At 30.6% G+C, this 72,089-nt stretch overlaps 2 protein-coding genes and 1 pseudogene across 2 annotated transcripts; all 3 read left to right on the top strand.

The window, feature by feature from the left end:
* Positions 1–18,966: 18,966 nt before the first annotated feature.
* On the top strand, positions 18,967–21,818 carry LOC123221455 (polygalacturonase-like). Its single transcript, XM_044644304.1, has 5 exons — positions 18,967–18,989; positions 19,585–20,083; positions 20,186–20,475; positions 20,577–20,805; positions 21,280–21,818. Exons 1-5 carry the CDS (start codon positions 18,967–18,969, stop codon positions 21,499–21,501), a joined length of 1,263 nt encoding a protein of 420 aa, XP_044500239.1. The 3' UTR covers positions 21,502–21,818.
* A 4,336-nt stretch (positions 21,819–26,154) lies between these two features.
* LOC123221650 (polygalacturonase-like) lies at positions 26,155–27,859 on the top strand. Its single transcript, XM_044644522.1, has 4 exons — positions 26,155–26,654; positions 26,784–27,073; positions 27,173–27,401; positions 27,497–27,859. The coding sequence occupies exons 1-4, from the start codon at positions 26,193–26,195 to the stop codon at positions 27,716–27,718; spliced, it is 1,203 nt and encodes a 400-aa protein (XP_044500457.1). The 5' UTR covers positions 26,155–26,192; the 3' UTR covers positions 27,719–27,859.
* Positions 27,860–47,923: 20,064 nt separating this feature from the next.
* On the top strand, positions 47,924–49,068 carry LOC123221456 (annotated as a pseudogene).
* The last annotated feature ends 23,021 nt before the right edge of the window (positions 49,069–72,089 follow it).

Below are 72,089 nucleotides of genomic sequence, written 5' to 3' on the forward strand. Positions count from 1 at the left end.
AAAAATTTGTGTGTGTACAGTAGATGAATACAAGTTGAGATAGAAATACCTTAGTGAGAAGTTATGTGATTCTGCAACGATCAATATCATGAGAAAAAAATTAACAATCAGTATTATAGCATGATATTAATTTGGAGATCAAATACCATACAAGTGAAAGATAAAACACTTTATCTGGCAACGGAAGTCAACAATGAAAAAAAGAATTATAATAAAAAATAAATTGAAAAACCTAAACATTAATACAAAGAGTCAAATTTAAAATTAGACTCCATAAACATGGACAAAACCTTTCTATGAAAAAATCAAACACCAAAACAATGAAGGACAATAAACTTATAATTCGAATTAGATAGAGAAAATTCAAATTTTGACAAAATTCGCATGAATGCCTTTTCTTTTCCCATCTTTTGAAATCTTAACAATCCACTAAATAACATTCACGATTTCCAGATGACTTTCCAAATGAAATCATTCTTATGAATTTATTTACAATCTACATGTAACTCATCAAATAATTCTCCAACTCACCGAAAAAGGCACGTCATATCTCTCTTTCTTTTGGATGAAAAGGGGTAAAGATAAAGCACTAGGATTATGGAATAAAATCCTAATTAGTGCGATAGTGTGCCTTATTTATAAAATTTATCATAACGTGCACGGTCACACACCGTTTTTAAATTTCCTTGACGGCACATTATTCATTTTGTTAATGTGACATTGGATGAATGGGTGTACACCCCTCGTGCATAGTTGTTCGCCTTCTTAAAAATTCAATTTAAACATTTATCATTAACCTTATAAACTTATGTCACATTAATCAAAACTACAGATACAAGCAGAAAGACATTTTTGCCCTTAAGACGTACCTATAGATATTACAATCCCTGCTTCATTATTGGAATTCTATGCTTGAGATTCCCTTGACACAACTTGGGATAATGACTTGCCATGTCTTGCTCCACCTCTAAGGTAGCCTGTTCGACATTATAATTCTTCTAAAGGACCCTGACCAATGAAATTTGCTAGTTTTTTAGTTCTTTAACTCTTATGTCTAGAATTTGCACTAGTCTTTCCTTATAACTCACATCATCTTACAGCTCAATCTCCTCAATCCTCAGCACATGCGATGAATCTCTAATATATCTGCACAACAACAAAACATAGAACATATTGTGGATACAATCCATGCTTGTAAGTTTCACAAGTTTGTAGGCCACCTCACTAACCTAACTGAAGCAAAATATATGAATAGGCAAATGCCGCAAGCTAAGTACAAAATAACTACTAAAATGTAATTATAGGCACCATGACACAGGCCCAATATTTCTAGACCTTCTATGACTTGATTTGATAACATTTTGTAAAAGCTAGCAATAGCTATAGCTATGTTACAATTACCTGATTGTTTTCACTTAAGCAAGCAACTGTTAAGCTGAACAATGCCAAAAGTTAATCCGTCAGTGTTGCTACATGATGCTTTAGCTAGTTGATTATTGTATGTGAGCTTCACATTCTCTAAGTTTATCCTATAGCATTATACTTCAAACTACAATCAAACTTTATAGCCAATTCGGTCGCAAAGGTTCTGTGAATATCTTGGTATATCGCCTCACAGATTTTATAACTCTTAAAGCCTGTTAAATGATAACAAAAAGTGTTAGTTTATAATGTGTGTAAATTCTAGGCAACAATCTAACTGTTTGTAGAAGTAGTTGAAAATAAGGTTGGATACAAGTTAAGCCAACTTAACTTGACTTGTAATTCTATTTATCATATTGGTGATACTAATAATCCTAAGGACAATCCTTTGACAACATCTTTGATCAACTCAAACAAGCTCAAGTTTGAACTGGATGTTACGGATTCGAGCAAAACTTAAGCAATTCTATGTTTAGACTTGAATAAACTCCAATTCAACCCTAGTCAAAAACTAAGGTTGGTAAAGAATTAGGCTCAGAGGTTATCTTTCTATTATCATTTATCTTCCATAAATACATAGATAAGTATGTTACGAAAACATTAATCTTATCATACATTTGAAATTCAAATAATTTTGAATTAAATGTACCTTATCCGATTTTATCTTAATTTTATCTATATTATCTATCAACAGTAATACATATTATATTTTCCTTAATTCTCTTCCAATTAATGTTATCAACATTAATAACTTAAATCTTATCTTGATTTTACCCCATTATTCCCCTCCAAGTTGAGCAATTTTTGTCAAAAATTCTCAACTTATCCTTCAATTAATTAAAACAATTCTTTGACAAAGCATTTTTTAGCACACGAATGACTTGGTTTGTTGTAGAAAAATGAAGAACTTGTAATTGATTTTGAGAGACCTTGTCATGTACAAAATGGACATCGACTTCTAGATGTTTCACCCTTGTGTGAAATACAAAATTGACTCTTAAATAAGTTGCTCCAAGATTGTCACACCACATCTTTGGATATCTAACTTTAAAACCAAGTTCATGTAACATATTTGGTACCCATGTGATTTCAAAACTAGTAGCTGCCAATGGCTCATATTTTGCCTTTATGAATGACCATGAAACTACTCTTCGCCTTTTACTCGACCATGAGACCATATTAGCACCAAGATAAACCACATAAATCATTCATTTTCTATCATCTATATATGTTGCCTGCCTAATCAAAATCCAAACAAGCATTGATATGATCAAAATTCGACTTACTTATGAATAAATTATGAAAAATTGTACCTCTTAGATAGCAAAGTATCTTCTTAACAACTTTTAGTATTTTTCATTTGGTGAATGCGTGAATTGGCTAGTTTTGTTGACTACAAATGATATTTCTAGTTGAGTTAATGATAATTAAGTATTGCAATCCTCCAACAATACTGTTGTATAGGGTGACATTAGGAAAGAGAATTTCATTTTTCTTGGTTAAGGACTCACTTATCCTTATAGGATTGCTAATTGCATTAGCTTCATGAATGTTTTCCTTTTATAACAAGTCTTGAATATACTTGGATTTAGTTAACAATATGCCATCATTATGCCATTGAGCCTCTATGCATAAAAAATACTCAAGTCTCCCTAAGTCTTGAAGATGAAACTCTCAGCCTAAAGAAAGTGTTAAATTTTGCAAAGCTTTATTATTTGTGCTTGTAAGTAAGGTTATATTTGTGTCATATAGGTTGAAGCTCATTTTTGGCTTATTTTTGGGGGGTTTGGCTTAGGCTCAACTTAGGCTTACCAAGCTTGGAGAATAACTTGTTTGTGTTCAACTCGCTTCATAGATCAAGAGTTTGGGTTCAACTTGCATAAGGCTTGAGTTTGTGTAGAAGTGCTGAACTTGGCTTAAACTTGTCAAACTTATTCACTTGAATTTGGTTTCCTTGTAGCATATGCCACTTAAGAAATTTTTGTGCTTGGGTAAAAGTTGTTAGTGTTAAGGTAAAAGAAAACTCAATAAAAAAAATTGTTTTGTCTTTAATCTTCTTGTTTAAGCTTAGATAATCATATGATAGGTTTTGGTTGGTTGTGAAGAATTTAAATATGTAGTGGTTGTGGTTGAAACAAAATGTTTAGATAAATCAATAACAAGTGGCGAACCACGACTTGAAGTAGATAAGGGTTGAAAAAAGGTGGAGTTTGAAATCAATTGATTTATCTTGGGACTTTTTGGAATCAGGTTTGATTGAAGAGTGATGCCTAAAATGCCTAATCCATTGTGTGTTGGCAAAAAGTTTTGAATTGCTAGTTAATTTGGGGCCACAATTTTGTTATTTGAATGTGCACTTGAATTATTGATTGAAGTTGAACCAACATTCTTTACAACAAATGGAAACACCTGATCATCAAAAACCACGTGACGAGAAACAACCTAACGATTAGTACAAAGATCAAGACATTTGTATCCTTTATGTACATTATTATGACCAAGAAAAACATAAGCTTTGCAACGATAGTTTAATTTATTTTTGAACCAATTCTAAAATTGAATGAAGGCATCGAACACTTCAAACTTATATTGAAGAAAATATATCCAAAAAAATTTGCTATAATGATTAAAAAAAAATTATATAATAACGATTACTTGTAAAAGAAGGAACATGTGAAAGACCCTAAACGTCTAAACAAATTAATTCTAATGGTTTTGCAGCACAACAACTAGAATCACAAAAAGGTAATTTATATGACTTGCTAACTTGACAAGCATGATGCAAACTAGAAACATTATTATTAGAATAAGAAATATTATGGCAAATAAAATCTTGCTTCACAAGGAGATGATTTGCATCCATATCCAAACTGAGAATGCCAAGTTTGAAATGAGACAAGATATGACATTGGAACAGAGACAAATTTTTATGTCTATTTTAGAACATGCATAATGTAAAGCCTGCCATTATTCCAACCTTTGTAAAGTCCATGTTTTGTGAGGATATTTTTCACAATAAAAAAGTCAAGAATGAACTCAATAGAAACACAATTATTTCTTGTAAACAAACTCAAAGACAAAAGATTTTAACATGAATTTGGTGCACCTAAGATATCATTAAAAACAAAGGAATTATTATTTAGTGAAATTGTAGAAGAGCCAATCTAAGAGATAGGAATATTTTTACCATCGCCTATTGTGATGTCTTCAGTGCCTTGATAATCAACATAGAGATGCAAATTTTCCAAATTTTTTGTAAGATGATTATTTGCTTCAGAATCAATAATCCAAAATTGAGAGTTAGTAGAGTTAACAATTGAGGCTGGATTGGATGCATGTTTAAAGGGATTTGGATGTGAAATTGTTGAAAATTGTGGACTTGAGCATGTACGAGCAATATGCTTGAATCCTTTGAAATTATGACATTTAATTAAGTTTTCATTCATAATAAAAGAAGAATTGAATGAAACATTGTGTACTGTATGATCATGACTCCCATAATCATTATTTGAAAAATTACTAGAAGAGGCAAAATTATGATTATCACAAGTATAATTACATCCTTTACCTCTTCTGCTTTATTGAGAATTTGGACAACCATTTCTAGATGAACAAAAGGATGAATGGCGATTTCCATATTATGTAGTTGGAACATTACCTAAAGTAGCAAGACCATCATTTTTCAATTGCGGTTCTTCGCTTAAAAGAAGCCATATAGATTATCATAGGAAATTGGTTCAAGATGTGCTTCCATAGCACATACAAAGGGGTGATAGGTCATACCCAAGCCTTCAAGAATTGCCTTGATGAAATATGCGTTATTGACAGGACTATTTAGTGCATCCAATTGATCAATAATGCTTTTACCATGTTTCATGTAGGTAGCAATTGAATCATTCGCTCTAGAAAGTTTATTCAATGCTCATTTGAGATGTCACACATGTGTTCATAAGCCAAAGACATAAATCGTTTCTAATTTGGTCTAGGTAGAAAATGCGGTTTCTACTTTGACAATTTGGGTAAGCTTTTTGAAAGTGGTGAAATCAACCAGCTCAAAACCATTTGATCTTCCTTGAACCAACGTAAATATGAATAATTAAAATCTCCATTTGATAGATTTAGAACCATCAATAAGGCGGATTAGATCATAGCCTTTTAGTAAAGGTAAAAGTTGTGTTTTCCATAAGAGATAATTAGATGAATTAAGTTTGATCAAAAGTTGTTAAGAAATGTTTGGAGATGGAAAGGAAAAATTATTTGAAGAGACAAGAGACATAGACATAGCATTTGTGATTGCAGTTTTGGTTGCCATAGATAGATAGAAGACAAGAACCAAATAAGATAGAAATAATGTTGTTAGGATAGGGCTTTGATACCATAAAGAATTAGGCTCAAACGTTATCTAATACACGGATAAGTTTGCTACAACAACATCTTTCTTATCATATATTTGAAATTGAAATAACATTGAATTAATCTTATCTTATCTTATCTTATCCTATTTTATCCATCTTGTCAATCTACATTAATACATCTTATCTTTCGTTAATTCTCACCTAATTAATATTATAAACATTCATAACATTAATCTTATTTTGATTCTATCCCCATTAGTTGGCCATTGCTTTTCAACTGAAATTTTGTATTTTGTTAAGTGGGGAATCCATACATTTGAGACTGATTATGCATGTATATACAATTGTAATTACAGGTTGTAGAAGGGCAGGCAAGCCCAAGGCCTAACCCGCATCAAACCCCTTTTTTTAAACCTTACCCGCAAACTACATGGCACAACCTTGTATAATAATATAGGAAAAAAAAATTTTAAATTGAGTAAAATGGTAAGGAGCAATAACTCCCAACCATTCTAACACAATGGCTACCAAGCCAATAGCCCTATAACATTTTTCATTACCTTACACTATCTCAACTTTCATTAAAAATAGATGTCATTAAAAATTGATGTCAAAACTAGGTCTGCGAAATATATGACTAGGCAAATGCCACAGGCTGAAGCAAAAAATACCTATTAAACTATAATTATATAGGAACCATGACAATGGCCTAATATTTCTAGACCTTCTATGACTCAATTCTATAACATTTTGAAAAAGCTAGCAATAGCTATAATAAATTATAATGATACAATTACATGATTTTTTTTTTCACTTAAGCAAGCAAATGCTAGGCTAAACAATGCGATAAGCTGATTCGTCAGCATTGCTATATGATGCTTCAATTGGTTGATTATTATATGTGAGCTTCACACTCTCCAAGTTTATCCTAGAACATTATATTGCAAACTAAAGCTAAAATCAAACTTTATGGTCAAGTTAGCTTTAGTTTGGTTCGAATTCTTTCTAGTGATTGTTTATTTTATTGGCAATATGATATATCATGTTGGTGTTACTAATAATCTCAATGACAATCCTCCAATGACTTTGACCAACTTAAACAAGCTCGAGTTTGAATTGAACATTATGGATTCGAGATGAACTCGAGCAAGTCTATATATAGACTCAAATAAACTCCAATTCAACCCTAGTCAAAAGCTATAGTTGGCAGCTATTTTTCAACTTTAGTTTTGTATTTTGTTAAGTGGGGAATTTGCATTTGAGAATTATTATGCATGTATATACAATTGTAATTAGAAGTGACAAAGAGGCTAAACCAGCCTGAGGCCTAGTCTGGGCTTCCTATTTTCAACCCAACCCATAGGAGACATGACATAACCCAACACTACAGTATAAGAAAAAATTAAAAAAATTGAGCAAAATGACTGGGAGCAATAACTCCCATCCATTCTGACCTAATGACTACCACACTAATAGTCCCCCACAATTTTTCATTACCTTACACAATCTCAACTTTCTTCAACTCTCTCAATCTCAATCATTGTCAATCAATTTTTAATTTTGTCCAACTACTTTGTTGTAATTTGTTTTTACAGTTTTGTCAATTATCATTTTTTTCATTCAATACAAATGGATCCAAGCTCACATTAGTTCAATCCTTTTAAATATTTTTTAATGATGAAACTTAACATATTTTCGATGAAGAATCTCAAACATGGCATGTTAAGTTACAACACTACCAGTGGGTAGGGTTGGATTTGAACCGAGTTAGCTCGAACTTCAAAGCCAACTCGGTTCGATTCAAATTTGTTTATTTCGAATATCAATCGAGTTCAAATTAAGAAGTTTGGCTCGTTTTAAAATCGAGTTGAACTTGAACTATAGAAAGTTCAGGTCAGTTTGGCTTGTGAGCTAGGTGGATGGCTTGATTTCATTCGAACTTGACTTGTGACTCAATTCAAATTATGTTAAATAATTGTTAAATGACATCATTTTGTCAATAAGCCATAAATTTGAGCCACATATTCAAGCTATAAATTTGCACCAAACTCAAACCACCCTTAATGTTGACTCTACGAAGATATTTTTTATTCGAATTGAACTCGAGCCAAGGGGTCTTTAGACTTGGCTTGATTCGTATCCACCTCTACCTATGGGAGAAAAAAAGAGAATTGAAATCGATGATGTGGGAACACTTCAATAAAATCAAAGAAATCATTGGTGATAAATTAATTCAATAGACAACATGCAAATATTGTGATTCATGTCTAAAATGTACTAGTTCAGACAACACTAGTCATTTCTGTCACCATATTAATTAAAATTGTAAACAAATGTTGCATTACTTGAGAGGGTAGTAACAAATTGTCTTTACAAGATCACGATCAATTAGTAGATTTACTACATGTAATCTGGCAGTTTAGCCGCTGGAGAAATGACAAACTTCATATACAGTCAATTGAAAATACATGAGTACATGATCAAGTACGTTGTCGATTCTGATCAACCTTTTGCTTACGTTGACAATAAAATATTATAATGGATTATACAAAATAATGTTTAGCTAGCATTTAAAAGAGTTCTTGTGTCTACACTTTGAGTTAACATTGTTATAAAATATGAATTAATGAAATTAAAAATTATAAAAGAACTACTTAATTTTGATAGTGTTATTTTTATTACTTCCTATTTATGTACAACTAGTAAAGAGGACTCAGAATACATCTGGTCCATTACATGAATTCTAATTGATAGGTATACAAAAAAGTTATTCTGTTTAGGACATTAGGACATCCTCATTTTGGTGTCATAATTTATCAAACATTAGCAAACGTTTTTTAAGAATATAAAATAAATAAATCTATTTTTTCAATTACATTTGATAATACCAAAAAAATGATAAAATAGTCAAGTTAATGATGAATCATTTAATTTACCATTTGGTTTCTAACTATTTCATATTAGGTGTGTATGTCATAGTAGAAATTTATTATTGCAAGATTGTATAAGTTTGGCAAAACATCACAAGTACAATTAGACGTGTCATCACTTATATTTGCAAATCTCTAGCACGTATACGAACATACCATAAAATGTGTAGACAAATGGGCTTAAAATGTAAAAAAATAAACTTAATGTTAAAACTAGATGAAATTTATCATATCTTATAGTGAAATTATGTGAAAGATATGAAACTGTTATAACACAATTTTTTAATACACAACTGAAAGATTCTAAAAATCCATTTTTTTTAACCACGTATGATTAAGACATGACCAATATTATAATAAACATGTTAGAGCCCCTTAAAATGGCCACTAATCGATGGTCAGTTGTTTACTGTCCCATTAGTTGTTTAATTTTATATTCTATGGTAGACATTAGTGTTGTTTTTAAAGAATATAAATTTCATGATGTTTTTAGAGAAATTGCAAAACAGATAGAGGATAAATTTAAGAAATATTAGAAAGAAATACTTTTACTATATGTTGTAGCTATCATTCTAAACCCTAAGACAAAATTATTAGGTGTACAAAATTTATTAGAAGTTATAAGTGAGAATTTATTAAAACCTTTACCTTATAAAATAGATGATATACAAGAATTTTTACTTGAATGTTTATGAAATTAAATATGAAAAAAGTTCACAGACTTTCGAACCGCATGTAAGTTTAGGTGGCTGGTCTAAAGGTAAGCCATGTTTGTGGTCTATCCTATGCAAATTAAGGTAAGCAGTAAGTAGGTGAAGTTCCAATCATAGTGAGTTTTATAATTTTATTAATATTGATCATTTTCCTAAACTTATAAATCAAGAAGGTGACTCTTTTGATGTTTTGACACAATAGAGAGAGCACATCAAAGCACTTGTTATGTGCTTTCTGTCAAGACATATGATTTACTAACATCTCTAATACCTACTGTAGTAACAAAATCAACTTTCATTGTAAATGGATGCATGTTGAATGATAGACAATCTAACTTATACTCTGATATAGTTGAGGTGATAATATATATGAAAGATTTGGTGACTATGAAATTCAAATTGTATACTCAGGTAGTGAAGGATATTTTTGACTAGTTTAAAAACTTGGATGTCAAAGATGAATGAAATTATATAGATTAGAATTGGAACTTGTATAATTGAGTTCTTAGTAATAAAATATGTTTAATTATTAAGAGTCATTTAATAAGAGACTTAGTTAATCCATTTTGAGTATAGACATGTAAGACTGGATGTTCAACATCAATCCTCATAAACATATAGTAATTATCAAATGTCTTGAATGTAAATTCACTAACATTATATAGTCATATTGACTTGATTGAATAATTTGATAAATGTGTCTTTAACTTGATAATTTGAGTTAATAGTTTAGCAAAGACAATATTTCAAGTTGGTAATAAACAAACATGCGACCAATGTGCAGATGCATCAATTAAGACCATGAAATAACAAAACAACTGTCCACATGTATCTCTTTGAACCCTTTTATGTGAATGATGAGAATTTAACTCTAACTTTGGAGGAAGATAGTTTGATTATTAATTTGCCTTGTTAACAGATGGTGTAAAATTTTTCATTGGACAATAAAATCTTGTGATTCTTTAATGCATGTCTATGCAAATTTTCAACAATTCTATGCATAATTATAGATCTTGGATGACTTAGACGGTTATACCAAAGCATAAAAATCTTTGGATAAGAGAATTTCTAATTCGATATTGCATAAGTTTCAATTGCCTTTATGATTGTATAATTAGTTATAATATACACAAAATAGTAGAAAGAAGGAGAACATTATAATAAAACACAAAATAATATTTATGACTCCAAAATAAGGATATATACTGGATTTTAATTATGAAAATTTTGGGCATTCACGTCACTTGTTAAATGACCCATGTTTTATTCTTGAAAGAAGTTTTGAAACATCAAGATTCATTTAATCAACAAGACTTAAACAAATTTTATTTTATTTTTATGGATGCTTAATATAAATGTAACCTCTCCTAACTATTGGGTGTGTTACAGAAAAACGACATGAGTTCCCCTATTTTAGAGGGCCGGGGGAATATTTTCTCTTTTTAATTATGCCTTGTAACACTCCCAATTAACAATTCTTACAAACCAGTCCTACCAATCGACTGAATTTTTATCACATAATCATAATAAATAAAATAAATACATAATAATAACCATCATAAAGATTATCACCCACAGAAACTTTATAATCGATTTTTATAACTAGCCATATATATATATATAGATATAGCTATACACAAGCACATATATATATATAAGAAACAAAATGTATACATATCCACCAATATCTACATCAAGTATATGTATATATATGCATATATTCACATATACATCAAAACATACAAATCAACAACAATATGGTGCCTTCATCCCTCAGCCTCATGTCTCATTAGTGCTCCCCGGGAACCTTTGCTGTATTTCTTTACCTGTAAAATATTAAATTAAACGGAGTAAGCGACTATGGCTCAGTAAGAAAATCATACTCAACACTTAAAGCATTTTATACCAGTACTAATCTTTTCCATACTCAGCGTGTCTGAGCTATTTACAACAACATAATTGACACAGAACACGCATTTAACACGTATCATAATTCTTTTCTTTCACACATTTATTCATTTTCTTACTATACAGATATGATTCACTCGTTATGATTTATGCATGTATGAGTGTCATGACATTTCTATTTTTTGATCGTACATCTTTCTCAACTTTTTATTAGCCACACAGGCTTGTATGCATAATTCTAATGCAAATGACTTTCATAAAATATTTACTAATTTGTTTCTCTCTCTTTCTCATTGACTGGTCTAGACTACATATGACAGTACTTGCAGTCATCATACAAAGTACAATTCTCTCTTACACGCATATATATTTTTTTTCTTTGCTGTCCACACAGTACAGCTAATATTTTTCTTTGTCGTCCACACAGTACAACTGATATTTTTCTTTTGTTGTCCACACAGTACAACTGATATTTTTTCTTTGATGTCCACACAGTACAGCTGATATTTTTCTTTGCTGTCCACACAGTACAACCAATTATTTTCTTTGCTGTCCACACAGTACAGCTCACGTGTAAGGATTTTAAGTATGTTTTCTGCTTTCCTGTATCATATGCGTCATTATAAAACCAAAAAACACTTGTTTTTCATTTTCTGAAAGCATGCATGACTTAGAAAATATTTTTCCTCTTTCTTTATATATATATATTTTTTTCTAAATCATGCATATGCTATGATTTCTCATGTATGCATATATAATCATAATATGAAATATGCTCATTCATTGTTTTCTCTTATTCTTTTCATTCCTTATCAAATATCATATTCTCCTCTCATGCATTTATATATCTCATACATTTAATTAATTTCAAAATATACAATGTAGGCTTAATATAAGGGTTATCACACATTTTATGCACATAATTAAGCAAAATTAACCTATATCACATAAAATGATATTTTGGCCCTTATGGCCAAAATTACCTTTTTACCCTTATGGCCAAAAATTACATCATGAATCCTAATGAATTTCTTTATCCTTTTAAGCATAAATCACCTTAATTCTAATACCTTACACACTTATATAAGTAAAGGTTATTTAAATAACCTAACTCAAATTTACTTCAAGTATGTAAAGTATGAAATTCTTACCTTTTATTTGCTAAATAGATGATTTAAGCTTATTCACCTTCTTTTCTTCTTTCTGGCAACTTTAATCAACCAAAAATATGATCATCCATCAAAATCCTAAACTTGACATATCTTAAAAATTAAATTTCTTACCTTAGAACTGATCAGAATTGACAGATCTACACTTTTTATAACTAGAGCCTTTGGAAATTAGGTGGTTTAGCTAGGTTTTTTTTTGGTGAATTTTGGTTAAGGGAAAATGCTTAGCTAAAATCATGGAGTTCTCGGCAAAAATGAAGAAGGAAATGAATAGGCTTAAGTTTATAAGCCTTTTGGACCATTTTGCCCTTAACCTTTTCCATAAATTACTATTATATCCTTAGCCAATTACCAAAAACCCTTAGCACCACCATATAATTTCAAGTGTGCCCTTCAATTTTAATTCCCACTTTGTCCCTTGAATCTTTATAAAATGACCATTTTACCCCTTTTAAAAAATATTGCTCATTTAGTAGTTTTCTATAATTCTTTTGCAATTTCTTTACACAAAAAATTATAAAATCAACTCTAGGGGTAATTTTGGAAGTGGAGTTTACTGACACACCTGAATTCGGATGTTACAATAAATCCACCCAATGTTTATGCATATGATAAGTACGTAACCAATGACATTTATGACCACATATACTATTTTGTGATTTACTTTACATTATTATTTATTTTGTTTCAATCTTATTCTACTTTTAGTGGTATGACTAAGATTTTCTATTATAGCTATCTTCAGATAAAAAATTATTTTATTTAAGATTTGATAACTACTTCTGGTTGTCACGTTCACTTTAGGGAGTGATGTAGTTCTTGCGAAATGAGTTGATGATTTTTCATTAATGAGAAAATATAATATTAATTTAGAATTTCTTTTCCCGATATTGTTACTATATAAGCATATTATTAGAAAAGAATGAAAGGTAGAGAATATTTTTTGTTCCATATTACCCCAATCAGGGAAAGATTCTAAACATTAGAGAGTTGTACTAAATTACAAAGCCATTAGGAGTATTATTGAATCAGATGTTCAAATTTATCTTTCAAATTTTTCCACGAATCTAATGGATTTATCATTATATCCATATATTCAGCTTACAATCCTTCGGGGATATGATGCGGGTAAAATAATGGCCTTAGATGTATCTTTCTAAAACATTTTATTTAATTACTTTTTCAAGGCTAATATATTCAAGGTAGAGAATCGTGTCAAAGTCTATTTAATATTATCCACCTAATTTTAAGAACTTCAAATTCAAATATTGTTCATATTCACAAAACTTTTGGTTTTGTAGTAGGGATGGCAACGGGGAAGAGTGGGGAGGATCTCAATCCCCGGCCCATCCCCGATTATGGGGATTCTTTTCATCTCCATCTCCGTCTCTATCGGGGAATCCTTTCCTCGTTAGGGTTGGGGAGGGTCGGGGCTCCTAAAATCGGGTCCAAATTGTCATCCCTATTTTGTAGAGAATATAGTGAGATCAATGTTTGAAACTTCAGGTTTAAATATTTTTCATATTTACAAAACTTTTGATTTTGTAATTAGTACTCAAAATATTATAAAGTATGTAAAACTTCAATTCTAATGATATTTCGAACTTCAAGTCCATCTTTTTCACAACTTCAGGTTGCAAAAAAATATAGTTATTATAAAATAAATAAATATTTTGATGAAATTTAAGATTTTGACCTCATATATATATATATATATTTATTTATTCTCACAATTTTGTAAACTTTAGATTGCAAATCGGATATAATTATTATACTATAAATATATATTCAAATGACATTTAGGTTGCAAATGAGATACAATTACAATTTGTATTTACAAATATGAAACAATTATAAAAATTGATATAACTACAGTTTGTTTTTCGTAAATGAAAAATAAATATAATGGAAAGATTAAACAAAATAATAATAATAATTAAAAACAATAATGGTTTGTATTTTGTAAATTGGACAATATTATAATTGAGATATCTATAGTTGTATTATACAAATATGATAATAATATAATTGAAAGATAACTAATATTAAAATATACTTGAATGAATTATATTGATAATATGCTATAAATTATTGAAAAAAGAAAGACGAAACAAAGATGAAAATATTTGACTCAGAAACGGAACACAAAACGGAACACAACAGAAAGGGGAGAGTTTATATAGCCTGGGGAAATTGAGAAAGTGAATATGTGGTGTTTTTAAAATTAGTGTAGGAAAATGCTGTTGACTCTGAAAACAGTTGGAAAATATTTTTCTTAATGTAATTAATGTGTCTTAAAAGTTATAATTAGGCTTAAAAGTTACATGTGCAAACAAAGCAGTGATATGACACGTAGTTTTAATGTAATTAATGTGTCTAATCATGAAATTAAAGTAGTATTGACCCTTCTTTTCACAAAATCAAAGTGCTTTTCACCAAATCACATTATTGGCTTGTCATTAATTATTTAATCATGATTGGTTCCATCCCATTGAAGGGCAATGAAACTCAACATAGACTTGAAAACCAGCTTGTTTTCTTATTAAGGCATAAATTTGTCTCCGGTCTACTGATTTCATGAGTTTTTGGACGTTATAATGCTATGGATAAAAGCAGAGGTAGATTGAGATGAATTGGTTCTAAATAAAGATTTATTTATGTTTAATTTAAATTTTAAATAATTAATTTAAACTTACTTAAATTTAAAATTTATTTGATTTAAACTGTGCTCGGATCTCATCTTCCTTCCACTAGCTTTTTTTTTTTCCCTTTCCTAAAGGAGAAAAAACAAAAAGGAGAATGATAGAGGTGAAAATCTAAACAAAACACTACTGAGTACTATATCGTTCTCATACTATGTAAAAATAAGTGAGAACACTGTAAATATAATATTTCAATCATTAGGTAGAATCACGTAAAAATTAAAGTTTCTCATTTTTTTCTCTAACCCATTTTCATTCATTTTCCTATATATTTTTATACATATGTAGCATACTTACCTAAGTTTTCTCATACTTTCATTATTGTTACTATAACTTATTTAACGTAAAACTCTAAATTACAATATCAATTGGTGACGAGAAATTGTATCTAACTGAAATCTAATTTAAATTCATCATCTTGTTAATGGCATGGATTTTCATGCTTATTGGCTCACATGATTTGCTGTGAATTTTAAAAAACAATCTATAAATATTATGACAATGGGTTGATGTAGTGTATATGTCCATTTTCGATTTAGAAATTTACACTTAGGAAGTGTTTGATTTAAGATAGTAAAACATTATTCTAGTAATATATCTTTTATTATTTATATTACTTTATTTGATTTATAGATAATATAAAATTATAATAATTTTTTATTATCTATAGTGATATAGCATATAATATAAGAGGAAATCTTATTATTACATCTACCTTAAATATTAACATATTAATAAGGTAATTTTGATTTTGTTATAATTATATTTTTACTTATTAATTTTCTTGAATAAAAATAACTTCATTTTTAATTAATATAACAAATAACATAAAAATATTTTAAAATAATTATATTCAAGGGTACTTAAGTAAAATAATATATTATTATTATTTTATTTTCTGTAACCAAACACAATAATTATCTATATCTATCAATTTTTAGTAAATTTTATCAAATATATTAATAATTTTTAATCAATAATTTTTTAAGTAATCTATATTAAATATAAAATATTGCTAGAAGCAAATGCACCCTTAGTGTAATATATATTATATTAATTCATGAAAATATATAACAAAAATTTTTAGCTAAAGTTAATGAAAAAAAATATTAATTTATGAAAATTTAATATTATGTGTAGTTTTTCAATAACAAAGTTGACGTGCAAAATGTTTTTATTGGTCACAGGTTTGTTAGTGGGACGGATTTAACTTGGTTTTACAATTTAATTTGAATGAGTTGGTTTTGACTTCAGCTCCAGTTCGTCAACTTGTTGGATCAAAATAGATTTTCTTTGTTTATCTGGTGATATTATTTATCTTACTAATAATATTGTTGATAGTATTCAATTCGAGCTCAAACTTCACTATAGCAAAAACAATATTTTCTGACATTTTTTTAAACCACAAAAAAATTTGATAAGTCAAAAAATTAATAACTTATTGTAACATTTATTACAATTGATGCAATAAGAATATTTGGTGGTATTTTTGTTGTGACATTTATATTAAAAGTCACTGAAATAATATTTACTTATTATATTAATTTAAAATTGGTATATTGACATATATTTTTGCCTTTTTTTATATAATTATCATTGAATAATAGAGATAAAGTTTTGATTTGATTTATCAAGAGATATTGTTTTAAGAAGAAAATTATTTCTTTTTTTGTTTCTTAAGAGAAATTGTATAAGGGAGAAAAATTATTGCTTCAAGAAGAGGACTGAGAGATTCCAATAAAGTTTAATTTTTTCATTAACCAGGTAATTTATTATATTAAAAATGATATTTTGTCATGATTTATTCAATTGGTTTCGGATTAATTTTAATAAAAAATTTTACTTTTTTATTTTATAAGTTTGATTGATTCCACAAATTTTAGAGTTTTGTATAAGTTTCAATTGATTAAACTTTCTATTTTTTAAAGTATGAGTTTCAATTTTATATAACATTTCTATATTTTAAAATATTTCTTCTATTAATTGAGAATATTTCTATTATCGTTTTTATTTTGAGGAAATGTTGTGGTTTTGCAGATTTTTAGTACTGATTTTCTTTTACATATTAAATCAAATAGTTTGTTGGTATACATCGCTGGTAGCTTGTTTGATGACTCTTTTTACTTTTATTTTGTTGATTTTTGTTTGATTTTAATTATTTTTTCTTTTCTAATTGTTTTTTAATCTAAATTTCCATATTTTGAAGATATTTATGTTTTCTGAAATGCTTGATATTGTTTTAAATTGATATATGGTTTTTTATTTAGAAATTTTTAGGTTATAAAATGAATTAATTTGTTTTAATCAATTTCTTTTCTAATTTGTTCTAATATCATTTTTTCAATTTCTTCTTAGAGTTTATTAAGATTGAAAGTAATGAAGGCTTTTTTCTTTTTTTGTTAATTCATATACTTTTGTATATAAATTTTGATTAACTAGTTAAATATATGTTTTGGAAGAACATAAACTTATACTTCTTATATTGTGTAATTTTGTTATTTATAATGAAAATAGGAAATATAAATTTTAATTAAGTGAATAATAGTTTATATATCTATTTCTCTATATATTGTGTATTACAATTTGTCAACAATTAAAATGGCATAAACATATATTAATGACAAAAAATATTTTCCAAGAGTATAATAAATGTCATAGTAATTTATTTATTAAATTATTTGAAACTTTTGTGACTTTTGTAATTGTCACTATAAAAATATTATTTAATGAAAAGATGGTAAATTTTAGTATAAAGTATGTTCAAGGAAAAAATAACATTGTTGATTAGCTTTTAGTGATAATTATTTTATGTTTATACTGGCATTGTAAATAATTACCAACCACTAAAACTTATGGCAACACAACATTCAACATCATTTATTCAAATGTTGGTAAAAATTATAGCGACATTTATAAATATCCCAAGCCCGAGTCAAATCCATTAGTTTCAAATCCAATTTCAATTTATTCCTACCTATGATCATAAAATTATCTCCATCAAGCCATGTTCTAGACAGAAATGTCGTAGTTTGTTTTCCTGCAAATTAATTAAGATTCATGAATATGGACGAAACGAAAATCCAGGAAACCTAACAATCTCCACACCTTTTAGACCATTCTTTAGATGAATCATCGTTGGTAACGTAGAGTATCATCTTTCATTTACTCCCTTTTTTTCCTTTTTAGTATGATCTGAAGATTCTTTTGTGGCTACAATTGCTTAGATAAAGGTGGATTTGGTCTGAACTGGTTCATTTAGAATGAGTTGTTTTTCAATTGGAGCTTTAATTTGATAATTTGACTTTTGATTTATTCTTTTATCTATTTGATAATATTATTCATTCTATCAGTGACACTTTCACATTTCTAACAATATTGTCCATCCCACTAATGGCCCTTTGATGACACACAGGATTCTCCGTTGATGTGTGCTCAGATATGAGCTTTGAAAAGTTCATGGTTAGTAGTAGTTCCAGAATAAGGTGGATATGTTCTCCTTAGGCATTAACTACCTTGAATCGCGTAGGCATTGAGCTTCTTCCTAAAGCAAACATACGCCAAGAACTTAACATTATTACGGAAAACATAGTTCAACCATTTGTGTTTTTCAACTCAATAATACAACCTCTATTCCAGGGGCTGGAATAGTTTTCATGCATTTGTATAAATCCCACGTTTAGTAAGAATTAAGAGCAAAAGGTGTAATCTCACTCGTTAATTTGCATGTTATAAAATATGAAACAGTATGAAAGAAAAAACCTGTCCACATGCCTATGCAGATGGTTGAAAAGTATATACATTTGTTCAAAAAGTTGAACATAAAGGCAACGTTTTAATTTGCTTTTTCACATGTTTGTAGAGTGGATCCAGTTCAAACTTGCTCGGCTCAAACAAACCGATTTCAAACTAAACTTTTTATTCGAAAGTTTCACTCAAGATCATCTCATTTGTTTATCTGATGACATTGTTTATTTTGCCTATAACAATATTCATTCTTTTAACTGCAATATTCACCTCATAGATAAACTTTTGATGACATTGCACCAATTCGAACAAACTCGAGTTAAGTATTATAGATTTGATCTAAGCTTGACTCAATTCGGCTCAAATCAAATTCACCTCTACATGTTTGTATATGAAAAAAAATTCACATGCATGCTTGTGCAGAAAAAGGGCAGATAATTTAATCTTCCAAAAACATAAAATTTATTACTCGTGTTATGAAATTTTATATGACAAGCAACAGTAGACAGACTATTCGACAACATGCTATGCGCACAAATTTTTGAAACTGGACAACACGCATCTTAAATTTCTTGTCGTGGCAGCTTGCTTTTAAGCCTATAAATATCCCCATGCAATAAGCCATTTCTATACCTTCAAAGTCTCCTCAATTTCTGTGTTCTTTTCTTCGATTTCCTAATAATCATCAATAAAAAATTGCTGGCAAAACCAATGGGCTATCTCGTTTGTTTACTGATTTCAATCCTCTTTTCTACTTCATCTTTGGCAAGTCCTGTGACTTACAATGTGCTCAGCTTCGGAGCCAAAGCCAATGGCAAAAGTGACTCATCAAAAGCCTTTCTTGATGCATGGACTAAAGCCTGTGGTTCAAGTGAGGCCGTGACGATCTATGTGCCACAAGGAAGGTTCTTACTGGGAAAAATTGAGTTTAAAGGGGAATGTAAGAACAATGATATTACCCTACGTATTGATGGCACTCTTGTGGCTCCATCAGATTATAACATTTTTGAAAATGCTGGCAACTGGATTCTCTTTGAACATGTTAATGGCGTTTCCATTAATGGTGGCACTCTTGATGGCCAAGGTTCTGGCTTGTGGACTTGTAAGAAGACAGGGAAAAGTTGCCCTAGTGGCGCCACGGTAAGTTTAAAGATTTATGTTTAAGTATTAAAGTAACTTCCGTTTTGGGTAAATTTATTATCTTAACAATAACAAGCTTCCTTTCTTGTGTTTAATGAGCAGACGCTGGAGTTTACCAACTCCAACAATATTGTGATAAGTGAATTAACATCGGTGAATAGCCAAAAGTTCCATATTGTTATCAATGAATGCAACAATGTGAGAGCGCAAGGAGTTAAGGTTTCAGCCTCAGACAACAGTCCTAACACCGATGGAATTCATGTGCAATCATCAAGCAGTGTCACAATCCTCAACTCAAGGATAGGGACTGGTGATGATTGTGTTTCAATTGGCCCTGGTAGTACCAATTTATGGATTGAGAATGTTGCTTGTGGCCCTGGCCATGGGATCAGGTAAAAAAGTAAAAAAAAAAGACAATCAGGTGGGGTTATTAATTTCTAATTAATTGTAGTATTTGTAGTTCTGAGTTTGTGATGTTATGATATCGTTGCAGCATTGGTAGTCTTGGCAAGGAACAAGAAGAGGCTGGAGTGCAAAATGTGACTGTAAAAACAGTGACATTTACGAGTACCCAAAATGGAGTCAGAATAAAATCTTGGGGGAGACCTAGCACTGGTTTTGCTAGAAACATTCTTTTTCAACATGCCATCATGGACAATGTTCACAATCCTATCATTATCGATCAAAATTACTGCCCTGACAAGAAAAATTGCCCTGGACAGGTATCATTATAACAAGTGCAAAGTATGAAACTTTGATACTATGCCAAAAAGTATAGGTTTTTAGTGTGGGTTTATATATCTCAATTCTCAACAACTGGATGCATGGTTTCTCCCAAGGTTTCGTATCATTTGGTATAAAATCTACTTTCATATCTCTGACTAGTTGCAGTTGTCATCACATTGGCATTACAATGTTCTCTCAGGGCTAGTGCAAAGTTAGCTCACAGGGGCACTAAGTCTGTTGAGCATGGTGATATTTTATGATATCAAGTACAATATGTGAGACTTGGATCTCATATCAGAAATTATTAGCTCTTAATGTAGGGTTTATATAATTTTAGACTTTTTAATTTCAACCCGTACCTTTTAGAATGTGGTTCTTTCAAGATTTCTGTGATAGTTGTAAATAAAATTCATCTTTCGCAATACAATATTTTCTATTTCACTCTTCAATTCACTTGAATTATGCAACAGGCTTCAGGGGTTAAAATAAGTGACGTGACTTACCAAGATATTCATGGAACATCTTCAACCGAAGTTGCGGTGAAGTTTGATTGCAGTTCGGAGAATCCATGTTCTGGGATAACCTTGGACGATGTAAATCTCACTTATAAGAATGAACCAGCTGAAGCTTTATGCAACCATGCTGATGGATCTGCCACCGGTTTCGTTCAGCCCAATAGCTGTTTGGTGTAGTGAATAATGCATGCCATAAAGTTTCTTCGCATTTTCAGAATATGTTACAGAGCATTTAGGAATATGTGATAGAATTTATTGATTCGTGGTGTGTCTGTGTATTGAAAATAATTATAAGATAGTGTTGTTATACAATATCAATTACTATTCTTTAGTAGTTTTCCGAAAGGAAATCGTCCTAATGAATTTTATTTACAATCTAAATGTAACTTGTCAAAAAATTCTCCAACTCACCAATGAGGCTTGTCATATCTTCATCTCTCTTTTGGTTGAATAAAGGATGTGGATGAAGCACAAGTGTCCATCCTAGACATGCACAGTCATGCGCCCTTTTTAAATTTTCCTACATGAGACGTTATCCATTTTGCTGACTCTCCATTGGATGAACGGTTGTGCACTCTTCTTGCACAATTGTTCACCATTTGAAAAATTCAAATTAAATATTTATCTTTAAACTTAACTTATGCCACATTAATCAAAACTACAAATGCAAGTAGAAAGACAAATTCACCCTTAAGACATACTCGTGGGTCTTATAATATCTCCCCTCTTACTAGAATTTTGTCCTTAGGATTCCCTTGACACAAATCATGACAATAACTCATCATGTCCTATGCCACCTCTCAGGTAGTGTAACACGTCTTTTTGGACACATACTCCTAGATGAAATATGAAGTTAGAGAAACGTGCCCAACTTAAACTTATCTTTACCTACAACAAAACTTAACCTTGATAATAATTTTCTTAATATTAAATACATGCAAAAAAGTGTGGAAACAAACACATTGAATTTCATCATTTTCATAAATAAACAATCAACCATCTCACAATAACAAGTGTTTGAAAACAAATTCCCAAACATAAATGTGCATAAACATGGTCATAAACATGGTCATAAACTCCTTGAATATTAGCCCATAAAATCCAAAATAACAAAAATGCCCTACCTTATGCAAAGACTTTGAATTGGACCATTGGCTCTCCACATGCCCTGTTACTTTCCTAGCCTACCTACAAAATTACAATTAGGAATGCATAAGTGAAAAATACTAAAAAAATAGGTGACTTTCTGACACCTTGCACATAAAAGGTTACTATTGGATATTATTTTGCACCCATCTGCCTTATAACCATAAATGATGTCATCCCAAATAACAAGTGTCTAAGTTGATCTCAACATCTTGAATGCCTTGTGAAAGTATATGACATCCCAGATGTCTATTATCTAAATGTACCTCACACATTGTCGATTGGACTCTAGGCTAACTAGTTTAAATACCCCAGTCATATGAGAAATCTGGTCATAGTCCCTTCCTTACCACTTACACAGCTAGGGGACCGCTAGCTGAATTACCATCTTGGGATAGCCCTTACCATGAGCGTATATTTAATGCATCTTATTGACTATGTGAGTAACTAACTTGTGTAACTCTTTCTCACCATTCACACCTAAATATAAATGAACTATTAATGTGTCTTAACGTTGAGTGCGTGATGCTTCTTATGGATATTTGACTCACTTAGCCCTAATTCTTGCACATATAATGTGACTTTTACACACAACTAGTGGGTATTTCGATGCAAATCATTGTTCTCAACTTTCTTGATTTTGATCTGGATCTGTTTTGATCAAGGTTTGTGTCATTTTTCACATAGTCGAGCATGTTTAATTAGCTAGCTATTTGTTTTTGCCTTTAAAAAGGCCTCTCAAGCCTTATCCCCACTTTACATATAACATAAGGGTAAAATTTTCATTTAACATTATCCCTACTTTACATGTAACATAAGGGTAAAATTTTCATTTAACATTATACAAACGAGATTGCCTCCACTTTGGTCCTTACATAAATGTTCTCCCTAAAGTGTCATAGGCATTCATTAACCAAACAATTTCTTTGACATACTAACATTCGTTATGTCTTGATCCATAAGTCCTGGTCATATATGTTAGTGTATGCCCTAAGAATCATTCGTGTTGTCGATTTTGCAAGTATTTTAATCTTGTATGTACATTTACGATGACTTATCAATAAAAGAAGTAGTTTTTTTGTTTATATGTATAAATTGTTTCTTTTATTTGTAATGATTTAAAATATATATGTGAACTATCTGGTTGACTCACTTAATATACAAAATGAGTGGTCGAATTGTTCCTTATGAATGTAACATAACTTGGGTAATTATATCATATTGTAGACATATTAAATATCTTCTTTGAATATGATGAGATAACATTAATGCAGGTGACAATAATAATCATGTCATTATGATATTAGTATAAATTAATAGTTAGATAACCGTTTTTCGAATATAACTAATAATGATAAATCACATGACCATTAAATTATAGTCAATGACTTATCGTAAAATCGTACTAGTGTATAAAGTAATCTTTTGATTTAAAACCTCATGACTAGATTTAATACGAATATGTGTGATTCATATGGTGTATATATATAGGTCAATCACTAAATAGTATTTTTGGTGTTGTGCTTGTACCAAACTCGAATCAAATCCATTAGTTTCAAGTCCAATTTCAATTTATTCCTACCTATGATTATAAAATTATCTGCATCAAGCCATGCTCTAGACAGAAATGCTGTTGTTTGTTTTCATGGAAATTAGTTAAGATTCATGAATATGGACGAAACAAAATCCATGAAACTTGCCAAACTCCACACCTTTTAGACCTTATTCTTTAGATAAATTCTTATTGGTGGCGTACAATGTCATCCTTCATTTACTGTTTTCTTTAGTATGATCCATACATTTTTGTGTGGTTACAATTGCTTGGGAGGAGGTGGATCGGGCTTGAGCTAACTTAGCCGGAATGAATATATTTTTAATTAGAGTTTAAATTTAATAACTTAGTTTGTAATCGGTTTGTTTATCTATCTGATAATATTGATTATTGATTTTAAGAGAAATTAAACTCAAGTTTGCATATAATATTGAAAGGACTAAATTTTTAGATTTTCTTAGTCAAGAGGAAATAGAAAATAGTACTTTCCATATAAAATAAAATAAATTTTATCTTCCTATTAAAAAAAATAAAATTAAAAAGATCATATATTTAGAAAAAGGAAGTTTTTGATAGAACCATAGTAGTACACGTTCAAACTTTCCATATGTAGATATACAAAACTGGATAAGATTTGCTAAACATATTATTTATTTCTCATTCTCTCGTTTCGGCTTTAATAGCAATGTATATTTGTTTTTATTTAAGCCTGTTTGGAATAAGTATCAAGGATGGGAATGGAGCCCCTTTCAAAAAGTATTATTTTGTACTTTATTTTTTGTCCTATAATAAAAAATTCAACTAAAATTGTCATCTTCCATTAAAAAAAAATCCTTTGTCATCCTAACTCTTTAAAAAATTAAATAACCCCAACCTTCCATTCCATTTTTTTGAAAGAATCAGTGAGAATTGTATTTATGATTGATCAATATGTTAGGAAATGAATTAAGCAAGAACAAAATAAAACTTATATAATGCACACGAAATAAGATATATTTGTATGGTTTGACTAATAATGTTTATATCCACGACCACACTAACTTTTAAGTTACAAAATGCGAAATAACACAATTACTTATAACTGTAATGCTACAATGACTCTCAATTAACTTTACAAAGATGACTTTTATATATAATCAGATGTCACACTTTTGTGATTAGTAGTTACACAATAAAATGGAAATGTACTCTTTAGGCATTATTTACCTTGAATCGTGTATGCATTGAGCTTGTGCCTAAAGCAACAATACACCTATAACTTAACATTAGCCGGAAAACAATAAAGTTCAAGCAATTTGTTCAGCTTTCTGAATTGATTATATTACAGATATTTTAATATCATGCAACCGTGCACGTGCACTCGTCCTTTGTGGTATTGTGTTTTTCAACTCAATAATACAGCCTCTATTACAGGGGCTCGAATAGTTTTCATGCATTTGTATAAATCCCACGTTTAGTAAGAAGTAAGAACAATACGTGTTAAAATTAAAGATTATTCAAAAACTGTAATCTCACTCCTTAATTTGCATGTTACAAATATGAAACAGTATAAATTAAAGCAAAAAAAACATGTCCACATGCCTACCAGATGTTTGAAAAGAATACATATATTTGTCCAAAAAGCTAAACATATGGGCAACTTTTTCATTTGTTTTTCCACATGTTTGTATGGTGGATGCAATTCCTTAAATGAGTTAATTTCATGCTAGAACTTTAAATCAAATTTTGACTGAATATCATCTCATTTATCTATTTAATGATATCGTTTATCTTATCAACAATAATGTTCACTCTTTAATGACACTATTTGTCTTGAAGATAGTTCTTTGGTAATATTAACCCAACTTGAACAAGCTCGAGTTAAGTATTACGAATTTGATTCAAATTTGAATTGAATTAAACTTGACTTGGCCAAAATTGAATTAACACGCTAGTGCATAAAAAGGGCAAATAATTTAATCTTCCAAATGAAATTTTATATGACAAGCAACCATAGACAGACTATTCAAGAACATGCTATGCACACAAATGTTGAAAATGGACAACACGCAATCTTCTTAAATTTCTTACTTTTAAGCCTATAAATATCCCCATGCAATAAGCCATTTCTACGCCATCACTAAACCTACAAAGTCTCCTCAATTTCTGTATTCTTTTCTTTCAATTCCTCATGAAAAACGATAAGAAATTAATAGAAAATTCAATGAATTATCTCGTTTGTTTACTTATTTCAATCCTCTTTTTTACTTCATCCTTGGCAAGTCCTGTGACTTACAATGTAATTAGCTTCGGAGCCAAAGCCGATGGCGAAACTGACTCATCAAAAGCCTTTCTTGATGCATGGGCTGAAGCCTGTGACTCGACTGAGGCCGTGACAATGTACGTGCCACAAGGGAGGTTCTTAGTGGGAAAAGTTGAGTTTAAAGGCGAATGCCAGAACAATGATATCACCCTGCGTATTGATGGCACTCTTGTGGCTCCATCAGATTATAACATTTTTGGAAATGCTGACAACTGGATTCTCTTTGAACATGTTAACGGCGTTTCTATTAATGGTGGCACTCTTGATGGCCAAGGTTCTGGCTTGTGGACTTGTAAGAAGACAGGGAAAAGTTGCCCTAGTGGCGCCACGGTAAGCTTAAAGATTGATGATTAAGTATTAAAGAATCTTGCTTAGTGCAACAGAAAAAAGTATTAAAGTAGCTTCCATTTTGGGTAAACTTATTATCTTAACAAGCTTCTATTCGTGTTTAATGTGCAGACGCTGGAGTTTACCAACTCAAACAATATTCTGATAAGTGGATTAACATCGGTGAATAGCCAGATGTTCCATATTGTTATCAATGAATGCAACAATGTGAAAGCGCAAGGAGTTAAGGTTTCAGCCTCAGGCAACAGTCCTAACACCGACGGAATTCATGTGCAATCATCGAGCGGTGTCACAATCCTCAACTCAAGAATTGGGACTGGTGATGATTGTGTTTCAATTGGCCCTGGTACTACCAATTTATGGATTGAGAATGTTGCTTGTGGCCCTGGCCATGGGATCAGGTAAAATGTGATAAACAAGACAATCTGATAGGGTTATTAATTTCTAATTAATTGTAGTATTTGTTGTTCTGAGTTTGTGATGTTATGATATTGTTGCAGCATTGGTAGTCTTGGCAAGGAACAAGAAGAGGCTGGAGTGCAAAATGTGACTGTAAAAACTGTGACATTTACGGGTACCCAAAATGGAGTCAGGATAAAATCTTGGGGGAGACCTAGCACTGGTTTTGCTAGAAACATTCTTTTTCAACATGTCATCATGAACAATGTTGACAATCCTGTCATTATCGATCAAAATTACTGTCCTGATGAGAAAAATTGCCCTGGACAGGTAACATCATAACAAGTTTATACGTGGATAACTCATTTCAATATAACAAGTTCATTTTCGATGTCACTTTTCGGTTTACTTGAATTATGTGACAGGCTTCGGGGGTTAAAATAAGTGACGTGACTTACCAAGATATTCATGGAACATCTGCAACCGAAGTTGCGGTGAAGTTTGATTGCAGTTCGGAGAATCCATGCTCTGGGATAACCTTGGACGATGTAAATCTCACTTATAAGAATGAACCAGCAGAAGCTTTATGTAGCCATGCTGTTGGATCTGCTTCCGGTTTTGTTCAGCCCAATAGTTGTTTGGTGTAGTGAAAAATGCGTGAAGTTTGTTTGCATTTTCAGAATATGTTAAAGAGAATTTGGGAAAATGTTTTAGAATTTATTGATTAGTGTTATGTCTTTGTATTGCAAATTGTTATAAGATTGTGTTGCTATACAATATCAATTTTATTATACTCAGATAGTTTTCCCCGATGAATATTTATTTAAGGCATATACATGACAATACGTTAAAACAAAATTAAAACAGTATGAAGTTTTATTTCTCAGAACAATGAATCAAAAAATCTTTAAGTGTAAGGAAAAATTTCACCTTTTAGCTAACTTTTGAGGTGAGAGAGTTCCGCTATAGCATCTAAATCCTTTACAGTACACTTTCATTGAAGTTTCAACCTGATGATCCAAAGCTCCGTAGATTGCTTCTAACTCCCCATTTGGCCTAGTTCAGGAGGCTATTGGCCAATCTGGTTGAAGATGTTTAATAACTTTTACGTGTCATCATTGTTGGTCTGGCTTAAGAGTCTCAAATGAAGGAGAGGCTTTGTAGCCTTATATATTTCTCGATAGGTCTGCCTAGTTGAAGACATTCAATAATATTGATGTATCATTATGTGTGATTAAACGCACAAAATGAGACATTATCGTTTGTGTTTGTTGTCAGTGAATGTAATATGTTATATTTTTTATCCACTTGAAATGCGTAGATTTAAATCTAGAACTTTAACTCTATTATCATATTAAGTTGTTAATCTTCATGGTTGGAAAGTAACGGCTATATATGGTATTAGAATCGCATAATTACTAGACCTAGCAACAATGAAAAATTAATAATCCAACGTTGTAAATTACTACTGTTACTTTGGTACAGAACAGTACAATCAACAATGAAAAATTGATATCATATTTATCTTTGAATATTTCCTCTCTATTTTCCTTTGAGGACGAGGCGCATGGTGGTGGTGGATAGTTCTTATGACTCATCAATGTGAACTAGATCCGATAAAAGACTGTCGAGAGCTTTTTCGCATTGAAAGTGTTCCACCCCATCAACTGTTCGACTCACAGATATTCAAAATTATCAAGTAAATGTAACTATAATTAAGAGAAATGGATATCTCTGTGACGCAATTTCAATGCCATTATCTAATATTAAAATGAACTTTTCCCTCGTGAACAAGTCAAGGCTACAAAAACTTCTTAATTTACAGGTAGTCAAAATGTGGGGACAAAGAGGAAAAAAAATGTGCGGTGGATTTAGACATTGCAAGATATTAAAGACATAAAACATGACCATTAGATGCGATATCAGAATGACACAACATCTTAATTCCGCAATTACGCATGTAGACTCCATAAATTTTCTATATTTAGTCAAAGCTTTGCGAAGTTCGGTCATCAAGGAGTTACTGCAAATAACAGTAGATAAACTTTTGAGTTCTTATTCTTTCATTGCTTAATCTATCAATACATTTTCTCTAAATTCAATGTTACCCATTTTAACTAACTCAAAATTCAACAAGAATAGTGAATACCCAACTATGCTTCTGATGACTTTAAAATTAGGCTCCGTAAACATGCACAAAACCTTATAAACTTATAATTTAAACATTTATCTTTAACCTTATAAACTTTGTGCATTGTTATTCACCGTCTTAAAAATTTAATTTAAACATTTATCTTTAACCTTATAAACTTATGCCACATTAATCAAAGTTATAATTACAAGTAAAAAAACATTTTTACCCTTAAGACGTATTTGTGACTGTTACAATCCCTCCTCCCTTATTGGATTTTTGTGCTTGAGATTCCCCTGACACTGCTTGGGATAACGACTTCTCATGTTTTGCTCCACCTCCAAGGTAGCCTGCTCGACTTCATGATTCCTTTAGAAGACCTTGACCAATGAAATATGCTTGTTATTTAGTTCCTTGACTCTTATGTCTAGAATTTGCACTAGTCTCTCCTTACAACTCACGTCATCTTACAGCTCATGCGATGAATCTCTAATTTACTTGCGCAATAGCAAAACATGGAACACATTGTGGATACAGTCCATGCTTGCTAGTTATGCAAGTTTGTAGGCCACCTTAACAACCTGATTGAAATATAATATATGAATAGGCAAATGCCACAAGCTTAAGCAAAAAATAACTACTAAATTATAATTATGCAAGGTGAGTCATTTTTGTCAAAAATTTCCAACTTGTCCTTCAGGTAATTAAAACAATTCTTTGACAAAGCCTTTGTGAGCACACCAATGATTTGGTCTATTGTAGAAAGATGGAGAACTTGTAGTTGCTTTTGAAAGACCTTGTCATGTACAAAATGGATATTGACTTCTAGATTTTTCATCCTTGTATGAAATACAAGATTGACACTTAAATAAGTTGCTCTAAGATTGTCACATCACATCTTTATACACCTAACTTTATAACCAAGTTCATGTAACAAATTTTGTTCTCATGTGATTCTAGAACTAGCAGCTATCAATGCCCTATATTTTGCCTTTGTGATTAACAATGGAACTGTTCTTTGCTTTTTACTCAACCATGAGACTAGATTAGCACCAAGGTAAACTACATAATTAGTCATTGATTTTCTATCATTTATATATGTTGTCCACCCAATCAAAATCCAAATAAGCATTGATATAATCAAAATTGGACTTACATATGAATAAACCATGAAAAATAGTACCTTTGAGAAAACGAATTATCCTTTCTAACAACTTCCTAATGTTTTTCATTTGGTGAATGCAAGAATTGGCTACTTTGTTGACAGGAAAAGATATTTACAGTTTAGTTAATGATAATTAAGTATTGCAATCCTCCAACAATATTGTTGTATAGGGTGGTATTAGGAAATAGAATGTCATTTTTGCTGGTTAAGAACTCATTTGTACTCACAGGAGTGCTAAATGTATTAGCTTCATGAAGTTTTCTTTGTATAACAAGTCTTGAATATACTTGGATTGAATTGACAATAAGTCATCGTTACGCCATTGAGCCTCTATACATAGAAAATACTCAAGTGTCCCCCAGTCTTTTAGATGAAACTCTCAACCTAAAGAAAGTTTTAAATTTTGCAAAGCTTTATTATTGTTTCTTATAAGAACACCATTTTTCTTATAAAAGAAAAGTGATGAATCCATGCAAGATTGAATAAAACCATTGTGAACAAGAGCATTAGCAATACACTTATGCCATTGTCATGGTGTCTATTTTAAACCATAGAGAGATTTCTTCAAGTGGCAAACAAAATTAGGATTATCCTTATCAACATAACTTGGTGGTTGAGTCTTGAAGACATCTGCCTCCAAATTTCCATATGAAAAGGCATTACTAACATCCAATTATTGGACATCACCAACCAAGGAAAACAAGAAGATTGAGAATTATTCTGATTGTAGTTGGTTTCACTATCGATGCAAAAATATCATAAAATTCTATTCCAAGTTGTTGATGGAACCCCTTAGCCATTAAACGAGCTTTATACCTGTCAATAGTCCTATCCATTTTTTGCTTAATTCTACACATCCACTTGCATCTAATTACACTCTGTTGATTATTGTAAAGCACTAGCTACCAAGTACATTGCATATTAACTCACTTATCTTCTTTTGCATTGTTTTACGTTACTCAAGAAATTTGTGTGCTTGGGTAAAAGTCATTGGTGTTAAGGTAAAAGAAAATTCAACAAGAATATTGAATACCCAACTGTGCTTCTGATCTTCACCACTATTTCCAACCAAATTAACAAAAACAAAAATTAAAGCAAAACAAAGAAAGCATATATGAAAATTTTGTGTGTGTACTGTAGATGAATACAAGTTGAGATATAAATATCTTAGTGAGAAGTTATATGATTCTCCAATTATCAACATCATGAGAAAAAAAATTAACAATCAGCATTATAACATGATATTAATTTGGAGATCAAATACCATACAAGTGAAAGATAAAACACTATCTGACAACGAAAGTCAACAATGAAAAAAAGAATTATAGTAAACAATAAATGAAAAAACCTAAAAATTAATAAAAAGGATCAAATTTGAAATTTGACTCCATAAACATGCATAAAACGTTTCTATGAAAAATAAAACGCCAAAACAATGAAGGACAATAAATTCAAATTAGATAGAGAAAATTCAAAATTCGCATGAATGCCTTCTCTTTTCCCACCTTTTGATATCTTAACAATCCACTAAATAACGTTCACGATTTTCAAATGACTTTCCAAATGAAATGATTCTTATGAATTTATTTACAATCTATATGTAATTCATTAAATAATTCTCCAGCTCACCGAAAAAGGCTATTTTTCTTTTGGTTGAAAAGGGATAAGGATGAAGCACTAGGATTATGGAATAAAATCCTCATTAGTGTGATAATTTGCCTTATTTATAAAATATTTCATAACGTGCACGGTCGCGCACCCTTTTTAAATTTCCTTGGTGGCACGTTATTCATTACTAATGTGACATTGGATGAATGGGTGTACACCCTTCGTGCATAGTTGTTCGTTGTCTTAAAAATTTAATTTAAACATTTACCATTAACCCTATAACCTTATGCCACATTAATCAAAACTACAGATACAAGCAAAATGAAATTTTTGCCCTTAAGACGTACCTATAAATATTACAGTCCCTGCTTCATTATTAGAGTTTTGTGCTCGAGATTCCATTGACACAACTTGGGATAATAAATCCTCATGTCTTGCTCCACTTCCAAGGTAGCCTATTCGACTTTATGATTCTTCTAGAGGACCTTGACCAATGAAATTTGCATGTTTTTCAGTTCCTTGACTCTTATATCTGGAATTTGCACTAGTCTCTTCTTATAACTCACGTCATCTTACAGCTCAATCTCCTCGATCCTCAGCACATGTGATGAATCTCTAATATATTTGCACAACAACGAAACATAGAACATATTGTGGATACAATCCATGCTTGCAAGTTTCACAAGTTTATAGGTCACTTGACTATCTTGATTGAAGCAAAATATCTGAATAGGCAAATGCCACAAGCTGAAGCAAAAAATAACTACTAAAATGTAATTATAGACATCATGACACAGGCCTAATATTTCTAGACCTTTTATGACTTGATTCGATAACATTTTGTAAAAGCTAGCAATAACTATGGTAAATTATAAAGTTACAATTACCTGATTGTTTTCACTTAAGCAAATAATTGTTAAACTAAATAATGCCAAAAGTCATTAGTGTTGCTACATGATGCTTTAGCTTGTTGATTATTGTATGTGAGCTTCACATTCTCTAAGTTTATCCTATAGCATTATACTTCAAACTACAATTGAACATTACAGTCAATTCGGGCGCAAAGGTTCTGTGAATATCTTAATATGTCACCTCACAGATTTTATAACTCTTGAAGCCTGTTAGACGATAACAGAAAGTATAAGTTTATAATATGTGTAAATTCTAGGCAACAATCTAACTGTTCGTGGAAGCAACTAAAAATAGGGTTGGATACAAGTTGAACCAACTTAACTTGACTTGTAATACTATTTATCATATTGGTGATACTAATAATCCTAACGACAATCTTTTGACAACATCTTTGACCAACTTAAATAAGCTTGAGTTTGAATTAGATATTATAGATTCAAACAAAACTTGAACAAGTCTATGTTTAGACTTGAATAAACTCCAATTCAACCTTAGTAAAAAACTAAGGTCAATAAAAAATTAGGCTCAAATGTTATCTTTCTGTTATCATTGATCTTTTATAAATACATAGTTAAGTATGTTACGAAAACATTAATCTTATCATACATTTGAAATTCAAATAATTTTGAATTAATCGTAACTTATCCGATATTATCTTAATTTTATCTATCTTATTATCAACAGTAATACATCTTATCTTTTCCTTAATTCTCTTCCAATTAATGTTATCAACATTTATAACTTTAATCTTATCTTGATTCTACCTTATTATTCCCCTTCAAGTTGAGCTATTTTTGTCAAAAATTCTCAACTTGTCCTTTAAGTAATTAAAACAATTCTTTGACAAAGCTTTTCTGAGCATACCAATGACTTGGTCTGTTGTAGAAAGATGAATAACTTGCAGTTGCTTTTGAGAGACCTTACCATGTACAAAATGAACATCGACTTCTAGATGTTTCACCCTTATGTGAAATACAAGATTGACTTTTAAATAAGTTGTTCCAAGATTGTCACACCACATTTTTGGACATCTAACTTTAAAACCAAGTTCATGCAATAGATTTGGTACCCATGTGATTTCGGAACAAGCAGCTACCAATGTCTTATATTTTGCCTTTGTGAATAACCATGAAACTACTCTTTGCTTTTAACTTGACCGTGAGACCATATTAGCACCAAGATAAACCACATAAATCATTCATTTTTTATCATCTATATATGTTGCCTACCTAATCACAATCCAAATAAGCATTGATATGATCAAAATTAGACTTACTAATGAATGAATTATGAAACACAATACCTCTTAGATAGCGAAGTATCTTTTTAACAAATTTTAGTGTTTTTCATATGGTGAATGTGTGAATTGGCTAGTTTTCTTGACTCTAAATAATATTTCTGGTTGAGTTAATGATAATTAAACATTGCAATCCTCCAATAATATTGCTGTATAAGGTAGCATTAGGAAAGAGAATGTCATTTTTCTTGGTTGAGGACTCACTTATGCTTATAAGATTGCTAACTGCATTAGCTTCATGAATGTTTTCCTTTTAGAACAAGTCTTGAATGCACTTGGATTGAGTTAACAATATGCCATCTTTACGCCATTGAGTCTCTATGCTTAAAAAATACTCAAGTCTCCCTAAGTCTTGAAAATGAAACTCTTAGCCTAAAGAAAGTGTTAAATTTTGCAAAGCTTTATTATTGTTGCTTGTAAGTAAAGATGGATTTGTGTCAAACCAAGCTCAAATAGGTTGAAGCTCGTTTTTGGCTTTTTTTTTTTTTTGGGGGCTCAACTTAGGTTTACCAAGCCTGGAGAATAACTTGTTTGTGTTCAACTCACTTCATAAATCAAGAGTTTGTGTTTTGCTTGCATAAGGCTTGAGTTTGTGTAGAAGTGTTGAACTTGGCTCAAATTTGTTTAACTTATTCACTTGAATTCGGTTCCCTTGTGACTTATGCCACTAAAGAAATTTTTGTGCTTCGGTAAAAGTTGTTAGTGTTAAGGTAAAACAAAACTTGGTAAAAAAACTGTTTTGTCTTTAATCTTCCTGTTTGAGCTCAGATAATCATATGATAGATTTTGGTTGGTTTTGAAGAATTTAAATACGCAGTAATTGTAGTTGAATCAAAATGTAGAAGAGCCAATCTAAAAGATAGGAATATTTTTGGTTGGTGCACCCAAGATAGCATTAAGAAGAAAGAAATTATTATTCAGTGAAATTGTAGAAGAGCCAATCTAAAAGATAGGAATATTTTTACCACCGCCTATTGTGATCTCATCAGTGCCTTGATAATCAGCATAAAGATGCAGATTTTTCAAATTTTTTGCAAGATGATTATTCGCTCCAGAATCAAGAATCCAAAATTGAGAGTTAGTAGAATTGACAGTTGAGGCTAGATTGGATGCATGCTTAAAAGGACTTGGACATGAAGTTGTTGAAAATTTTGGACTTGAGCATGTACGAGCAACATGCTTGAATCCTATAAATTATGACATTTAATTGAATTTTCATTCATAATAAAAGAATAATTGACCAAAAAATTGTGTACCTTATGATCATGACTCCCATAATCATTATTTGAAAAATTACTAGACGAGGCAAAATTATGATTATCACAAGTATAATTATATCCTTTACCTCTTTTGCTCTTTTGAGAATTTGGACAACCATTTCTACATGAATAGAAGGATGAATAACAATTTCCATATTATGCAGTTGTTGGAACATCACCATCATTTTTCAATTACAAATCTTTGCTTAAAAGAAGCCATATAAGTCATCATAGGAAATTGGTTTCCACAGCACATACAAAGGGGTGATAGGTCGTACCCAAGCCTTCAAGAATTGCCTTGATGAAATTAGCATTATTGATAGGACTATTTAGTGCATCCAATTATTAAGATGTCACACATGTGTTCATGAGCCAAAGACATAAATCGTTTCTAATTTGGTCTAGGTAGAAAACGCGATTTCTATTCTAACAATTTGGGTAAGCTTTTTGAAATTGGTGAAATCAACCAGCTCAAAACCATTTGATCTTCCTTGAACCAATGTAAATATGAAAAATTAAAATCTCCATTTGATAGATTTAAAACCATCAATATGGTGGATTAGATCATAGCCTTGTAGTAAAGGTAAAAGTTGTGTTTTCCATAAGAGATAATTAGATGAATTAAGTTTGATTAAAAATTGTTGAGAAACATCTGGAGATGGAAAGGAAAAATTATTTGAAGAGACAAAAGATATAAACATAGCTTTTGTGGTTGCAATTTTGGTTGCTATAAATAGATAGAAGACAAAAACCAAATAAGATATAAGGAATGTTGTTAGGTTAGGGCTTTGATACCATAAAGAATTAAGCTCAAACGTTATCTAATACATGGATAAGTTTGTTACAACAACATTTTTCTTATCATATATTTGAAATTCAAATAACATTTATTTAATCTTATCTAATCTTATCCTATATTATCCTAATTTTGTCCATCTTATCTATCAATAGTAATACATCTTATCTTTCCTTAATTCTCACCTAATTAATATTACAACATTCATAATATTAATCTTATCTTGATTCTATCCCAATTGGTTGGCAATTATTTTTCAATTGTTATTTTGTATTTTGTTAAGTAATTAGAGGTTGATTGTGCATGTATATACAATTGTAATTGGAGGTTGTAGAGGGGTAGGCCAGCTTGAGGCCTCACCTAGGCCTAAACCTTCTTTTAAACCTTACTTGCAAATGACATGGCATGCCCTTGTATAATAGTATAGGAAAAAACAAAATTTTAATTGAGAAAAATGGTAAGAAGCAATGACTCCCAGCCATTCTAACCTAATAGCTACCAAACCAATAGACTTCTAACATTTTTCATTACCTTACACTATCTCAACGTTCATTAAAAACTGATGTCATTAAAAATTGATGTCAAAACTAGGCCTATGAAATATATGACTAGGCAAATGCCATAGGCTGAAGCGAAAAATACCTATTAAACTATAATTATATAAGAACCATGACATAGGCCCATATATTTCTAGACCTTCTATGACTTGATTCTATAACATTTTGAAAATGCTAGCAATAGTTATAATAAATTATAATGATACAATTACATGATTTTTTTCTTTTTGTACTTAAGCAAGCAAATGCTAAGCTAAACAATGTCATAAGCTGATTTGTTATCATTGCTACATGATGCTTAGTTGGTTGATTATTATATGTGACATTCACATTCTCCAAGCTTATCCTAGAACATTATATTGCAAACTAAAATTAAACTTTATGGTCAAGTTAGCTTTCGTTTGGTTTGAATTCTTTTTTAGTGATATTGTTTATCTTATTGGCAATACGATTTATCATATTGGTGATACTAATAATCTCACTGACAATCCTCCAATAACTTTAACCAACTCAAATAAGCTCGAGTTTGAATCAAACATTATAGATTCAAGATAAAGTCGAGCAAGTCTATATATAGACTCAGATAAACTCCAATTCAACCATAATAAAAAAACTATGATTGGCAACTGTTTTTCAACTTTAGTTTTGTATTTTGTTAATTGGGGAATTTGCCTTTGACAATTATTATCCATGTATATACAATTGTAATTAGAAGTAATAGAGGGGCTAAGCTAGCTTGAGGCCTATTCTAGGCCTCCCAATTTCAACCCAGCCTATATGAGACATGACATAACCCAATACTGTAGTATAGAAAAAAATTTTAAAAATTGAGTAAAATGACAAGGGGCAATAACTCCCATCCATTCTGACCCAATGAGTACCACACCAATAATCGCATTGAATTTTTCATTACCTTACACAATCTCAATTTTCTTCAACTCTCTCAATCTCAAACTTTGTCAATCAATTTTTAATTTTGTCCAACTACTTTGTTGTAATTTGTTTTTACAATTTTGTCAATTATCTTTTTTTTTCATTCAATGCAAATGGATCCAAGCTCACATTAGTTCAATCCTTTTAAATACTTTTTTAATGACAAAACTCAATATATTTTATACGAAGAATCTCAAACATGGCATGTTAAGTTACAACACTACCGATGGGTAAGGCTAGATTTGAATCAAGTTGGCTTGAGCTTGAAAGCCAACTTGACTCAATTCAAATTTGTTTACTTCAAATATAAATCGAGTTCAAATTAAGAGGTTTGACTTATTTTAAAACCGAGTTGAATCTGAGCTACAAAGAGTTTGAGTTAGTTTGGCTCATGAGCTAGATGGATGACTCAATTCGATTCAAACTTGACTTGTGTCTCAATTTGAATTATGTTAAATAATTGTTAAACGATCATTTATATTTAATTTTGACGTATTTAAATTTTACTTTTAGGTCTACTGTGACTATCCATGCATGTATTTATCTAGATACTGAGTGTGCATTGTGTTTACGTCATTACGTTGACAAAGTGAGATTTGACCTAAATTATTTATGAATCATTTAATGGCATATATAGATACTAAAAAGCTGAACATGACTTGTAGTGTTATAAATTATTGAAAAAAGAAAGATGAAAAATATTTGATTCAGAAATGGAACACGAAAGTGGGGAGAAGTATTTTTTATTTCTTTTCATATCTATACAATGGAAAGGGGTGGGTTTATATAGCCAAATTTCATCACTCTTTAGCTAATAAAATCATTCCACCTCCCAAGGCTCATTGTCCAAGTTATAATAAATGTAGTTGCCCACTCTTTCTCTTCATTTAATACATTCCTATGGGATCTTTCCAAATTCATTGCATGTGGTGGAAAATCCACAAGATATATAACACTCCTCTTTAGATTTTCACCACTTACAAATAATTATATTAACTTTACTAAGAAAAAACATAGTAGGATAAAAACTAAAGTGAATGAACACAATTATTTAATGTCCTGTAAAGTGGGGTTGGACGTGCTTAAACTGCCTCATTAAAAATTTTATTAGGAAAACCTAGTAGGACAAAACCTAGTAAAGGAAAAAAGAGTACAATGCATATTTTGTCCAATATGTAATAAACTTAAAAAATTTTCTCCTTGTCTTTATAGTGAGATTAATTTAGTTGTTTGCTAAGCCACTGCATATCGACATTATATACTAACTTTTCAAATATTGATGTTAGTAATGTCTTAGCAAACAAATCTCTAAGGTTGTCACTAGATCGTATTTGCTTGACATCAATCTTTCGGCTTTGTCAGAACTTATGAGTGTAAAAGAACTTCGGTGAGATATGTTTAATTTTTTCTCCTTTAATGTATCCACCTTTAATTTGGACAATACATGTTACATTGTCTTTATATAATATGAAAGAAATATCTATTATAGAAGGAAGATTGCATATATTCTGAATATGATGGATGACAAACTGTAACCATATGCATTCTCAATTGACTTCATGGAGAGTTAGAATCTCATAATGATTCGAAGATATTGCAACCAAAGTCTGTTTAGTGAAACATCATGATATTATTGTGTCATTAAAAGTAAAAGAATATCTCATCTATAAGCGAGTCTTATGATGGTTAGAAAGATAACTGATATTTGCATATCTAACCAAACTAGGATTTTTAGGAGATTTGATATAATAGAATAATTTCAAATCTCTAGTTCCACATAGGTAATGAAGTATATTTTTGATCTCATTCTTGTGGCGACATGTTGGTGTAGAGTTGAATTAAATTGATAAATTCACTGCGAAGAATATATATGGTCTAATGAATTGAGTCAAATATAATAAGACATCAATAACATTAAGATACGATACTTTAAGATCGAGTATCTTTTCACCTTCTTCTTTATGGCAGAATGGATCTTTTTTTGGATCGAAAGACTGAACAACTATTGGGGTACTCAAAGGATAAACCTTATCCATATTAGAGCATTTTAATAATTTTTCAATATACATTGATTGATGGATAGGTATTCCATTTGAATTGTGTTTGATCTATAAACTAAGACAATATGTTGTTTTTCTTAAATCCTTTATCTCAAATTCTTTTTTCACATATTCAATACTTTTTTAGAGCTTTTTAGGAGTCCCAATTAAATTCGTGTCATCAATATAAACTACTATAATGACAAATCCTGATTTTGACCTTTTGATAAGACATATAGGTATATATGATCATTCATATAGCTTTCTTTTTGTTAAATATTCACTAAGATAATTATACCATATTCCTCCAATTGTTTTAATATGTACAATGATCTTTGTAATTTAATCGAGTATATGTCTCTTGGATTGACCATTTTTACTTCAGACAATTTAAATCCTTCAAGGAGTTTCATATAAATTTCAATATTCATATTTTCATACAAATAAGTAGTAACTATATTCATTAGATATATATCTAGTCTTTCTGAGACTTTTAAGCTAATCAAATATCTGAATATGATTATATCCATCATCAGTGTGTATGTTTCATAAAAGTCTATACCCGGCCTTTGGGAAAAACCTTAGGCTATAAGTCTTGTTTTATATCTAGCAATCTAATTTTTCTCATTTCTTTTTCTCATAAATACCCATTTATATCCAATAGGTTGTAAGTCTTTAGGTGTTGGGACTACAAATTGAAACATTTAACATTTTGCAAGTGAAACTAATTTGCTCAAATTGCTTCTTCCTATTTAGGCTAATCATGTCTTTGTCTGCACTCGTCTATAGTACATGGTTCAAAATCATCATCATTCATAATTTCAATAGCTACTTAAATGAGAATACATCATCAATGTTAATCTTTTCATAGTTCCATATCTCTTGTGTATAAGTATAATTTATAGATATTTCAATATTGTCATTAATATGTTCTTTAAGGGTTTTTGCCACTTTAGAGACTTGAGTCTCTTTAGGGGCCATAACCTCTTATGGAGGAATATTAGAAAGTGTAAAATTTTCACTTATTTTAGGATCATCATTATTAATATTTGTTTGATTTTTTGCCTTTCATTTTCAAGAGACAGTGTCTTTCGATCCATTAAGTCTATCATGTTTTTGGCATGTAGTAGATTAATCAATCACAACTCGTACAAACTGTTTGATAGTCATATTAATTCTTGCTAGTGTGTTGGTAGTAGGTAAATATGATCTTGTCATTTTTGTCATATCTACAAATGCATTAGATATTTGGTTGGAAATAATTTGTAAACGCACTATCCTCTGCACTTTAGTTTCACTTTGAGGTGTACTAGGATTTAGATGAGACATGGTAGGTAAGTGCTAAGTAAGCTTATGCCTAACTTTAAGAGGTATTTTCTTTTCCCCTAAAGGTAGGAATGTTGTCTTATTAAAGTAACAATCTATAAAACATGCAGTAAAAAAATCATCTGTTATTATATTTAACATAAATTCTCAAATGACATTAAGGTCCCATTTTAGTGTGTTAAGGAGAAGCAATAAAGACATATACAACACAACCAAATATCCTCAAATAAGATATATTAGGTTGGTGACTAAAATCTAATTACAAAGGAGAATATTAATTATAAGAAACAGCTCGTAAGCGAATTAACGTTATAACATATAATATAGCATGTTCCCATATAGAAGTTAGTAATTGAGTTCTTGTAATAAAATATGTTTAATTACTAGGAGTCATTTAATAAGAGACTTAGCTAATCCATTTTTGAGAATGGATATGTGAGACTGGATGTTTAATATCAATCCCTATAGATATATAGTAATCATCAAATGTTTTGGATGTAAATTCACTAGCATTATCTGGTCGTGTTGACTTAATCGAATAATCTGAGAAATGTGTTTTTAATTTGATAATTTGAGTTAATGGTTTAGCAAAGGCAATATTTTGAGTTGGCAATAAACAAATATGCGACCAACGTATAGATGCATTAATATGACAAATTAGATTATAGCCTTTTAATAAAGGTAAAAGTTGTTTCCTCTATAAGAGATAACTAGATGAATTGAGTTTGTTCAATAGTTGTTGAGAAACATTTGAAAATGGAAAGGAAAATTATTTGAAGAGACGAGATCCGGAAGCAGCTTTTGTGATTGCATTTTTGGTTGCCATAGATAGATAGAAGACAAGAACCAAAAGAGATAAAAAAAGTGTTGTTAGACTAGGGCTTTCATACCATAAAGAATTAGGCTCAAAGGTTATCTTTCTATTATCATTGATCTTCTAATAAATACATGGATAAGTTTGTTACAACAATATCAATCTTGTCATATATTTGAAATTCAAATAATATTGAATTGAGCTTATCTTATCCTATTTTATTCTAATTTTATCCATCTTATCTATTAACATTGTTATAATTTTGCCCAAGATTTTTCGATTTTTAAATATTAGCAGAATTAAGAGAAGAAATAAGCAAAACAAGCGAATACTTGGCTTGGATTTCATTTGGTTTTCTTAAAATGCATCGGTTCTAAGTTTCTTGGTCCAGTGAGAAGGTTGTGTCTTCCTTCACTCTTCTCTATTTCGATTATTGTTATAACTTTGTATTGTTAATCTTGGGAACTCTTATTGCATTGTTGAAATAAACTGATAATTAGTGGATTGAACCAAAGGAAACACCTCTACTTTGGATTTAGGATTTCATAATGACCTAATAGTCCCCCAACATTTTTCATTACCTTACACTATCTCAACTTTCTTGAACTCTCTCAATCTTAAACTTTTTTCAATCAATTTTTAATTTTGTCCAACTACTATTTTGTCAATTATCTTATTTTTTTAAAACAATTGTGGGGGAAAAAATGAAACTAAAATCAATAATGTGGCAACACTTTGATAAAAGCGAAGAAATCATTGATGATAAATTAATTCAATGGGCTATTTGCAAACATTGTAGTTCATTTTTAACATGTACTAGTTCGGATAACTCTAGTCATTTTTACTACCATATTAATGACTATTGTAAGCAAAACCACACCACTTGAGAGAACAACAACAATGTGTCTTCACAAGATCACAATCAATTAGTAGATCTACTACATGTAATCCTGGTGGTTTAATCGTGGGAGAAACGACAAGTTTCACATATAGTCAATTGAAAATATGTGACTATATGATTAGGTATATTATCGGTTCTAATCAACCCTTTACTTACGTTAATGATAAAATATTATAATGAATTATGCAAAATAGTGTTCAACTAGTATTTAAAAGAATTCTTATGTCTACACTTAAATTTAACATCATTAGGAATTATGAATTAATTAAATTAAAAATAATAAAATAATTACTTAATTTTAATGGTGTTATTTCTATTACTTTTTATCTATGGACAACTAGTAATGAGGACTTAGGATATATTTGCCCCACTTTATTAATTTTAATTGATAGTTGCACAAAAAAATTATCGTGTTTAGGACATTAAGGTATCCTTATTATGGTGTCATAATTTATCAAATATTAGAATATAACATAAATAAATCTACTTTTTTAATTACATTTGATAATGCCAAAATAATAAAGTAATTGAATTAATGATGAATCATTTAAATTTACTGTTTGATGACAAATTATTTCATATTAGACATGCATGTTATATTATGAATTTATTATTACAAGATTGTATGAGTCCAACAAAACATCGCATAAGTACAATTAGACCTGTCACCACTTATATTTGCTCATATTAGCACGTATACCATCATACCCTGAAATGTGTAAACAAATGAGCTTAAGATATAAAAAATTAAAAACTAATGTCAAAACTATGTGAAATTTAATATATCTCATGTCAAAATGATGTGAAAGATATGGAGTTGTTGTAACACAATTTTTTAACGTACACCTGAAAGATCTTTAAAATCCATTTTTTTACCGCATATGATTGGGACATGATTGCTGTTATAACGAACATATTAGAGCCCTTTAAAATGGCCACTAATTAATGCTCAGTTGTTTACTCTCCCACCAATTGTTTAATTTTATATTTTATGGTGAACGTTAGTCTTGTTTTTAAAGAATATAAGTTTCATGATGTTTTTAGAAAATTGCGAAACAGATGGAGAAGAAATTTAAGAAATATTTGGAACAAATACTTTTACTATAAGTTGCAGCTATCATTTTAGACCCCAAAACAAAATTTTTAGGAGTACAAATTTTATTAGAATTTATAATTGAGATTTTATTAGAACCTTTACCTTATAGAATATATGATATACAAGAATATTTACTTGAATTTTTATGAAATTAAATATGGAAAAACTTCATAGGGTTTCGAATCACAGGTAAGTTTAAGTGGTTGGTCTAACGATAAGTCAGGTTTGTGGTCTAACCAAAGCAAATTAAGGTAAGCAATATGTAGGTGGAAGTTCCAATTATAGTAAGTTTTATAATTTTATTAATACTTATTATTTTCATAAAATTATAAATTAGGAAGATGACTCTTTCGATGTTCTAACATGGTTGAGAGCACATCAAAGCACTTGTCATGTGTTTTTTGTCATGATATAAAATCTACTAACACCTTCAATATTTACTATAGCATTGAAATCAACTTTCAATATAGATGGATGCATGCTAGCCCTGACAGATCATGTTATCAAATCATGTTCATGTTATGTTAGATTGGGTATTGTGTTAGAAATCTTCAACTTTAACTCAATCTGAATTAGAAGAGTGTCGATAATTTTTAACCCTAACCTAATTCTTTAATATTCGAGTTAATCCAACTTGACCAAACCCAAATTGATCCGAAATTATCAATTGTTTTTATTTTCTAAAGTATTTTTATCATTTTAATTTATTCACTAAATTACCCAAACCTACTATTAATAAAAGCACACATTATGACATTTTATTTTGTTTACAAATGGTCCAAAAATTACATACTAAAACCTTTAAAACACAACAATAATCTAATTAACCAAATCACATTTTTACTGTTTAATCATAAAAAATGTTTAAATAAAAAAAATAATATGAGTAATTACAATTATATAAAAATATAACTATATGCAATCTGTAAAGATTTCAACTGCTATTGATATTATCTTTCAACATTTGTATAATTTATCAAATAAACTATATATACATATTTTTTGTATATAATTTGGATACACAAATGAAGTGTTATTATGTAATTAGATAAGCTTAAATTAAAGATAAAACAATATCTAATTACATGATGATGCATCATTTGTGTACTCAAATTATGTACCAAAAGTGTGTACACATAGCATTGCACATAATTCATCCTTAACAAATTCTATTAAAGTAATATTTCCCCAAAAACATTCTAGTCAATAAGTGTCATGTTGGGTTACTTTCATGTGATCCCTAACACTGCTCAATTTAATTTCAAGTCGTATTGGATTGATCCAAAATAAATTTTGTGTAAGAAAAATTTAACTCTAAGCTAATTTTTTTTTTTTGTGTATCATGTCGAAGTAACAGGTTGTGTTGAAAATTGCCAACTCTAATGTGTGCAAGATGACAGATGATTCAACTTACACTCTGATATGATAGAGATGATAATGTGCATGAAAGATTGGGTGACTACGAAATTCAAGTTGTAGAATCGAGTAATGGATGATATTTTTGAAGAATTTAAAAACTCAGATGTCAAAGATGAATAAAAGCATATATATTAGAATTGGAACTTGTATATTTTATAATTGAATTTATTTTTATTATATCCAATTCTTTAATTGTTTTATCGTGCAACCACAGTATTTTTTCGTCATAAATGAGAGATTTTCAATAAAATTTTTGAGGTAATATCATTGTATTCATTAAGTTGACAGTGAATATAAATTATTTAAATTTTATTATTTAATAAAATAATAAAAATTAAATTTTTTATAATATTGCTAGGCCAACTAGCTAAAAGCCCTTGGGTCAGTTGCTAAGGGCTTGACCTAGGAAGCCTTGGGTTATGTCTATGTCTTTATTTGCTTGTGGGTTGGCACAATCCACTAATTAACAGGCCTAGGCATGACTCGACTCACCAGCACGATAGGCTGCATTGAAGTCGACACAACAAAATCCATTGACACCTCTAATTGTAAAGTTGCATCTTTAGTGACATTATACATTAACTCAAATAAATTAAAACTTGAGCTTACGCTAATCCCAAACTCAATTAAACCCGGATCGAATCTATCCCTATTAAAAATAACTAATGCACAATCCCCATTTATTCTATATTAAAGAATGGACCAAGGTCAACATATAATATTAATATTAATATAATTTTTAAAATTTTATACTATTTTTTACATTATTTATTTATTAGTTTTTCTATATTTTTATTTTTATTTAATTATGACCTTTTTAACTTTTATTTTTAGGTCTGCCGTGACTATCCATCCATGCATTTATATTGAGTGTGCATTTTGTTTACCATTATCACGTTGACAAAGTAAGATTTGATCTAAATTATTTATGAATCATTTAATGGCATTTATAGATGCTTAAATTGCTGCGAGATTATTCCTCTAAAAGTTGAAGATGACTAGTAGAAATTTTTGGCTCTTGGAAATTTGTTGTAAATTTTAAAAGGCCTATGGAGAGATTGAAAATTCATGATTTATGACTCTGCTTGTATTGTCCTAGATGGTTGAACTTTTGAGTATAATTCAGTCAGGTAGTTCAATGTGCCTAACTTATGACCTATAAGCGATGGAAGGTCAGCAGAAATTGTGCATGTTCTAAAGAAAGGGACTCAAGTAACAATTATAAGTTTCTGAATTATTGAATACCCTCCCCTCATATAACAGAAATTTGGCATATGTAGCGCATTAAACCAAATTCTATAAGTGAATGGTCAAAATTCTACAAAAATCTCGTGCTAACATTTCCGAAAGAACAATTGCCTTGAAACATGGATCCCCAAAACAGGGCAACCTGTATTTACGACCGCAGCAAAAATTTTACACATGGAACCACAGTCAAGCGTACATTCATATATGTTATGCATTGAACTTGTGAGCCTATCAACGTTCCAGGAGCAAGCAATGATTTGGACTCGAAATAGAATAACAGTGTCACGAAAAACAAAATAAATTAATAAAAACTACGAAGTCAATCTTTTAGGCACAATTAGATGCACTGAACAACGGATGGTTCTTGGTTTGAACCTGCAAATGTTTGGATAATAAGACAAGTGCGATTATCGATAAGACTATTTTAAATTTGTAGAAAATTCTTTTGTAGTTATTAAATAACTAATGTCTAAAATCAGATCTCATGGCTAAAACATTTTCATGACGATTATCTAATAAATACGTAAACATTCATATAAATAAAATATTATCAATAAAACGTATTCTATCTGTTTAAATTCAAAATCTTAAGTTAAGAACTAAAAAAATTTGGAGGATTAAAGGTACTTTTTCCCTTTAAAATTTGTGTAGAAGAAAGACAAAAAAAGAGAACAGCACGGAGTTGAAGATCTAGACAATAAAAAAATGATTGCTATATCTCATTTATACTATATAAGAATTAGTGATAACACCATAAATATATGTATTTTAATCATTGGACAGAATCACGTAAAAATTCAATTGTCTCATTTTTATATCTAACAGGTTTTCATTCATCCCCGTGTATATTTTCATACATATATAGTAAACCCACCTAAGTTTTCTCATACTTTAATTGTTGTTCCAGTAACTTATTTCACCTAAAACTCTAAATTACGACATCAATGGGTAACAAGAAATTGTATGAACTGAAATCTAATCCAGTTTAATCATCATGGTAACGGCAAGGATTTTTGCCCTTTAGGCTCACATGGCTTGATGTGAATTTAAAAAAAAAATCTACAAATATAATGACCATAGGTTGATGTCACGTATATGTCTGTTTTTTATTTAAAAATCTACACTTAGGTAGTATTTGGTTTAAAGTAGTAAAACATTATTCTAGTAACTTATATTTTATTACTTATATTACTTTATTTAATTTATAGATAATAAAAGATTATGTTATAATCTATAATGATGCAACAAGTAATATAAGAGACAATTTTATTACCATTTCTATTTTAAATATTAGAAGATTAATAAGTTAATTTTTATTTTATTATAATTATATCTTTACTAATTATCTAACTCATCAAAAGCCTTTCTTGATGCATGGACTGAAGCATGTGACTCGAGTGAGGCCGTGACTATCTACGTGCCACAAGGGAGGTTCTTACTAGGAAAAGTTGAGTTTAAAGGCAAATGCAAGAATAATGATATCAGCCTACGTATAGATGGCACTTTTATGGCTCCATCAGATTATAACATTTTTGGAAATATTGACAATTGGATTCTCTTTGAACATGTTAATGGCGTTTTTATTAATGGTGGCACTCTTGATGGCCAAGGTGCTGACTTGTAAGAAGACAGGGAAAAGTAACCCCAATGGCACCACGGTAAGTTTAAAGACTGATGATTAAGTCTTAAGGTGGCTTCCATTTGGTTAAATTTATTATCTTGACAAACTTCCATTCTTGTGTTTAATATTCAGACGCTGGAGTTTACCAACTCCAACAATATTGTGATAAGTGGATTAACATCGGTGAATAGCCAGAAGTTCCATATTGTTATCAATAAATGCGACAATGTGAAAGCACGAGTTAAGGTTTCAGCCTCAGGCAACAGTCCTAACACCGATGGAATTCATGTGCAAACATCAAGCGGTTTCACAATCCTCAACTCAAACATTGGGACTGGTGATGATTGTGTTTCAATTGGCCCTGGTACTGACAAAATGTGAGTGTAAAAACTGTGACATTTACGGGTACCCAAAATGGAGTCAGGATAAAATCTTGGGGGAGACCTAGCACTGGTTTTGCTAGAAACATTCTTTTTTAACATGTCATCATGAACAATGTTGACAATCTTATCGTTATCGATCAAAATTACTGTCCTCACGAGAAAAATTGCCCTGGACTGGTAACATCATAACAAGTTTATACGTAGATAACTCATTTCATATAACAAGTTAATTTTAGATGTCACTTTTCGCTTTACTTGAATTATGTAACAGGCCTCGGGGGTTAAAATAAGTGACGTGACCTACCAAGATATTCATGGAACATCTGCGATCGAAGTTGCGGTGAAGTTTGATTGCAGTTGGGAGAATCCATGTTTTGGGATAACCTTGGATTTTGTGAGTCTTACTTATAAGAATGAACCACTGAAGCTTTCTGCAACCATGCTGGCGGATTTGCCTTCGGTTTCCTTCAGCCCAATAGCTGTTTGGTGTAGTGAAAAATGCATGAAGTTTGTTTGCATCTTCAGAATATGTTACAGAGCATTTCGGAAAATGTTATAGAATTTATTGATTTGTGTTGTGTCTTTGAATCACTAATCGTTACAAGATTGTGTTGCTATATAATATTAATTTTATCTCAGATGGTTTCCCCCCAAGAATTTTTACTTTTAACGCATATACATGACAATACGCTAAAAAAAATTAAAACAATATTTCAAAACAATGAATAAAAAAAATTTATAAGTTTAAAGAAAAATCCCACCGTTTAAGTCCGGTATCACATCTAAATCCTTTATAGTACACTTTCATTAAAATTTCAACCAATGATAACCCAAGGTTTCGGAGGTTGCTTCAAACTCCCTAGTTAGCTCGGTTCAAGAGGCCATTAGCCAACTTGGTTGAAGATATTTAATAACATTAACATATCATCATGGTTAGTCTGCTTCACGAGTCTCAAATGAAGGGGAGGTTTTGTAGCCTCTCTCCTAAGTTTGTCTGTTTCGTTTAATAATATTAATATATCATCTTATAATTAAATAAATATAATAAAATATCTATATTATTATTTGTTGTAAGTATATATAGTATTACTCTAATATTTATATTTTAATCTGATAGGCCTTATGAACCTCAAGTTTTATTTCTTTTATGGACTGAAATATGTAGATTTAAATTTGTAACTTTTAACTCTGTTATCATATTAAGTTGTTAATCTCCCTAGTTAGAAAGTAATTAAGCGTCTATGTATTGTATTAGAGTAGCATATCAACTAAACTTTGACAATTTGAACGTTTAAGTCATATCTGTATCATATTATTTTAGATTTTAAGTCAAAAAACTTTCAATTTAAACTTGATTCAAATTAAAATTGTATAAAAAATACTTAATCTGAATTGACCTGTTAAAAATGGGCTATGTCAAAACACAAACATGTTAACACAACATATGCTGGTGGTGGATAGCTGTTATGATTCCATGAATGTGAACTAGATCCTAAGGAAGACTATCGAGAGCTTTTTCGCTTTGGTAGTATCAACATTTTGACTCAGATACTCGGAAATATAAAGCAAATGTAAAAAAAATTATACAAGCTTATCTAAAAGGACCTTTTGAAGCAGATTAAACAACATGAAAACGAAAGCTGAACGGAAATGGACATTACCTCAATGACGCAGTCTCAATGACGCAATCTCGTGAAGATATCAAGGTTATAAAAACTTTTTAATTTAGAGTTAGTCAAAATGTGGGGACAGGGAGGAAATAAACTGTCAAATGGATTTAGACTTTGCAAGAAATTAAAGACATAAAATAAGACCATTAGAAGCGAAATCAACAATATATAAGAATAACAAAGCATATTAATTCCACAATCACGCATGTTTAGAACAATAAAAAAAAAAAAGAATCAAATTTATAATTAGATTCCGTAAACATGCACAAAACGTTTCTATGAAAAAATCAAACACCAAAACAATGAAGGAAAGACAATAAACAAAATATAAATAGAAGAGAGAGAAGGAAATGAAGATTTTAATTCGAATTAGAGAGAGAAAATTGAAATTCAAAATACGCATGAATGCCTTTTCATTTTCCACATTTTGATATTTAAACAATTCACTGTATAAATGAATTTTATTTACAATCTACATGTAACTCACCGAAGAATTCTCCTGCTCACTGGAAAAGGCTCATTAGATCTCTCTTCTCTTTTAGTCAAAAAAGGGATAAGGATGAAGAACTAAATTTGTCTAATAAAATCCCAATTGGTGTAATAACTTGCCTTAATTATAAAATTTTTCTCAAAGCGAAATGTATGGGTGTAAATATTAGACATGCAAGGTTGTCCGCTGTTTTTAAATTTTCCTACATGACACATTATCCACTTTGCTTACATGACATCGGATGAACGGGTTTATACTTTTCATGCACAATCGTTCTCCATATTAAAAATTTAAATTAAACATTTATCATTAACCTAAATTTATGCCACATTAATAAAACTACAAACACAAGTAAAAAGACACCAAAGATGAATTTGAGTCTTCATAAGTCTTTGGACTCAAAGTGTGAGCTTTTGCATTTAGGGATAAAAGTATAACAATATTGAGGTGTTTGGATGTAAGAAAAAATTGTGGATATTGGACTTTATCTAATTGGATAAGGATAAAGTGAATTTATATAATTTTGGCTTATGTACGAATGTGTATAGTTTATGCATTCACGTGTATTATTCTTGGATAAGGATTATCCATGATCTTATCTACCCTAAAATATGGATAATCATGGATTGTATAGATAAGATAAACATTCGGTGCACGACAATACACCATGGTGAATGGTTGTGCATTATCTCTATATAAAAATAGGCAATTTGACAATTTTACACGAGTTTTACCCTACACACATTAAGAATGCCCATGTACTCTAAACACATGCCTGTTCACAGATGTCCTAGTAGATTTCTTGGGTCTGTTGAAGCTTTTGATCATTTTTGCTTTGTGTGGATACCAAGGCGCAGTGTTGTACTTTGATTAAGAGCATAAATTCTCACATCCAACAATTGAGAAAGATGAAGGAGCTGCTCTAGTAGGTATGATTTCTTATAATGCCTGTTGTAATTACATACGAGTAAACGAATGTCAGTTAGAGCTATGATATTTTGATTATTATTTATAATTTTTTATTGAAAATTCCATTGTGCATTGTGTATTTTTATGTCATAACTCCCTACAATTGTATCAGAGCCACGTTTAAAAATGTGTTTTTGAAATTTTTTGATTAATTATGTATGTTGTTTTAAATACATGCTATTTGATATTGGATTTATAAACCTATAATGACTGATGAATGTACTGTTGTCCATTTTTTTGACTAGGGGTAAACAAAACCGGTTAACCGGTTTTGCAAATCGAATAGAATTTTCGGTTTTATAAAAATTATGAACCGACACCGAACCGTTTTACACATTAATTGATTTGTAACCGAACCAAATTATTGGATAACCGATCCGAATTTTCGGTTACCCAATTTTGAACCAAATTTTAACAATTAATTTTTAATTAAGTTTTTAATAAGAATTGTTTTCTTTTCTAATTTTAGCTTTCACTAAACACTAAAGTTAAGTAAATTTTAAATGATACCATGTTTAATATAAATACATACAAATATGATTCAATTGAGTATTAAATTAATTTACAAAATGAGTACAAATTAGGAAATTAAAGAAGGGTATATCGGTAACATATTCTTTTTGCACTTTATGTCAATATCTTCAACTTGTAGATAATTAATTAATCAAGAAAATAAGTTAAAAAAAACTAGCATTAGAAAATTCTCTTACACCAAAATATAAATTCAATATCATTCATTTCACATACCAAGATGTTGAACATATAATCAATAAATTTTTTAAACAATAACTATGTAACTAAATGAACAACACACAAAATAAAAAAATAAATAGATAAATAAAAACTTGAGACTAAAGTATAAGATTGAATTGAATAACTCACCACAAAGATGACAAAATGGCATTGAGACTAGAGAGATTGTATCAATCATCCTCCAAATGAATAGTGGTAGTTTCCGTTGGCGAGGGCGAAAATTCTTCAAAAAATAAAAAACAAATAATATGTAAGATATAAATAACCCATTTCATGATTATATCATTTAATATAACTATTCTCAAATCACAATCAATCATAATATTTACAACATGTATTATAAACAATTTACAAATTATTTATGCATGGTTGTGAATAATTTTACTTTTTACCTGATTCAATGTTTGTTACCTCTTGCAAGCTTTCTTCAATTATAAATGGTTCACGTCATCTTCAGATCCAGTCTTGTGCACAAACAAGAGCCTCTACCATCTTAGGAGTAAGAGAGCTGCAAAATGGATCTAATACACAACCCTCAGTACTAAAAGCTGATTCAGATATAATAATTGAAACAGGCATTGCCAAAACATCTCATGCTACCAAAGAGAGAATTTGATATGTTGGTGAATTCATTTTCCACCAATTCAAGATATCAAACTTATTGTCTTTATCATCATCAATGTCTTTAGCTAGATATTTATCCAACTCAGATTTTGGTTGTATAGCTAGCTGTCCAGCCCTTTCTTCATTATACATAACCATCATGAAATCTTCAGGATTAAGATTTATATCACCAATATCAACATTGATTATACCTTGAGATTCCTCAGTTGATTGCATGCTATGAGAAATATTAAGCAAACTGTATTCTTCATATAAAGCATACAAAGTCTCTTTTACTTTTGTTTTCAACTTATCAGCATCAACAACATCATAGGAATGATTAATATCCCAATTCACATACTCTAACTTGTACCTAGGATCCAATACCACTGCAATAAATAACATTAGGTTAATATTATCAATATTTCCCCAATATTTGTCATGTTTTCCCTTAATCTTTTTAGCCATTTGACATAATTTACGATCATTGTTTTTACACTATGTCGAAATCTTCAACCCAATGCTATATATTTCTAGTATATATGCATTACCTGTAACATAAAGAGAACCAGACACACGTAGAGTTGCATCATAAAAATTTTTTAGAAAAGGTAACAAATAATGGGCATATTCCCAATCAATAGGCGTAGGAACACCCTTATACTTATCCCCATTAAGCTCAGCTCGATACTTACTATCTTGAAGCTCTAACAAGTCAAATGCTCTCTAAAATTTTATAGCCACATCCAACATCAATTAAGTTGAGTTCCATCTTGTTTCAACATTAAAAGCCAACAAACATTTACTTTCAATTTTTTCTTGTTCTACACAATCTTTAAACTTTTTTAATCTCATTGGAGAAGACCTTACATACCTTACGACTAAACGAATTCTAAAAATAGAGTCATCTATATCTTTTAACCCTTCTTTTATAGTTAGACTCAATATATGCACACAACATCTTATATGAAGATAGTCACCATTCAATACATTACTATTCCAACGTTCTAACCTTTGCTTAAGATAATTTAGTCCTGTATCATTAGAGCTTGCATTATTAATAGTTATGGTGAGTATCTTAGAAATTTTCCATTGAAGCAAACAACTCTCAATTGCCTTGCCAATAGTTAAACCTTTATGACCCGAAATAGGACAAAAATTTAGAATTTTTTTGTTTAGTTTCCAATCCTCATCAATAAAATGAGCTGTAAGACACATGTAATTAAGGTTCTGACAAGATGTCCATGTATCAGTTGTGAGACAAACTCTATGAGGGAACTTAACAAGGAAATTCTTCAACTTCTCTTTTTCCTTAACAAAAATTTTAAAACAATCTCTAGCCATAATAATACGTGAGGGAACTTGAAACCTAGGGTTTGCCACACTCATCATTTCATGAAACCCTTCTCGCTCCACAAACCTAAAAGGTAACTCATTTATAATGATCATTTTTGTTACAACATGCCTAATTAAATCTTGATCAAACTTCCAAGAGTAAAGTGAAGGATGTTTGGAAGTAGCCTCAACACCACTTGAGAGATCATGTGTGTGTTTTTGAAATATTAAAATCTTTTGTCTCTTTTTTGCCACATTCAAAAGATATTTTTTAGATCTACTTAAGTGATTGTGTAAAGAACTAGTAACACTTTTGCTAGGACATGCAAGGATAGCCCCGCAATAATTACATGAAGTTGTAACATTATCTTTATTTTCACAATCATTTTTTGTAAAATGATCCCACATATCATAAGCATTTTTGCTAGTTTTTGTAGAACTTACACGTTTGAGGTCTTTAGTTGGTAATGGAGCCACATAATTCCCACTGTTATCACCGATGGCTGACATCTACAATAATAATAAATTATTATGTTAGTAAGCAATATAAAATTGTAAATACTATCATGCTAATAAAACACAATAAAACAATATCATCAAACCTCTTTGAAATTATATTAATGTGTATTTGTCATTTTTTGCATTTCTTTAATTCATGAAATTATTCCTAGAGCCTAACAACTGTACATGTGGGCTCAAGCCTCTTTAATTCATGCATTTCTTTAATGCATGTTTGCTAGAAATAATTCAGTGTTCTATTATGCATCTTTATATGTAAATCAATCCTTATTCTTCTTTGTTGAATTCCTATGCCTTTTCAATTGTATGTGCCACCCTATTATAGGCTTAAATAATGTCTTATTCCTTGTAATTTTCAATTTACTTCTACACCCTAATTTCTTTAACATCTGGTCTGTTGTTTAAATTGGGTGGAGAGTTGTGGCCTAGCAATTCCGTTAATCACTATATTCTCTTCGACTTGAGTGTATTTTCCTTTAAAATTTTTCACAGAGAAGAATAAGATTATCCAGTGCTAGTGAAGCCTCTCATTGGCTACCAAATGGTTCCTCACCTTGTGGTTTTTTAAAATGGTTTCTCATTTCTTTTTTTCTGTTGTTGAAGAATCTTTAGAAATTGTATAAGGAAAGTTTTTACCATTTGGTGCTCATAAATAATAAACTTAAATACCAGATTGATAATAAAAATAAATTAATAATCACTTTCCAGATAGCCTTTTTGGAAGAGCTCTTATATTTCTAATTTTTTTCGAAGGTGTGTTGTATTTTTACCTCGGCTTTCTTTTAACATTATGATATATATACCCTTATTATTAGTCTCACATCACATATAAGGTTTGTAAGGGTTCATTTAAGTATAGAATCCATGAACAGTTTATGTAACAAATAGTAAAACTGAGTACTGCTATTTTATGCTGATACACATTCGTAAGTCTGAAATACAAATACTGATAATTTTAATGTTTGAAATTATTTACTGCAATAAATCTCTAAGAAAATACATTTAAAAAAAAGGTTTTAAAAAAAGACATATATTATCAACTTCACTCATATGGTTAATATAAGTAGAACATCACCTAAAATCACATGGCATATAGACAATAGAAAAGGCAATAACCTAAGAAAACCAAATTTTCATGCTTTTGATAAGAACTTCACAATTGAACACTCACCTATAAGAAATGTGGCGGTTTGTAGTGGGGTTTCAATATCTTTTTGCAAGCCCTAAATCAATAATAAAAATCTGTTGCAAGAATAGAGAAGAGAAAAAAATATGGCAGTGAAGATTGTTGCAAGCAAGAATGGAGAAGAGAAAATGAAAAAGAAGAGAAAAGAAGATCCTTGGTTGCTTGCTTCTTGGACAACTCTGCAACTGCAACAATTCTGCATGCTAGTTGGCTGGGCGACTAGAGATATACAAAGAAGGAAAAAGAGCAGTCAAGGATGGAAGTAAAGGAAAAGATAAAAACCTTTTTTTTCTATAAATAAACCTTTGACTTTTTATGTTAAGAAAAAAGGATAAGTTTCAATTTTTAGCATAAATTTTTTATTATTTTTTAAATTTGAAAATTGAATCGGTTATCGATTAACCGATTTTTCAATTTGAGTAAACCGAAAATCGAATCAAATTTTTGGTTTTCTTAATATTTTGACCCGATAACCGAAACGGTTTTATGGATAACTTATTTTTCAGTTCAAATACCAGTTCGGTTATTAGAAATTTTTGAACACCCCTACTTTTGACATCGAAAAATGTAAATTGTGTTGCTTAAGTACTTAGTTTTAGCCTTTATTTTGTTTTGGAACAAATTGTGAATATACAGGCTCTAAATTGTTTTTGGTTGCGTTCCTTGATTTTCCATTCGCCTTCATTATTTGTTATTGTTTGCAATGAGAGTTGTTGCTAGAATGAGATAAGTTTTCATGTCATATCGTCGCATTCCAATAATAGGTTACCATAATACAAAGGGTTTTCCAACATGTTTGCTTCATAACAAAATTTTGAAAAATACACTATGTATGACCATATATCTAAGAATACACCTATGAATTGGTGTAATTACACAACTCATAGGTTGTGAATTCCTCTTATAATACCGTGCAAGGTCATACATTTTGTATGTAGGTTTGCGCACAAACAAAATTTCACAAGTGTATAGGTTTATGAAAGTACTACCCTCTAAAGGAAGATGTCACTAAACTGACTAATTGAGCATGGTTGACTTTTCAAAACATTTTAAAACTCATAAACAAACTATTGTAAAACTCGAATAAACATCATTTATTAATTTCTAGAAAACTGACCATAATGCCCGTAGTAAAAGAATTCATAAGAAACACACAAAAGATGTCCAATCATCAAACCAAATGTTGAACTCTATAATATGTGTATAGTCAAATACATAAGTAAAATCATGAGGAAATAAAACTGATAAAATTGAAATGATTAGAATGCCCTTACAACTTTATGCTTGGAAACTAGTGCTCGCCTGCAGCCATCACGATCACTTGTACTTACATATAAGAAAGTAAAGGAGTGAATGATTAAACATTTAATAAGCAGGAGACTTTATTGATAAATTCTATTGAAATCTCTAAAACACCCTTGGTCTCAACCCTTACTTTCTATGTCATCCAGAGTTGACAACAAACTCTCATATGGATGATGATAGGTCATAGATACTATCTCTATGCTCATACTCTACTTTAAGGAATATCTTAGTTATATGCCATAACTCGTAGATAAAATTATGTCCCGCTTGGTGACTAAGGAACCACTCCCTTGAATTCCTATCTAGCATGATCATACTAAACTTGGTGAAAGCATCTGAATATGGAAGTTGAAACTGTAACTATATACTAGACTAATTGGTCAGGATCGAATACAGAGACTTGACACTTTGATTGTGTAAGTTATCTCTTTGTTCCATTACACAAAAATTATATCTCAGTTAGACTCTATTATAAGCAAATACCCTATGTATTCTGATGTCCTACTATAGACATGTTCTACTATAAGCGGTGTAATGAATATATACTTATAGTACCCCCTTATAACAATCCTATGATGTCTAGGAAGCATGCATCACAAGCCTTTACTTACTTGGCTCGTTCTCACTTCCACCTAATGATATATCTCATGCCTTACTATGACTGAACTCTTAGACATGTAAGGTACTACTGCATACTCAAGATTTTTATATTGTTACTCGGGATAACCCATAAATCTTTAGCCTAGTTCTCTTACTCTTTTTGTTTCTTTTGTCATACCTACACAAGCATATGTATCTCGACACAAAAGGGTATGTCTTTTTACTTTACTCACACATGTCTACCGTTGTATGACTTCTCCTCATGTATCACCATTTATAGATACACGGATGTGTATCTTAACTAACATGGGTGTATGCCCTTCAAATACTTATTTTACTTTCTGTTAGTTTCAGATTAGGTTTTATTAAGAATGCTTTAATCAAGAATTGCAATATTAGTAAACTGGATTAGTAAGAAACGAGAAATAAAATTAGCACCAGAAATAATCAAAGAAAAAACACAAGATATATTTGGTTCAGGTTTCTATTTGAAACCTTATATCCAAGGCAAAGACAAGGCTCTAGTCGAATCCACTATTAAACATAAGCAAATACAATTTACAAAACCCTCTGATCGACACCATACTGACTATGGTACATCATGAAACCAAGTACCAAACTAAGCCTTCTTGAAGACTCAAGACACTTACTCAACTAGAGAAAACTAGAGGATTTCTCTTTAGCTTAACTAAATCATAAAAACACAGCCCTAATTTCAGAGAACAGAGGAATGAAAAGGGAGTCAATAGAATACACTTCTCATATGCTGGCCCATATTTTCAAACATTATATAGTTAGATTAAATAGCCAATAAAAGACTAAATTGCCCCTTTCCACCAAATTACCACACATACCACATAACATGTCATAATGACTAAATTACCCTCAGACAACTTTTAAACCACACTTTACACTTTCCTTTTTAAACTCATTTCAATTGTATCACTTCGTAAGGGTATTTTAGCCATTTTTTCCCTTACACATGGTCATACTAAAACTATACATGGAAAGTTCACATGTCTTGGTTAACCACTAATCAATCAATAGTGTTTCATAATCGATGAGATGTCAGAAAACCTAACCTAAATTTATGGAACTTATGTGCACACCCGTGTGTTCTATACCACACAACCATGTGGCATCCCCAAAAAGTAAGTTGGGAGACCTTATTCTCACACTTCTTAAATCAAAAGAAATCTTATCCATACTTGCATATATTCAAACAAGCAACATCATGCTACTAACTTTAGGATTAGCAATATCTTATTAACAATCTATATAGTGAATGAGAAGGGTTCTAATGGCACAAGTTTTCTATTCTAATACATAGGTCACAAATAATCACATTTGATTGCTCAAACACAACAACATCATCAAGTTTATTGAATATCCCAATCCACAGTTCTATAATCTTTATAGGATTATCAAGCAACCATTACAACCCACCAAGGAAAAAAATTATAGAGGCATAGTCAAAGATATGAACTTATCAGACATATGAAGTTGTTTCATCAAAGTATATATAAAACCTTTGCATTTAATCATCAATGCATCATTCTAAACTCATACTCATCATGATTCCAAAGATATCTATAAGTTTTCCATCATAAAATCATCAAAGAATCGAAGTAGGCCAAACCTATTTACCTTAACTCCATATAAAACAAACACACTAGCAGGCTCTCTTTTCTCTAAAATTTTCATAGATCGAGTTACCAGGAAATGTTGTCGAAGCTACCAAACAAAAGTTGAAAGTTTATACTTAAAGTGTGTCTCTCTTTTTCTTTCTCTTTCTAAATGGTGAGTGTGTTTAATTAGGGATAAAATCCCTAAAACATAGCCATCATGCTTTTTATAAAACGAAATCCACATTCAACATACATGGGCATGTGTCTAAGGCACACAACTATGTGTCACTTAATTTGAATTTTACACAAAATCTTCTTATCTAGCTAATATGGCAATGAAACTTGGGCATGACCTTTCTATACATGGTCGTGTGTCACCTAGAACTCATACTTAGACTTTTAAAACATCTTAACTCAAGCTTATATTGAAAGACTATTTTGCCATTAAGATGTACCTATAGGTGTTACATGTTCACTATTATAGAATTTCACTAAATTTCATATATGTTGAGATGCACAACCATGCATCATTCAAGAACAATCTATATACACAAATTTTTATTAATTTATGGGTTGTCATCCTTCCCATACATGGGTCCGAATTTCGATGCCATGCATAATCGTCCATGGTTGAGTCTAGGCTGGTGCAGTAGTTCAAAAATATGGTTTTGACCTTTTTTGACCAAAATATGGATTAAACTATAAGTTTTGAAACCTTCATGGCTTGAAAAAAATTCTACAAAAATAATGGTATAAATGTAATTAGGCAAATTGGTAAATAATTAAAATTATTTTTTATTTTTAATCATTCGATTTATTCTTGTGGATGGATATGCATGGTGTTCGATATACAGTCAAGAATCTATTGATGAATGTTTTTATACTAGGCATATATGTATGATTGTAAATTTTAGATATGATATGTGTGTCCTATCTTCTCTTAAAAACCTCCAATGTACATTATTTTCTCATCCCTTTCCCCTCAAATGTGACTTAAGGTTTTTCATTTTCAGATGTAAAAATAGAATTGGAACTAAATTCCATTTTTAGAATAAAATGTATGTAGGAGACCCTTGTAATCATTTGAAGGCCAAAGCAAGAAGATTGGAAGAGCATCCTCGAAGACTCAAAGAGCATTTACATTGTAGAATAAATGCTAGGTTATTATTTTTAATAATCACCTCACATATGAGCTAAAATTGGTGAGACAACAATAGAAACAACCTTTAATAATATTAAATAAAAAATAATCTAAAGCCTTCCAATACAACACCTCAATTAAGCCCCTATTTGCTAGAACCTTGTTTGTTAAAATGAAAGGTACATTTCTACTAGGTGGAAAATCAAGTGTTTATTCATATTGGGTCCTATTAACTAACATACTTAGTTTGTTCATCAAAGCGAAGGTAAAAGTGTATTAGATGTTGAGTAAGGACATACACTTATCATTGTGCACTAATTTATAGTATCACTCTACTGAACGTTGCATGATTTAATTAACATAGCTATTGAACTTGAGATCATGGACTTTTGTGATTGGCTTATTGGCCTACCTATTCGGGTTAATTTAGCTTGTTAATCAAAGCAAACATTAAAATTGACTCGATGAGATCTTAACCTATTAGAAAGTTTGACAAAACTTTCCAAATTAAACAAAAAGGGTTGTTGACTTGAGGTACGAATGACTTATCTGACAAAGCTCTTGCTAAATAAATAATTAATTTAAATTTTGATTGCTAATCTACTTTTAATGCAAATGTTTATCTATACCACGACAATAAGCTTCTCCATACAATCCAAACTTGAAAAGAACAATAACCTAGAAGGCATTAACTTTACTAAATGGTATAGAAAAATTTCAGATTATACTTTGTCAGGAAAAGTTACAACATGAAATGTGTATAATATTAATAAGTATCACATAAATTTATTAATTATCAAAATATTATAGAGCGAAAACAATTAAATAAATAAATAAGAAACAGTGTGTGGAAAATTATAACTATGCAACGGATTCAGTCTACTAAGACGAAACTAGTAATCCATTACTTGCAATGCATTACATCTCTATTTGAGTTGTTCCTCTCAAGTTGTGTACTTGCCCAAAACATTAGTACAAGTAATATTAATTCTTCATAATTATGCATTAATTATAATTAATATGCACACAATAGCAGTATCAGCAAAGACCAAAAAATCAGTAATAAAAAATTAATTATAAAACGATAATTTAATTTATGATCAACAATTACAAAACCACACCTATTATATAAAGTGATGTATGTCTAAATTACACATATTTAGGGTCTAGTTATTAGGTTTTTTTGTAGATTTTAATTTAGTTTTGCTAAATTTCGTTTGAATTTTAGTTTTTTGGGCATGATGTTTTCTCATTCCATGCTTTAAATTAAATTATGTTTGTAGGTATTTTGGTGAAGTTTGAACTTAATCGAAATCAAATTGGAAAGAAATTGAAATTAAGGATTGTGAAATACATTTTTCTGGAGAAATTCTAGGGAGCTAATACAAACACTAATACAATTATATTAATGTAACACTCATATGTATGATTAAGGATAAAATATTCATTTCTAATAATAAATATGAGCTCATGTTAATCATGGATTGAAATGAGTTTAAATTAAAAAGTTATACTTAATTCAAGCTTATGCACGACTGTTTGGGGGTCCATAGATGCTCGTGCATAGTCTTCCATGTTAGTAGACTAGGTAAAAGTCACATCTACAATTTTACAAATGATGAATGATTGTTCACCTACAAGGCGAACACCCATTCATACGGTTATGGAAGTTATGATTTAAAAGGTGATGAATGATTGTTTACTGTGATTTTGTGGAGAATTTCCAAAATGCACAAAAAAGTTCTTATCCAGCCCTTGTGCATATTAAAGAGAACAAGTTTTATACTCCAACTTCTAGTTGTAGGTGACAGTTTCCAGTGAAGCATAAGGAGAAAGGATTGTAGAGAGAGATGGCTTGTCCGCTAAGAAAATTGATTGATTAATTCTGCAAGAGGTAAGTAGTAATGACTATTAAACTTTTTGATATTGTGTTGAATATGATTCAATCAAAGGATATTTGGTTTTAGTGGTTGTTATTGTTTTGTGGGTTGTGTGAGTGTTGATTTGATGATAATTTTGAATATGAGTATCTTTATATATATGTATGCATATACTAACAATTGTGGTTATAGCGTTGTCTCCAGATTCTCGGTATGTTTGTAGTGACTTGTGCTTTTGTGATGATTATGTAGTGATGTAAATGGAGTATGCTATGTTGAACATGGACTAAATTCTTGTTTGAAGGGTTATGAATATAAATTATGGTTTGATGGTTTTGTTATAATCGATGATATATCAGTGTTGTTATTTCTATACTATGCACATTCTAGAGTAATTTGATGTTTCATTTATGCTTAATTTGATGTTATTCGATAAGCAATATGTGTGTAGCTATTAGGAGAAGAAAATACAAGTTTAGGCATTCCAAACATCATGAATGATTGTGTATTAATCATACACAATTGTCACATGTATGGAATTAGCAAACGCCTTTTCATGGCTTGTAAATTTTCTACATGATAATGGACAAATATGTATGCATACTACTCATTGTTCATTATCATTAGAAAAGACGTAATAAATGCCCATTCATCCTAATGAATGACCATAAATAATATAGAATAACGAAAATACCCTTAGGATTTATGAACGACCACGATAAAGAAAGATGGTTATGCATCAAAGGGTGATGAATGCATGTGCATCAGTTTAAGCACGCCTATTTAAAAAATGAATAACCATTCACCAGATAGGGAACTATCATGTGTAATGCAATCTATAAATTAAAGAGTTAAGTCATGAATCCAAAAAACTCTAATGGTACAACATGAACCTATGATATAGAATATTGCCTCATGAGTCTAAGATGTAGAGCAAGTAAAGGTGAAAATGTTATGAGCTCATAGGTAGGTAGCTCAAGTTAGCATGCATGCACAATATGATATCAGTACTAGTTTAGGGTCGTTATAAGAGGTTACCTATGAGATACTCCTTACACCACCTATAATAGAGCAATGTCTGTAGTAGGATAATTGGTTAGCATTAGAATCCGATTACCTATGATAGGGTGTGGTAAGGCATAGTATGCTTGAGTTAGATTACGGTCTAAAGTGGTGTAAGGACTGGACTATTGTAATACCCACAAATTTGTCCAAGGTTCTTTTAGTCTTTTGGCTTTGTTTGTGATTTATTATGCTTAATAAATTGAATGTATGTGGATTTGGGCTTGCACGGTCGTGTGGGAATACCACATACCCGTATATGTGATGGCCAAGATAAAATAGTCTTTTCCCTATTTAATGCACGATAATTGGTTGAGTATAGATAACATGCACTCCTATGATACATGCTGGTGTATGGTGCCTATGCATAGCCAATGTGTTTGAATTTTGGATAAGAATGCATTTCATGGGGATTTCAGAAACTACCATTATTAGGTAATGATATACACGCCCATGAATGAATAGTACATGCCTATGTATCTTGAATTTTAGTGAAAATAAAAAGAATCGCAAATGTGTTTTGGCGAGGGGGTATTCATATTCTTTAAAGAAACTACAGACAATTGAGAGAGATTTTAAGCCTTGGGGAGCCTTGGATGTGAGGGAAGCTTTTGAGGATCGATTTAACCCATGTGAAGGTCATTTGTTCTATCAAAAGAAAGGTAAATAGGCGATTTCCCCTTGATTAATATGGATTCTTCTACCTTGCTATGAATGAAAATTTCATGTGTAATTGTGGTTGTATTTGAGCTATCTACATGGTTTAAGATTACTATTCCTTAGCTAATTCATGTATCTACACTTATGCATATACTTGGTTTAGAAGGAACAAATATTAGTCGTGATTTGAATAACTTGCTACATATATTCGTGATAGGGATGATGAAAGAATAAACATCTATGATTGATGATTTTGTGTGCTTTATAAGAGAAAAAAAAAAATGAACTTTTAGTTTACATGATATGTGTCCTAATGAAAGGATTTGATCTTGTTTCGCCATGCAACTTAAGTATTTAGAATCGTTAATTTCGTGTTCTAGTGTAATAAAAGCAATTAATAAAAAATTGGTAATACAAGAAAAATGTATGGGATGTTTTTGATGGTGTTAGGAACTAGAAGAAATACAAAAAGTCTAAGTTCATAATTTTGGAAATTCCTCAACACAAGCCCATGTGTTTCTTGACACACGCCCATGTGCCTTTGGTAAATTACTCTTTATGTTAATTGAAGCCACGTGAGTGTAAAATTGGGAATATGCACATGCTCGTATAGTATAGAATACACGTCTATATGTCCTGCCCCAAAGATATACCCCTGTGTGTCTATGATGCATTACCGTCTGGATTAAATGACACATCTTATGTGTAATGGATACACACCAATGTACTTTTAGGGAAATTTGGAAATAAAGAGATGTGAAGTACATAAAAAGTATATGAAGCTTCAATATGAGTATATGACTTTAGAAATGACTAGTTTACCCCTAAACTATGTGTAGTGTGATTATGCCATTGAGTTGTGGCAGTGTGGTGATGAAAGCCATAGGGTTAGTTTGTGTGACTATCTATATGACCTCAACCTTAAGCCCGACCGACACATATATAGGGTACACCGTATAGATGACACTATAGATGTCATGTGCTTTCACTAGACGTCTAGAACATCATTTTATATTATTAGGTATAAAGGTGTCCATGGGATGGGTTAGGTCGGATTGACTCTAGCATAACCTATCAAGCCTATAGGCTGAGTTAGGCTAAGCTTAAAGCTTGCTATAGTAGCAAACCTTCGGGGCAGACCAACCAACAAGATGTATAAGACTACGACCCCACCTAATATATATGGCATTGGGGTAGTCTATGGGCCAACCGATTAATTTTAATAACAAATTAATTTTTAAAATTATAATTATTAATTAATTAATTTTTTTAATATTATGTGAACAGTACCAACTGGGCCATTTTCTTTGGCTTTGGGCTAACTTGACCCAATTGATGCCTTTAGTTAGGTATAAGTCATTGAAGATGATGTTGTTGTTGGAAATAAGGCACTGGGTGTCAAGTTACTCGGGTTGGCGTCAGAGATACTAGGGAAACATCCGAATTATCACAACATGGATAGATACAAGACACTTGGGAAATATCATTTGATATTGTGTTATATGCTACCTACTTATTGAGTGTATTTCACTCATTTTGTTCATTTGTAATCTTGCAAGTAGGTTTGGGATTAATGAGGCAGTGACGATGGAGCCAACAAGGTTAACTCGAGGTAGTACATCAGATAAAACATTTTGGTCTTTTTACATGTTAGGCTATATTTATGTATTTGAGTTTATCTGTGATATTTTTGCACTTTATTCTATGATTTTGGATTTCAGACATTAGGATTGGTATTATGTTTAGAATGATTCATTACACTTTTGTGAATTGGGGGAATGAACTATTTATCCTGCATGTTTATTGTCTTTACTATGAGTTTATGTGAGAAAGTCTCTAGTTAGCACATATCTTCGAATACCTATTTCTAGTAGAGGTATATATCTGGAGAAAGGTGTTATAACTACATAGTTAAGTTACTCACATGGCCAAAATATCAAATCCCTATATCAACTTAGTTCGATTATCAAGTTAGTTAAATTTAGCTCTAAGTTAAGTAAACTTTCACTTATATTATATAAGTTCAGATAGGATCTTGAGGGTCAATAAAGGCTCGTCATGAAGAGTAAAATTATGAGGCAAACTTGACAAACCTGGTAGATCCCAAGTTATAAACAATTAAGCATGGGTTCACATCATTAAGGTAAAGTAAACAACCTACTTTCGATGACTAGTTTAATGATTGTTCTTATTAAGTAAAAGGGAACAATTATGCATGTTATTTCATAATTATGAAATCGCATTCATACAACCGTTCATGGTGCTCTTTATTTATATGAATGTGATTTCATAATTTAGAAGTATTGGTAACAAAACACTGGTCATCACACAAGATCCTAATACACATATAAACTATCAATGAAGTTTTAGTTGCTGCTTGTGCATAGTAAAGTCTCTCCAAGTCTATGTTTTGCATGGATACCGAGGCGACACCTTGTTTATAGGTTGGACAATGATCTTATCAGCCAAACAAAGTTTTGGAAGAGCCGTTAAATGTAAGTATTATATTTTATAAACACCTTATAGTTATTAATAGAATGTTCATATAAATTATTCCCTATAAAGTGATCCTAATTGAGGCTTTTGGGTATTCTTTAATGTTTGTAATTAAATTTTGTTTTATATTCCACTGCCCTGCCAGTATCTAGTGACCCAAAAACCCAATAATTGGATCCTCCCATTAAAAGTCTAATAAACTACAACAACCCATACTTGTCACTCAAATTAAAAGGCCCAGTAAACTACAACAACCTACACTTGTCACTCAAATTAAAAAGCCCAATATGAAGTATAATAGACATTGGTAATAAGATCAGACAATTCTTAATAAGTTAACTCTAGACTATGCATTTACCCGATTTTATTTTAATCAAATAAAAACATAATTAATGTATGCCCTTGCTAGCCCTTTTAAGCCACCACTTGAAAATGAAGTTTAACTGCCATCCCCTACTTAAGAGAAAAATTATTGCCATTGCCTTTGGAATGTTTGTAGAAACATTTGATCTTACTGAGTTGCTAAAGAGTTAAAGCTCTAGGTATAAGCTAGCTAACGCTATAAAATGAAATACCCAAAATGGAAACATTACTCTCAATATTAATAGACAAGTTTTTTCCTAACTCTGTTGATAGTTTTGATAAGGAGTAATGAGGACTTCTTACTGATTTGCTACACTAACTCTAGACACAACAATAAGATGTGTCAAGCCAACTTATAAAGTGATCATGTCTACGGGCCACATAGTAGCAGGTCTTTCGAATTGGGCCAACCCATAGAAAAGCCAAGACCCTCAGCATGACCCTATATATATATGGTCATACCATGTCAGGCCCAATAATTTACATTAATAAAATAAGTTTTCTAAAAAAATAATTATTAAGCTTTAGTAATTTATATTTACTTTCAAATTAATATAATTGAGGATCGTAAATGGCAAGTCGATCATCCAAATCACATTTTATATATATTTTCAAATAATGTAAAATCATTTTCTAATATTTGTTGTCATATTTTAATTAAAGGAAACTCTTCATTTTATTAGTGACATTGTGTTAAGATATGTTTTCTCTAACTATGTCTCCTTAACTTACTTGATGTTTAAGCCATAACAACTGTACTCATCACTTTGCCAACAGGAAGAACCGAGTAACTTGCATGCATGCTCGTGAGACAGTGTCGCTTCTTATATTTTTGCTTTATTTACTACTTCCACCACTTCTGTAATGTCTAACAACTTAGTTTCTATTTTTTTCCCAATTTTGTTAATTACCTTTTTTAAATATTTTGGTAATGAAAAAAATTTAATATGTTCTCAATGAAAAAAGTGTTCAAATGATTTAGATAACTTCACTTTTGTAGATTCAGTTGACTAAAAATGGGTATAATGTAAATACTTTAAAAGAGACCTTATAAAAAAAAAAAAAACTCTTACATGTTCTTATGAAGTCTCTCGTATAAAGTTTATATTGAACCTATTTCTTCTCATTTAAGCCTACAAAAGTGAAGTTATCCTAATCGCTTAAACACTTTTTCCATTTAAATTCATTACCAAAGTATTCTAAAGAAAAAAAATTAAAAAATTGAAAAACCAAAATAAGACCTAAATTGTTAGACATAAAGGAAATGATGGAAGCAGTAGATAAAGCAAAAAAACAAGTGACACTATTGAAGGTCATGTGCATGAGTTTCTCGGTTCTTCTTGTTGGCAAAGAGTATGAACGATAGTTATCTCAGATCTCAAACGTCAGGTAAGTCAAAAAGACGTAGTTAGAGAAATAGCCTCAACACGACACCATTGATAAAATAAAGAGTTTTCTTTAATTAGAATACGACAATAAGTAATAGAAAATGATTTTCATCATATAAAAATATATACAATATGTGATTTGAAGGGTCAACCTACTATTTACGATTATTGCTTATATTAATTTGAAAAGAAATATGAATTAGTAAAGTTAAATAATTATTTAAAAAATTATTTTATTAATAACAAACCGAACACAAAAAAAAAATTACAAAACTTACAAAATTAGTAAACAAACGAAAACTAAGTTGCTAGATATAATTAAGACTTGGTTGAGATTTAAGAGAGCCTGAAATTGAAATTGAATGAAGAAAATGTAGAGACAGAATTACAAATTAGGTTTTGGATGTGATTTAGAGGGGTGAAGGGTTTATATAGAACAAAAAAGAAAAAATTTAAGAATTAAATTTGAACGGCCAAAGGAACAGAAGTCGTTTTGCACTTGGAGAACCAAGTTGAAAATTTTAATAGTTCTTTAAATGCTTACACCCCTGATGTTGAACTATATTTGGTTAATTGAAGGTGCCTGATGTTCTACTTATTTTGACTAGTGTTACTAAATATTGAGGATGCACACGCTATTCTTTGTTGATGATTAGTTCTTATCTTATGTTTGTTGTGTGATTATGCCTACTATAATGCCTAGTTATCACTTATTCATTTGCTTTGATCTTTTTTTCACTGCATGTTTAGTTGATCCATCTCCTAAATTGTTTTGTTTAATTCGAGCTCACCTAAGCAGCTATTGAACCAGGATATCATCATATTCAATTTCATAGCACAGGTAACAGTTAAGTTTGGGACATTGTGCATCTTTTCATGTATATTTTCTATTACTTTTATTTGCTTCGCATATTGTGGACATTGTGCATTTTAAGTTTGGGGGTACTTAGTTTTGTTAATTTTAAGTCTTTTATTTCACTTGCTTTGTTTTTCAAAATTTTCATTTTTCTTTCAATTAGAATTTTTTTCCTTTTGCCGTTTGCATGCACTTAGGTAGAATGCATCCTGACCATACTGCATAATGATGAAAACCATATACACTAAGGCAAAAATTGAATAATTAGGCTAATACAATTCCATATATGATCATAATACCATAAGCCTACCTAGCGCATAACTGAACAAAATCTTTTAACAAGATTTTTTCCACATGTTTTAATGGACTTAAGATAGATCAAGGATGTAAGAGCAACCCTAAATAATTTTGGTACAAATCGTTTTCACCTTTAGGGCTATGAATACAAGGGTGTCTTAAATTGACAATGGTGTTACAAAGCATGCAATTTTCATTAGGACATAGAAGCATATGATCAACCTCTTAGGTTGTGTATGCTTACATAGAAAAGGTTTGACCATGCTTAGGACTGTTGCCAAGTATTCCACGAGTCCTATAACTTGCCATGTAGGCTTTTTAGATGAAATTCTAGTTTGCATGCATCAAGAAGGATATGATATAGACACTGATTCCTTCATTCACCCAAATAGCCTTTTACAATTTCCTTTCACTGTCCTATATACATGCATTATCAATTGCTAGCCTTTTGAGCCTTAATTATGAATTTTGTGATAGCCATGCAAAATTTCTTACGTAACTTGCATTTGCCAAACTAGCCACTTAAAAGAGCCCTACACTTGTATAAGTACATTGCTGATGAGCTAATAATAGACATATATTCAAAGAAGGAAATATGATTCAAAGAAGCTTAGTCACTAAAAAATTAAGAGTAACCACCATAAAAGAAACAAGTTTGGAGAAGGAAGAAAAGAAAGAAAGAAAAATCCCCATAAAAGGAAACAAGTTTAGGGGAACGAGAAAAGAAAGCAATAAGAGGTTATTTAAAAAAAAAAAATTGCCCATTTACTGCCAAAATGAAATAAGGAATATAAACTCAAATATGAGAAAACCATTTATAGGTGGATGTGAGAATATGGTTAAGTGTTTTGACCTTAGTGTCATTAGTGTGCTCATGCCTTTATGAGAATATTCCTATATCCCTTCATTTCATAAACCACACCCAGACCATGTTACAACCAAATAAAAGACTTGTATTCTTTTGGATGTTGCATCTACATCAGTGGAGGTAGATTGCTTGGTTTTGCTTACGAGATTCAAATTACCTAGCATTTAAGGTCAATGGTGCTTGCTGAATATATATATGCCTTATCCAAAGTGCAACAGGTTGGGTCGTGATGGTCATATCTTGTATTTCTAATTTAATTGAGTGGTTAAGTTTCTCCCAAAAGCTAAGATCAGATACCAAATTGTTTTATGCCTTTGGGGAAATTTTTTTACTAGTTTTAATTGCATGGTTGTCTTGAAAGTTTGAGATGTTAACTCATGTAATGTACCCCTCGATTTTTAATCTATTTTCATTAGTTTGCTTGAGGACAAGGGCTCAAGTTTGGGGAATTTGATGTTTGCATATTCTTACACCCATCTAATGTCTAGTTGCTAGCATGCTAGGTACATTTTGGAAAGAATTTCTATTAGCTTTCATTATTTTTTGTGTGTTTCATAGTATTTTCTTATTTGGTGTCATGTTTTTTATTTTGTAGGAATTTGGAATGCTTAAAGGCAAAAAAGAGAACAAAATCAAACGAAATCTAGTGGCTTGTAGAACAAATTAAAAAAAAAAAGCCAAGTCAAAACTAGAAACTGTGCATGTATCAAACAAAATCTATAAAGATCCAAGAAATCCAACTATTCCGTGATTTTGGCAATAGTGTCTGTTTGGCTATATAAAGGAAATCACATATTGATTGAGAGAGACTTCTCTTCTGCTTTAAGACTCCTTAGTTATTCATGATTACTTTGAGAGCAAAAACCAGTTTGAAGAACCAACACCCACGTAATACAACCAGAAGCAAGGAAATGACATTAAGCAATAACTTTCCAATACCTTCTTCTAGTTTTAACATTATGATCTCCCTTGATTATTCAACTTGTGTTCTTATGAACATAATTAGTGCTAATTTCGTTATTTCTAGGGACTGAAAGGGATTTTTCAATCCCTATAACTTTGTAGTCTTTGCTTTTAACTTAACAATATAACCATGATGTTGCTTGATTTAATTAATGAGTGGTGCATGTCTTGCATGGAGTTTATGGCCCAATGTCATTCATGTTTGTAGGTTTGTGTGGGTTATTGAGAGATAGGTACAAAACTAGTTCAAGCATTAGTTGAAACCTGAAAATTAATTTTAGAGATAAGTTGAAGTCCTTGTGGAGTCATTGATTGTCACAGAGCTTAACAAGTTTGTATTAACCGAGTACCATAAAAGTAGATGCCTGTTTAATGTTTATACACTTAATCTACCTTAAAAGAGGAATTAGGTTATAATATGATAATCAACCATCAACACTTCACGTGAATTTAAAAGCATATGGAACCACTTCAAGTTATA

Source organism: Mangifera indica, chromosome 7 (assembly GCF_011075055.1).
Source record: "Mangifera indica cultivar Alphonso chromosome 7, CATAS_Mindica_2.1, whole genome shotgun sequence".
In the NCBI taxonomy this organism is placed as follows: Eukaryota; Viridiplantae; Streptophyta; class Magnoliopsida; order Sapindales; family Anacardiaceae; genus Mangifera; species Mangifera indica.

Coding starts and splice junctions, on each gene's coding strand:
- LOC123221650 (XM_044644522.1), top strand. CDS start 26,193: ATGAAAAACGATAAGAAATTAATAGAAAATTCAATGAATTATCTCGTT. Junction 26,655..26,783: donor GTTGCCCTAGTGGCGCCACG/GTAAGCTTAAAG, acceptor TTTAATGTGCAG/ACGCTGGAGTTTACCAACTC. Junction 27,074..27,172: donor GGCCCTGGCCATGGGATCAG/GTAAAATGTGAT, acceptor ATATTGTTGCAG/CATTGGTAGTCTTGGCAAGG.
- LOC123221455 (XM_044644304.1), top strand. CDS start 18,967: ATGCCTATGCAGATGGTTGAAAA. Junction 18,990..19,584: donor CCTATGCAGATGGTTGAAAA/GTATATACATTT, acceptor ATACCTTCAAAG/TCTCCTCAATTTCTGTGTTC. Junction 20,084..20,185: donor GTTGCCCTAGTGGCGCCACG/GTAAGTTTAAAG, acceptor TTTAATGAGCAG/ACGCTGGAGTTTACCAACTC.